Below are 72,089 nucleotides of genomic sequence, written 5' to 3' on the forward strand. Positions count from 1 at the left end.
TCACGTGTCTATGGCAGATGTCCACCTCTCTCCTTCTGTGTTCAGAGTAACCCTGAGAGGCTTACAGCTGCAGGACCCGAGGCTCCTTTGATTTTTCCTGTCTATTTTCCTGGCCTGTACCTTGAGACTTCTTTACCTCCCAGTGACAGATTTTCCTGAAGACAAGAATAGCGACCCCCCCTCCCCCACCCACACACACACCAGAAACCCAGGGGCAATTTACAAAAGCCCAGGGATTATGGAGCCCTGTGGGTCTCTCCACTCCAGACATGAAAGCAGAAATCTGATCTGAGAACCATCCCTTCTGTGTAAGGTCCAGGGAACTACTGGGGATGGGGAGCAGGGAAGACTCGGGGACCCAGGCTAACAAGACAGGCGTGCCATTTCTTAAAACAAAAAGCAGGGGAGACGTATCAAATCTGGAAGATGAGTTGAGTTTGGAGACATTTTTATTTCAACACGAAATTACCAAGTGAAGATACACCAGTAGGTGCTCAGACCTTGAATTCAGGGAAGATGCCTGGCCTACCACACAGATGTTAACAACCATAAGCCTAAATTCACAGGTATTCGCTATTTCTCTGCAGGTTCTCCTTCTTAAGAGCACACAGAGGACAAGTTTCAGATGACACACAGGAGGACTTCAGAGTAACATGCTGACCTCTCTCCCAATGCAGGTGGCCAGGAAATCCTGGGAACCGTGTACCCCTTTTTCTTTTTCAATTACTGCAAATAAATTATCATGAACCTAGTGGCTTTACACAATACATGTTGATTGATAGCCCTGTGGGCCGGGAGTCCAGGCCTGGCTTCGCCGAGCCTCTGCTCAGGGTCTCATAGTGCTGCAACTGAGGTTTTAACCAGGTTATGTCATCATCTGGAAGCTTGAGTGCACCTGCTGGCATGACAGGGTCTCCTAAAATGCAGTGTGATCACAGGAGGGCCCTCCATCACTTTTGCTGTATTCAGTTGGTTAGCAGCCTGTCAGCTCCCTCCCACACTCAAGGGGCAGGTACCGCACAGGACATGAACAGGAGGCAGGGCCCATGGAGGCCCGCCTTGGAGTCAGTCTGCCACGTGGTGTGCGGATGGGAGCGTCACTGGCACACAGGTGGAGAAGCCATCCTCAAGGAGGAACATAGAGCTGCATGATGCACCAGAACATCACCATCCAGACCGCATCGTAAGCAGGTAAGAGACACAAAAAGACCACAAATTTGGCAGTGCAATGAGGATAACAAGTCTGCTGACTGCACATATAAACCACTTAATTAGTGTTGTTCCTTATTCCATAAGTTTATTGGTATAACCCCATTGTGAGAGTCCCTAACAGGAATTTAGAGGCATTGAGGGCAAGAAGGGCAAGCAGATAAGATAGCCTAACAAAACCCTTCAAGATGCGTTACCTGGGATGTTCTTGACAGACTGATTGATAATAAGGATCAGAACGTTGAATGGGTGACCCTGACCATTGGCAGTGATTGGTCAAAGAATATTTTGGTTGATTGATTTCCCCACTTTCCCACCAAGAAGCATGAAGTCAATGAGATGGTAAAAAGAAGAGAAGTGAAAACTTCAACAATAATAAAAAGTCGACATAAAATACCGGAGACGTGTTAGCATCACAAATAGGATCACAGATACCCGCTTCGGCAGCAGCCTCCGCGAGGTGTCCACCCGCTGAACACACGGAGCTTTGGCCTTGGCTGTTCCTCCTGTGGCCTCACTAACCCTCCATCATAGCACCTCCCCTGTAAGAGCTGGTGGACGCTCTCCAAAACTGTCCACACCAGGGGTCACACAGCTCCATCTCAGTCTTTTCTCCACCAGAAGCATGCCCTGACACTGCCATTTGCTCAGCAATACCGTATCCTGGGCACCAGGGACACCATTTGAGGCAAGAAACTGGGTACAGGGCCATTTCCTCTTGATACCTCAGAGCTCATCTCCCCTCCCAAACAATAAGAACAGACGTGCCCAATTTATCAGGGACCCAGCTAGCCTGGCAGCAAATATTTGTTCTCAGTAATTCTGAGACTTTCAGTACCTTTGGTAACAATGGGACCCGGTCTGCTCGAGCAACTGCTTCTGCAAGCCAGAACCTGTGAGATTGCTGACGGCGAGAAGGGACTCTAGCTTCATCACCAGCCAGCAGAGCAAGTGCCGATGTCAGTTTGTTCAAAGAAGCAAGCACGTAAGGGAACATGGCTCTCCCAGGGGGCAGATGGGCCGTCTTTCCACCCTGCTGCCCCCTTCCCAACCCTGTCCCAGACAAAGGGGACAGAAGCGACAAGAGAAAGCATTCAAGCCAGCCAGGGTAGGAAAGGGGGTCCCTGGAGGCCAAACGGAGAACAATTTTATTTCAAGCTTTGAAGATGTACCCTTTCAGTGTCTCTTATCCCTTTATTTTGTTTGTTTGTTTATTTGTTTGCATTCTGAATGCAGGAGAAGTTGGGAAGCATGTTGCAACTTTGCAAACACAGAAAGAAAGTATGAGATTTCTGAAAAGACAGCCACAAGTCTACATGCTAGCTTCGCTATTTATCAGAGCATTTTAATCGTCTTAAATCTGTTTTCTCATCTGCTGAGAAGGAAACACTTAAAAGTACTTAATCTCACAGGGTTATTGCAAAGGGAACGTGATGGGAATCGGCCTTGCACAGAAGCACCCCACCCTTTGCAGAGCAGCGGAGGGGACCCCAGCCATCCTCCACCACACGTGGTAGCCCTGGGCATGCCTGGAAACGGATGCCCATGGTGGGCAAGGGACTTGGCCAAGTTCTCTCTGCCAGAAAGACTCCCTGGGGGGTACTGCCTCCTGCCACACCTGCCCAGGCCTGCCAGGCAGGGCAGCCAAAGCTGAGAAGTAAAAATTCTCAGCCTTGAGTGGGCTGAAAGCCGGCTGGTGGGAGTGAGACCGAGGGGGGTGGGGCTGAGAGCCGACACAGGCAAGCCTGGGCTGTGAGCCTGACTCTGACACCCATCCAGCCAGTGAGGGCTCCGATCTAAGCCGCAGCCACCTAGGTCTGTGTGAGTCCAGCGGTCCCCTGCTGCTGGGCATGCCCGTGGCCCACCATCCCAGGCTCTCAGACTCTGGACACAGGTTCTGAAGGGAGTGAATGGCGGTGCAGCTGGCTGAGTGACAGCGCCGGCATGCCCGCAGGTCTGCGTCTCTGCGCAGCGACAGCTCCCGCTCCTGAGTCAGGCAGCTCTGTGGACATATTTGTTTACTCCGTTTGCCGAGATGCAGTTTGCATAATATTGAATCTGGAAAGGACACTGCATCCACTGACAGGAGTTTTCCCAGCTGGAAAAAAAAAAAAGGAAAAAACCAGCTTTACATTTTTTTTACATGTTGGAGTAAAAATAAAGACACTAACGGCGTGCTCCAGGCTCTCGGATGGACAGCTCATGGTGTGGGAGGCCACGCTCTCAGACTGAGCGCCGCTGGCTGGCGTTCCCGTAAACACTGGTGGCAGCTCCAGGGATGGCTCTTTTGGTAAAAAGGATGTGCTGGAAGGAAACGCGGGCCTATAGCCAAGACATATTTCTTCCTACAAAACAGAAAACTCACGCGGGTGGGGCTGGAAGGAGCCGGCCTCTCTGAGCATGGAGGCATCCTGCTCCTCCGCGTCCCCGGAGGGGGCAAGAGTGAGGTGGAATTGGGCTTTAAACCTGAGATGGCCCATGGCAGCAAAGAGCTGAGAATGCATAGCAGTTCCCTTCCCCCTAGCCAGACTTTTCTAATCGGGTGCTTGGGCAGCTTGCGGGTGGCCTCGGTTTATGCTCCCTCTGGGCCCCATTCGGACACAGGCACAGCGAGGCCCCGCCGCAGCAAAGGCACAAGGTGCAGAGGCAGGGTTAGTGGAAGGAAGCCCCGAGGGGTCAGCCATTCTCACAGTCACTGTGTTGTCACTGAGAGGTGGGCCACTCTGCTCATCACAGATCCCTCCCTCCTTCAGGGTGCACTGTGGGGAGTGGCAGTACTGCTTGTCCCAACATTGGTCCACACCTGGCATCATCCCCTGGGCCCTCCCACTCAGTGTGTGGCTCTCAGAGCAGCATCTCCTAGCAGTGACTTCGAGATGCAGGACCTCAGACCCCGCCCAGACCTGCTGACTCAGAGTCCGCCAGGGCACGGTACAAGATGCCTGTGTGATCCGCAGGCACGGGGAACACTTGAGGGATGCTGTGCCAGGTGCTTTCTAGAATCTCCTCATGAGGCCACAGAAGTGTCTCCTTCAAAGTCCTGCCAGTGAAGGGGGACAATTAGTGACGCACGAAGTGGTAAAGGCCCTGTGTGACAGCACCCCATGCCACCTGGGTTTGGACATTAGATCTGCTGCCCCGTGGACTTCAGGTGTCCCTGGGACTCCAGTCATCCCAGCTGCGCCCACAGGGAGGAAGCATTTGTCACACTCTCATCCCACCCTGTAATCTTCCCGGAAGAGGGAAAACCATGGAGCTCAAATCCAAGATGGTTTAAGACCTCAAATGAGAGTGCAAAATCAGATCTGAGGTTCTTCGTTGTGAATTTGTCACCCTTTAACCAGAGTCAGCTTTATCTATCCCAGGTCAAAGGCTTCAAATCCCATGCAGTCCATATGAGGTCTGAAACAAAAGGTAGTGTGTCCCTCGTGTGGACGTGGGCTGCACAGGCCACGCCATGGGAGCACTGCCCAGCACGGAGCCCCACTCTGACTCATCGCCAGGCTCTTTCAATACTATTGCTCTTGTCTGATCCCTGAATTGGGAGAGCTGATGAGCTCACTCCTGGGCACGCCACCAAGCTCTGCAGATGACTCAGGTCAAACTCCCATCGGGGGCCTGGAGCCTCCTTAATGTCTAATGTCATGGCAGTGACATCACCAGCCCTGGGTGACCACTAAGGACAGCTGCATACCCCAGCACTTCTCTGGAAGAGGCAGAGAGCACCATTCCCTCCTGGTTTGAGCTATCAGAACCTGGGCCATACATATCAATAGTATGAGTGTCTCACTTTGTGTAGTACCTGGAAATGTCTGCTCTGCTACCTCAGCTGGTGCTTATTGCTCATGCCCGGTAAGGACAATGGGAACAGAGCTGTATGCACTACAGACATGCTGTAGACGAGCGCTTCACCGGGATTTTGTTCAGCATTGTACACACAGATTATAAATTGTGGTTTAGGCCATCACATCCATTTCTCATTTATCATGCCTGGAAACTAAGGTCCAGGGTGAGAAGGGAAGTTGGCCAAGTTTACTGTCCAAGTTCTGTTTTGTTTTTAAGGGCTGCAGCTGTCATAGGGTTACAGCTGTTTTAACATGTTTTTCAGGTTAAAATTGCTACAGCAGATTACTTTGCATGCAACGGTGGGCTTGTTTACCATTTCTTCCATGTGCGAAGGCAGACCCAAAATGACTTTCTGAGGAGAATCTTGGCCTTCCCCTCAGACACATCCTGGCTTGTCTCCAAAAGAAGCTTTCTCAGGCAGGAGTTCTTGTAAGGTGACACGATTTGACAAGAGTGTGTTCATCTTACTCCCACCTTTGGTGGCTGTTAAACACGAGGCCCTACACCTACCCACTTCCCTACAACAGAGAATATTTGCACTTTTAATAGTTGTCAGGGAATGTAACCTTGAACTTGGTGTCACTCAAACCTTTCAATCCCTCTTCATGAAGAGGAATTGTGTTTAGAGAGTTATTTCCCAAGGGGGCCTTGTGTTAGAGAAAATAATGCTCGCTACTGTAACAGACAAATCCCGAATTCTCAGGGGCTTGCCACAAGAGAAGTGGGTTTCTCATGCGTATCACAGCCCAACAAAGCTTTCCTGGTTGCTTATCTTTCCACCAGGACTTCGGTAGCCCAGGCTTCTTCCTGCCTGTGGGTCCATCCTCCTCTGGGTCCTTGTAGCCTTCTCCTTTTAGCCAGCAGATGGGAAAGGGACCAGAGAGAATGCATTCGCTTCCCATCCACTTCAGCTCAAAAGTGGCATGTGTAACTCCTGCTCATTCAGTGTCAAGGCCACACCCAGCTGCAAAGGAGTCTGGGAACACTTCTCATGTACACCACAGAGGTAGGAAACAGACTTTGGTGAACTTAATGTAGTCCCTGCCATGGAAACACATTGCTCAAAATCCCTTAAACTGGCTCAGACGAAGCCAGTTTATCCAAAAGCAGAATCTCCAGAGAGCATCAGGTAGGCTCCCGGAGAAGAGGTTCTATAGAACGGCAAGGAGGTGTGCCCTTGGTTTCAAGGATACAGAGAGACGCACTGGGTGGGTGAGAAGGTGGCAGAGGACTTCACCCTGAAGTGTGCAAGGTACTCCTGAGGACAGCGTCTGGGATCTGGTGCTGTTTCTTTTTGAAGAATCCAGGAGGAACGTCACTCCGTGGGTGTGACACAATTTTGTTGTCATTGGAACATCCTCCCCGTGCTTCTTCCTGTGTTTGTGCATCACAGTATAATTTCATGCCAACTTAGCCCCTGATGGTATTCGCTTGTGCTGTGACTCATGTCATGGGGTCTCCTTCCCTCTTTGCCTTGGCTGTTGGGAAGGTTAGACTCAGCTCAATACAGTCCATGTCAAGCAAACATGTGCAACACTATGGGATGTATATTTTGAACTAGACTCACAACTGGTTCCATTCATCTTTGCTGGTCTTACTTCTCTGCTTTGTTTTTTCGAAGATTTTTTTTTTGCCATGTTGCTATAATTGAACTATTTTTGTAAACTGCACCCAGTTCATTTAAAGAATACAATGGAATACAAGCAAATAAATAAGTCATAGAATTATCAACAAAATACAAAGTAGCAAGATGCAGGAGCTACTAGAGAAAGTTAGAGACACTTCCTGTTTCCCTTCTCACAGTGTGGCCTTATGGGTGTGGCTGCTTCCCCACGGTATCTCTGGGTGAGCAAATCCCTTCTCCATGCCCTGGGCACCTGCTGCACCCTCAGAGCGGCAGAAGACACTGTCCCTGGTCTCAGAACAGCCACAAACTCCAGAGGAGCCTCCTGCCATTTCTCAAGGGGATGGTAATCTTCAGGTTGCACTTTTTTTGTAAAGAAGTCTTAGTGTTCACGTGCTTCTTCTTGTGTCCTCAAATCATGGTTTGCCTTTGTACCTGGTCCTGCCTCCAAGGCCCTTCTGAGTCCTTTGGGCAGACTAGCCAGAGGCAGCGCCACCGTCAGTGAAGAGCGAGACATTGGGAACACTACCCAGCATGGTAGCCCCTTGCCACCTGTGGCCACAAAACCCTTGCAGTGAAGTGACCTGGACTGAGATGCTGTAAATGTAAATCACATACTACATGTTGAAGACAGTATAAAAGAAGAATATAAAATATCATACTAATAATTTTTAATATTGAACAGGGATTGTCAGCTCATCTCTCACCACTGTATCTCTGCTGGGCACTGGATAATTAAGGTGCCCTGGAAGAACCCGGGGTTAATTTCGAAAGGGAGGAATTGGGGGCTGTCTGCCTCTGGTGGCATGTCTCAGTGTCTGGTTCGGTGCCCTCATCTCTGAGACTCAGCCTAGAGAACAATGACTTCAGGGTATTATTCACCTGTATCATGTGGCCTTTGTTTTCAAGGACAAAAAAAAATATTAACTAAAGGGGAAAAGTCATTTTGGGATGTTTCTTTAGTAAAATTAAATCTTACCGGGAACACCTTATCTTTCTCAAGCAGGGAAGTTCAATTGCCCACCCCAGCCCTCTGAATAGCAACTAAGAAAGATTAAAATATTTTCCTGTTCAGAGATTATTTCCATTATCACAGGCACAAAGCAGATGGCAAGTGAGCAAGTGGCCTGCAGACATTCCTTCTCAAAGCCTGAACTTCTTGTGTAAAAGAAGGTGGGAGGGACTGTTTGGGAAGGAAGTGACCAGTGGGTGAGATGTATACATGAGCGTGCTCACGGGAACATACAGAAAAGAAAGAACTCAAACCACGTGAACAGATATACCTGAGAATTGATATGCTTAACAGACCCACAGATGGCCTTGACCCTGATGAGCCAAGGAGAGACTCACTCTTCCCTGCAGCCCAAAGATGGGTATGTTCAGGTAGCTGACCTTTAACTACCAAGATGCGCCGACTCCCACTCCCTGGGCCCGCCACACATCACCTCTCTTTTATCCTATGACTTGGCCAACTTACTCCTTAAGCATTAAGGCTCTGACGACATGTCTCTCCTGGGCCTGTACACGTCCTCGCCCCCTTGACCCCCCAGGTTGCTGCCATCACAAACCAACAACCTGGGGCTTCTTATCTTGCACACATTCAACTGGCATTTCTCTCATTATTTCTGTCCTCTTGGTCTTCCAGTGTTTTAATAACACAATCCTCGATGACCCCCAAAAAATCAGTCCTTCAATACCCAGAGAGGGGCAAAGATGCTTCAAAAGTAGAGGACCTTACAAGGATTCAGGAGAGGCCACAAATGGTTCGTTTATATGTGTAAGAAATCCATTTGTTCATCAGCAGAGACTTACCCAAAGGTCCATGGGTAGAATTCAGAGGGTGTATGAGTTCTCCTTAGGAAATTATCTATCTTTAGTCTCATTGACCTCTACTTGAACTGTGGCATTTCCTTCCATTACAAATGTGGGCAATAAACCACACTGGTTTCGGCAATGCCTACCATCTGGCAACAGTAGAAATCAGATATTTAAATATATTATGATTGTTACAGATTTTTCAAAATGGTTTTTATTTCAGCTATGTGGAAATTATGAGAATAATAATTTCTTTTTAATGAGTTAAAAAATATATATATGACTGCACCATATACCTGTTTTATTTATATTCTGATAACTATATGTCAATATAATCATGTCCCTTTTGGCCCTATGTATTTTATTTTGTGCATTTAAAAACATTATTATGAGAATGAGTCTTGTCTTAGTTAGCTCAGGCTGCTATAAGAAAATATTTTAGACCGGATAGCCTAAACAATCAACATGTATTTCTCACAGTTCTGGAGGCTTGGGAGTCCAAGGTCAAGGTTCTGGCCCCTTCAGGGAGCTCCTGAAGACAGCTGCCAGCTTGTTGTACACTAACCTGGCAAAGAGAGATCACCTGTCTCATATCTCTACTTAATAGGGCACTAATCCCAATCACTAGGGAACCACTCACATGACCTAATTACTTTCCAAAGCCCACCTGCAAATACCATTACATTGGGGATTGGGTTTCAACATACGTATTTGGGGGACAGGAACATTTAGTCCACAGCAAGTCCATAGTCTTCTCCAGATGTCAAAGAAGTCCATGGAAAAAAGAGAAAAGATCATTTAAAAACCCTCCTGCAACCCTCGTGATGTATGCCACCCCAACGAAGATTCCTATGACAACATCAGCCACAGAGTCTTCACTGTCATTTTCCAAGAACCTTACAGACTTGAGTTCTCCTAGTGTCTTAGGAGGTGATAAATATCCACATTTATTTCCAAAGCAGAAAACTCAAAAGTTTATATGCAGCATGAGCAGTGGGGGGGGGGGGTTGTTGCGGGAAGGAGACCCCCAGAGCCAGTTCTCCAAGAGCAGAGCTGAGTGGCTTCCACTCTGGGAAGTCCCAGGGGCAGGGGGCGATGCACAGGGCCAGGGGGCCAGAGGATGCAGCCGAAAGAACAGCCCAAAATATGTTTCCACCAAAGAAACACCCGCTCATTCCAGACTGATGGGGCAACTCTCCCAACCCCTCAAAAAAGGAAGAGGAAGTTCTTTTGTGAACATATTTCTAAACTGGGTGAGAGATATTGTTAGCTACTCAATTCCCTACCCCTCACACTAATTAAACAAGCACTTTGGGTTAATTAATTTGTAGGAGAGGGCCCAGTTGCTGAGCACACATTTTTTTCCAGGTTTCAACTGCTCTACTTCTCAAGTTGAAATTACTTTGCTGCAACTTTTCTTTCTTTCTTTTCACCTTTAACTCGAAGTCTGTTTGCATGTTTTATTTTGCAGTTTGGAAAAAAAAAATTAAAAAGGGTGGGGGGAAGAAAGGTTATTTGATCCTTTGAAGAGAGAAATCCTGCTCATGGATTTTCTGCATTTACTTCTTCGGAGAGAAAAGTTAGTTTGAGTGAACAGAACGGGAAAGGAGATAAAGAAAGATGTGCCTTTGATCTCCTCCAGGTGCGGACCAGGCAGCTGCCCCCAGTATCCCACGGCAGCCAAGTCCCTAAGCCCTTGGAGACCCTTCTGCAGCCAAGCCACGTGCGCTCGACTAGGCTCCAGGCTATGAGTTCTTAAAACAGCCCAGATGAGGGGCGCATGAGAGCAGGCAGAAATGCCCGTACCTCTTCAGTGTTCACTGCCTCAGGCACTTTGATCAGAGAAATAAAAGCTGAGAACTAAGAAATCATTCTGAGAGCAAGCCGGAAGGGGAAGAGCTGATAAACACGGGAAATGTTCTTTGTCACATGAGCTCGTATTTCTTCCTTCATCTCTAAGCATGAAGAGGGGAGGTGGAATCCTCGGCCGTCAATACCCAGCAAAGAATGCGCAGAACTTCTGGGTCAGCTCCAGGGCTCACTCAAGCCTGTGAAAGAGAAAATACCTGACCCCCACCTCAAGCCTGGCATCAAGCTAAAAATGGAGACCCTCACAGCTGTCCTCCACTGCAGAGCCCTCTGGAAGTGGACTGTTGACTTTGGACAGGGCCAGGATGTCAACAGGCTGAGTCCCATAGGTCAGTAATTAGGACTCAGGTCAGTTCAGTTTGAAACACAAAAACCTTAGCACTTAATAAGTCCTGGACATTGTGCTAGAGAACACTGTGGCCAAAGATGGATGGGGGTATGGGTGCCCACAGACCTACAAATTGGTAAAAACTAATTGATAAGCGCTATAAAAGGCTGCATTCTCCAGGTCAAGGATGGCAAACAGGAATGGGAATGGTCAGTTAACTGGCATGGGCAATGTCTGGGAAGGCTTCATTGCAGAGGCAATAAGGAAGCCAGGTTTTGATGAAGAACTAGGAGTTCATCAATAAAATCTGGGTGAGAGTGATGTTCTCTGCTGGAGAAAGACCATCACCAAAGACAGAGATGTGAAACATGAAGGTGTGCTCAGCACCTAGGGTTGTCTTAGGTGTGAAATCTGGGGAGGCAGGGAGTCAGGACGATGATTCTGGGATCGAGTCACAAACCTACGTCCCACCAAGCTGGGTTTTCTGGGGTTTTAGCCTGATGGAGTGGTTTTAACCGTAAGATTAACATGGTCGGAAGTAATTGAGTGTGTTATAAATGTGTATCTGGGGCAGGGGACTCAGAAGGTATGAAATAGAGCAATTTCCCCTCTGGAGATGCTGATTTTAAGCCCCCGTCCCCCCAGAGACAGCAGCAGGAGCCATGGATAGTGTTCTGGTAGTTCAGGCGGGAAATCCACACTGAAGGTGCCGATCTGGGGACTGCTGGGCTGGGATGGTGGCTGAGGTCATGATGGGGAAACAGACATGAGGCCACCACCTCTGGACTCTGAATCAGCCGAGTGGCTCCCTGCCTTAGAAACTTAGATCGTCAGATTTAAAGGGTTCAGAGTTCTCCCTCACCCTCATTGTGCAGATGAGGAAACTGAAGACTGGTGGTAACTATGGCCCTAGACCTATCGTCAGCTGACTTCCGCTACTGCCTTGACCTTGACTTACCTGCCCATTGGAGGTCAAGAATGGGCCAGAGGTGAAAGGAGTAAAGTGACAAAGGTCAGATGTAGAGAGGGTCAGCCCACAACGACAAAGATGCAGTGGGGACAGAGGGTACTGAGCAGGCCCCAGTCAGGCAGAGGAGGAGGCGGCTGTACGTTCCATGGTGGTGCCTGGACCCCTTTTCCCTAGTGAACTCTGACTCAGAGCTCAAACGCCAGGTCTTCCTGCATCCATCCTGACAACCAGAGCCCAAAATGACCTCTCCTTCACCTAACTTACATTGGAACTGCGTGCATTGAGCAGTGATTCCTGGGCCTGTCTCACATCACTAGACTGTGAATGGGAACTGGCTGCTACCATGGTCTGAACCCCGGGACCTGAGCACACAGAGCAGCCACACAGTGGGGGCTCCATAGATGGACGCCGGAGGAAGCGAGCTCGCTGGGAGGACACGGGGTGCAGGACCGGCAGGACCTGATCCCTGGGTGAAAAGTGAGTTGACAGACAAGAAAAATGAGAGCAGAGCTCCAGAAAAACACAGGGGGCTGCCATTTCCCAGGAGGCCTAGCACAGGCCCACCTGCTCAGGTCCCAGGCTGAGGACAAGGGGTCTGACACCACTCACACTGGGACGGATGATCTAATAGATGTTTTCCAGCTCTCATGTCTGTTATCCCCAAACAAGATGACACGCACTTCCAAGCAGCTGCTCTCTGGTTAGGAGCATTATAATTAAGCACGAAGTACACGCCCACTTCAGTATGCACAGAGAGGCCGGGAAGCCAACCATAGCACAGCAAAGTTGCCCAGCTGCATGAATGAACAGTCCCAGCCTCCAACTGCTGGCTCAGACCCACTGTCCTGGGATTGCCTCAGAGGGCTCTCTGCTCAGCTCTAACTGAGACCTCAGGGAGCCTAGGAGGAAGCAGTGAGCTAGGAAAAGTGGTGGCAGGATTCGAGACTCTGTTCTGTCATGCTATGGGTCACTTCCCATCTCTGAGTCTCTATTTTATTCATCTGGTATCCCCCCTCCCTCACCGGCTCCTCTCCACTACACACAAGCTTGCCCCACCCCTTGGTGCCAGTCCAGAGGCCTCAGCAAATATCCCCCTAATAGCAGCCATGGCTCTGGTGGACAAAGAACCCATAGGACCCCAGCAGTCCCCAGAGACCCCATTGTGACCAGTCCAGGTCTGCCCAGAGGTTGCTTTGGGACTATATGTCTGGATCCCACTAGGGGCATTCAGTGAACTTGGAATCACAGCAGGTGTCTCCTCCCAGACTCAATGCTGGGCACAGGCTGGAGGTGATGCGCCTGTGACAGGGACCCAGGGCACCAAAATGCTAAGGGTCCCTGCTAGGCCTCAAAAACCCGAGGAACCAGATTGGTCAGATCCTCAGTGGCCCCGGGTGCCCCACTTCCCAGGCTGTACCTGTTGATTTGCAGGGATGCACAACTACCCTGGGCTTCTTTCCTATAGAGAAATGAACTCACATCTTAAAGGCCCCCATGCCCTCCCCAGCTGGTCTTCCTGGAATAGATGGAGTGCATCTCCTCCATCCCTGGGCTGACCCCAGCTTTTCCTGCCAACTGTCCCCCAGGGTCTGTTGATTTGGGCTGGCCAAGTCTAAGCCAGACTCGGGAAAGGCAGATCACGGGGAGAGACAGGGAGGTGCAAGGCAGGTAGGAGCGGAAGACGCGACTATGGAGAAAGTCCCCACGTACTCAGGTCTCCTCCGCCCAACCCGGAAACTCACCCTGTGCACAGACACAGGAGGCTGCTGCTCCAGCCAAACCTAGAAGAACAGCCTCAGATGGAGCCCAGGCATCACATCCTGTGGCTCTTCCTCCTTCTGTGACATCCACGCCCTCTCTCCACCCACAGTCACCGACCTCGATGCAGATGCCTTCCCGCTCTGGCACAGCTCCCTTGCATCGGCCTGAGGGACCTATAAAGTGGCCTCTTCCTAATGTCATCCCTCAGCGACAAGGAGCGCCCCATGCCTGGGAAATGGTGCCTGCTCAGCCTGTTTCTGATGGCCTCCCTGCGGCCCCTGACCTGCCCCTCCCTTCCTCCTCTCCCAGGAGCTGCGTTGGGCCACCTGGGAAGTTCTACTCATGCCCTCTTCCGCCCTTCCTAAATTTCCTCTGGGGGCATTTCCTCCATGCCTAGCCAGGCCTCGCCTTTGCCAGGCAGCTTGGCCTGCCCTCTGGGCCCACCCCACTGCCCAGGGCTCTCCTTGGCCCCTGGGACGCTGCCTATTGGCCACCTCTCACATGGGCTGTGAGTTGTGGTCCCCAGCTTGGTCCTCCTCTCACTACACCCCGTGCCCCTTCACAAAGGGGGAAACCTTCAGAGGTTGCCCAGAGGGGATCGTACCACCAGCCTGAGACGGTGGGGCTCAAGAGGCCCCCTGCTCTCTGCCCAGAGACCCACCGCAGGGCAGGGCGGCCCCGCACTCTCTTGTCTGCATTTCTCTCCATTGCCTTTACTGCCTTTGACACAAATTTTATTTACTTAAGGTGTGTTTATAACAGCTCTCCAAAAATAGGTCCACAAGGGGAGGGTTTTGTCCACAGCCTAGCCTTTGCCCAGAACAGCCCCAGGCCCGCGGTCTGCCCTCTCTAAATGCCTGTGAGCAGATGAGAAACTGAGCGGGAGCCCGGTGCTGTCCTTCCATGCGGAGCCCTCGGCACACCTGAGCCGGGGCAGAAGGACGCCCAACTGGGGTCACCTTCCCTGGGACCTGAGACAGCAACTTCTCCCGTCTACAGCCTGTTTCCGCACTTGTAAAATTAGGAGGCTGAGGGGTGCCCAGATGCCAGGTCTGTGAAGTGCTTGCCCCTCTTAACAGCTGGTTGCCTGCTGTCCTCTCTCCCAGGTTCCTGATCCTTCAGTACAGTACCCTGCCTGCAGCCCCCTCCCCCCACCCAAGTCCCTGCAGCCCAAGGGACACAGACTCTCGCCTGTTTGTTTGTTTTTTTAATCTGAACTTGAGGTTTAGATTGCTATTTTTACTGTGGGAATCCAGTGTACTTGCCAGATCGAACTGAAACGTTTCCCCAGAGATCACGGCCTTCGGAGCAGCCCCCCTCCCCGCTCCCGCCTCCTCCCGGGCCCCTCCCTACCCTCGCTCCGCCTCCGTGCCACCCTCCTCCTCCCCCGCCCCGCCCCGGTGCCGCCTGTCGGGCGGGTGGGGCCAGAGCGGAGGCCCCCGCGGGCAGGCGGGGGTCTGACTTGGCGAGCAGAGGCTAGAGGGCTCTCAGCAGGTGAGAGGTTTAAACAAGTCTCCATGAAGATCCTCTCTGAGCAGAAAGAGCTTGGCACAGGATTCAGAAGGTCCCGCACTGGCATGTAAAGGATGCCCGGGGGCCTGGCCCACCGTTAGGCGGGAGAGGGGGGGGCTCGATGTGGAGACCACGCAGCAGCTTAAGGAGAGTGTTAGGACAAGACGTGCAGAGGTTCAGAACGCAGGCTCTAAACCCCACCACCTGGGACCCCGCCTGGCTGTACCGCCCCCTGCTGGCTAGGCAGCTAGGCAAGTTGCTTAACATTGCTCTCATCTGAAAATGAGGATGAAAATGAGGATGACCAGAGCACTTCACAGGTGCTGTGGCGATTAACAGACTAATTACGAGGAAAGGCTTAGTCCGTGCCTGGGACAAAATAAGTGACCAATAAATGTTGGCTATTGTTATTATATATTCCTCCCAAGCCCGACAGCCCCATCACCACCCCCACCACAGCCATCCCAAAGTATGAACACGCCGCTTGGGCACGCATCCTCTGGCCTCTTACCAGCAGAATACCTCCCCAGGCCCCTCTATAAAAACTGTACAGCCCCCTCTGAAAGCCAGGTTCCAGGTCCCAGGACAGCAGAGCTGGGGCTCTGTCTGAGTTCCCCACCATCCTGTGTGCAGAAGAAATCAACCTGCCCAGGCCAGAGGAGATGCCCCCTGGAGGACACCCTTGGAAAGTTACTGGACAGCAGTCCTGGAAGGAGGCCTGGTGGATCTGGCTTCCCCTGGGGATGATACAAAGTCCTTCCCTGGACCCCCAACCCCTGGACGCTGCTGTGCTAGTCCATTTCCTCTCCTTTGCCATCTCTTCTTTGTCTCTAGTGCTGAGGTCACAGCCCTGCGCCCACAAGCACAGATATATCTTGATCAGTCTGTCCAGACCAATCAAGAACCTGCCTCTTATGGGGAGCCCCACTACCCCAACTCCAGCTTCTAGATCAGACAGTGATTTCAATTGCCAAGAACAAAAACAAAAACATTCTCATGCAAATCGAAGCCAAATTGGAAATCTGTTTATCACTTCTTCTGGTGCCTTGAGTCCCTTGCTGGGGAATTTTTAAATGGCTCAGCTCATCTGAAGCCAAGGAAGAGAGAGGAAACAGATGGAGTCATGCATTTTACAGAGATTCTTAAGAACTGTCCTTGTGGAAAGCCCCTCTGCCCATCCATGCTGCAGCAGGGAAGTTTCATCCCATGACCCGCTCGCTCTTACTAAAGATATTCCTCCCCGCACCTGACAGCCCGGCACGTTTCTGCGGAGACTCATTTGCACAGCGGCCTTCAGGAGAGATGTCGCTCATGCGATTAGTTCAAAAAAATCCAAGTCTTGCTTACCAAAAAATCCAGTCTTTCTGCTGCACAACAGACTACAAAAGCATCAGCTTTAATGAGAAAACATCCACTGGTACAGAGACTTCTTGTCAATTAACACCAACTTTGCCCAAGAAGTGAAAAAGCTGGGAATGAGCCAGGATCCACCCAACATACTTGTCACATGTGTGCCTGGAAGGTCATTTAGAGTCCCCCTAATGCAGAGTTATGCAGCCACCGTGGAGAGCAGTCCAGTTACCTAGGAAATGAAAAATGGAACTGCCTTATGACGCAGCGATTCCACTCCTGGGACTATATCCAAAGAAACCCAAAACACTGATTCAACAGAACATATGCACCCCCACATTTATTGTGGCATTATTTACAACAGCCAAGACTGGAAGCAGCCCAGGTGTCCATCAATAGATGAGTGGATAAAAAAAGCTGTGGTACATTTGCACAGTGGAATACAATGCAGCCATAAAAATTAAGGAAGTCTTACTTTTTTGCCACAGCACAGATAGGCATGTAGATTTTTATGCTAAGGGAAATAAGTCAGTCAGAGAAGAGAAGTATCATACGATTTCACTCATATGTAGAATCTAGTGAACAAAATAAACTAACAAGCAAAATCAAAGCAGGTTCATAGCTAGAGAGCACAGACTGACAGCTGTCAGAGGGGAGGGGATTGCAGAGGTGGGTGAAAAAAGTAACGGGATTAAGCAAAAAAAGAAAATGTCATAGACACAGACAACAGCATAATGATTACCAGAGAGGAAGGGGGGTTGGGAGAGGTAGAGAAGGGTAAATGGGAGATAAATTGTGATGGAAGGAGACTTGACTTGGGTGGCTGTATGGGCAGGAGCCGCCATCGTGGCCATTCACATGCAGGTTCCCATTGGATTCGAGCAGACGGTAAAGAAATGGCAGAGTCAGAGGATGGTGGGCCATTCTGTTTATTGGTGTCTCACCAAGACAGACAAGCCACAAGAGAAGACAAGGGAAAAGCAGGAAACCTGCTTTTCCCATGAAGGGCAAGGGATCAGGGAGTCCCCTGCAATGGTGATAGCAGGAACCGAGAGAGAGCAAGCTCCCAATCTTCCTCACTTTATAGTATAGAAATCAAAACCTTTTAACCCAATATACAAACAAGGAAGTCTCTGATACAAAGTCACTAATCTGAGGTATAATGGTATTCCTCATAAGAGTGCACCACCCACATCATGCAATAGTCAAGGGTGTGGGGGAAAGCTTAGTCTTAAAACTAAGCCTCAGGCTATAACGACTGACCTGCTTATAGCCTGTCCCACACACACAATGCAAACAATAAGTGAGCAAACATATATATCAGTTTATAAACTTATTTGACCAACAGTGGTGAACACACAATACAATATATACTCAATATAGTATAGAATTGTACACCTGAAGCCAATATAATTTTATTGTCACCCCAATAAATTCAATTAAAAAGAGTCCCAAGCCTTCCCTTCACATGGGCTCTCCTGTTAAGTGTCTAATGGGCATTGAACTTGGCTGCAGAAATTAATTCATGTCTGATTTTTAAATATCCTGTGAAGGGAGTCTGGCTCTTAGAGGCTTCCCTCAAACTAATGCCCCTAGTTTACTCAGGGTCAGAGCCAAGGTTCTCCAAGGAAATAGAACCAAAAGTATCTATGTAGATATATGGAAAGAAAAAGAGATTTTTGTTTATAAATTGGCTGGTGAGATTGTGGGGAGTTGGCACGTCTGAAAAATCAGTAAGCCAGGTCAGTAGGCTGATAATTAAAAGCTGGTGTTGCAGTCTTCAGTCTGAATTCTGTAGGGCAGCAGGCTGGAAACAGGCAGGCTGTCTACATTTCAGTCAAGGAGAATCTCTTGTTCAGAAAACTTTAATCTTTGCTTGTAAGGCCTTCAACTGATTGGGTGAGGCCCACCAACATCAGGGAGGATAATCTGCTCTACTCAAAATCTACTAATTGAAATGTTCATCACATATAAAAAAAAAATTACCTTCACAGCAACATCTAAACCGGTGTTTGACAAAACAACTGAGCATCATAGCCTCTCCAGGATGACACGTAAGTTAACCATCATACTTGGCATGTTCTGTCCTCTCTCTGGCCATTCAGCTTAGCCAGTCTGCCCTCCTCCACCTCTGACGGCATCTACTTCCTTCTGCTGGGCACACACACTTACCATCAGCTCTGTGCTTTATCACACTGTCCTCCACTTCCCACTGAAAAGCACCCCATCTGTAAAGCCAGTAGCCACAGCCACCATCACAGCTGCCTGGCCCATGCAGGTTCACATTAAATTCGGACAGACAGTAATGAAACAACGAAGCCAAGAACTGGTGGGTCATCATCTTTAATCTAGCTTGCATCCAGCGGGCAAGTAAAAACACTCCAAAACCCACTCATTCAATGCTCACAAAGCTACTGACTTATCCTAAAATTACTGAGTTTCCTAAAATCAAAGGTTTCTAGCTCACCAGTCTCATTCACCTATGTTCCCCTTCTCCTTCTCTCTGCATAAACTCTGCACAAACTGGCTTATCCACCATCTTGGCTGCTTCTTCTGGCCTCCTCCACGTGGCCTCTCTCTGCTTTCCTCTCAATGCTAATCTCAGGAACTGAGAGAGCAAGCTCCCAGGCTACCCCACTTTATAGTGTAGAAATCAAAACCTTTAATCCAATATACAAACAAGGAAGTCTCTGATACAAAGTCACATATCTGAGGCATAAATTGGATTCCTCATGAGAGTGCATCACTCCACATCATGCAATAAGTCAAGGGTGTGGGGAAAAGCTTAGTCTTAAAACTAAGCCTTAGGCCAGGAGTCAGGGACCTATGGCTCGCAAGCCAGATGTAACTCTTTTGATGGCTGCATCTGGCTCGCAGACAAATCTTTAATAAAAGAAATAATAACGTTAAAAATATAAAACATTCTCATGTATTACAATCCACTCATTTCCTACCGCTCGTGTTCATGGTTGCGGGTGGCTGGAGCCAATCACAGCTGTCCTCCGAGACAACATCAAATTTTTATTGGATAATGCAAAACGTACACGGGTTGTTGTATGGCTCTCACATAATTACACTTTAAAATATGTGGTGTTCATGGCTCTCTCAGCCAAAAAGGTTCCCGACCCCTGCCTTAGGCTATAATGACCTGGACTGCTTACAGCCTGTCCCCCACACCCAATACAAACCATAAGTGAGCAAATATCTTTACAAACTTATTTGACTAAAACTGTCCCATCCCTTGCCTCTTCAAATTCTTCCTTCCTTCTCTAAGACCCAACCCCAACCCTACTTCCTTCATGGAGTCTCTCCCTGGATTTTCTGAGCCACACGCGTCTCCCTTAGGACTCCTGCATCCCCTGCTGTCCATCGCAGAGACAGCACATTGATCACACCACACCTGAATGCCTCCTTTCCCTGGCCTCACTCCTGAATTAAGAGATCAGCTCACATACCTGCACCTCTCACCTGGGACAGGGCTGGAAGATTGAAATGGGTACAAACATTCATCTGGTGGGGATGTTCTCTGCAAAGAAAGTACAATGATGGTGTTGGGCGGATAAAGTGTATTATGCTCACTTTGTTAAAGATAACACAAGGAGGCCATCACCCAGGTGATATTAATGTGTGTTGAAAATCCTTGTAGCCTGGGGCTTGGTTTTGGGATTAAGCCTTTCCCACCCTTTTTGATGTGGGGTGGTACAATCCAATCATGCCTCAGAGAAGTGACTTTGTATTAGGGACTTCCCTACTTTGTATATTGGATTAGAGGTTGTGAAGCTACAATATAGAATGAGGGCGGAACGAGAGTTGGCTCTTGGTTCCTGAGGTTAGCATAAGAGAGCGGAGAGAGTAGAGCCAGCAGTGGGAGGAGGCCACGTGGAGGAGGCCAGGAAAAGCAGCCAAGATGGTGGAGTGCTGAGTGAGATGCCAGTTTGTACAGAGTTTGTATCTGGGATAAGGAAGGAGATGAGGAACAGAGGAGAATAAGTCTGGTGAGCTAGAAACCTTTGATTCTAGGAAACTCGGATAAGTCAGTAGCTTTGTGAGCACTGAATGTGACTGGGTTTTGGAGCCCAGTGTGTATTTTTACTTGCCCGCCGGGTGCAAAGCTAGAATTAAAGACTATGGCCCACCAGTTTTTGGCTGCTGTTTCTTTGCCGACTGTCCGAATCCAATGCGAACCTGCATGGGCCAGGCTGCTGTGATAGTAGCTCTGGCCCTGCCTGCTGGCTTTACAGATGGTAAGCACTGGATGAAATAACAAAGCCAAAACCAAGACAGGAAAAACAGAAAACCCAGAGGTCTTTCTGTTTGAACTGAGCTACAAACAGAAGTCGAAGGGGGTAGGTTGGAGGTGACCTCACTGTAGATAAATACCTGGAATGGCTCCTGCCCAAGCTAATCAGTGAAAATGCAAGGTATTCTGGCCCTGCAATGGGAACTGCAGACGGGGCTTCCGGCTAGCACTGGGAACACATTAAGAAAGGACTAGGTGATTCACCCTAGGAGACCTCTCCAAACAGATGAGTTCAAAGTTCTGCTTTTAATCGATTCAGTGTGTGATAGCACTGGGAAGCATTTCCTCTGAAGATAAGGGCAGCATTGATTCTCAGATAAGAAGTACAGGCAGCCTTGAGGAATGTGGAGTCCCCTGCCAGAGCATGGGGGGAAGGGCACGAGACCAGCTTGTGTGTGGGGAGCTGGCTGATGTTTTGTAGCAATGGATACAACTACCAGCTCAAATTCCAACCCTGCCTGTCCAAAGAGCTCCAAGCCACTGCACTGTGAGCAAGTACCCCTCTTGTGGAAGGGAGGGGAGTGGGGAGAGACACCAAGACCTCAGGCATCACAGAAAGACAGAATGTGGCAAATTTCAATGTAAGGCCAGGAGACACGGCCACCATCACAGCCGCCTGGCCCATGCGGGTTCGTATTGGATTCCGACAGACGGTAATGAAACAACAGAGCCAAAAACTGGTGGGCCATCATCTTTAATCCTAGCTTGCACCCGGCGGGCAAGTAAAAGACACACTGGGCTCCAAAACCCACTCATTCAGTGCTCACAAAGCTACTGACTTATCCGAGTTTCCTAGAATCAAAGGTTTCTAGCTCACCAGACTTATTCATCTCTGTTCCCCATCTCCTTCCTTCTCCCTGCACAAACTCTGCACAAACTGGCTTTCCCTTCAGCACTCCACCATCTTGGCTGCTTTTCCTGGCCTCCTCCACGTGGCCTTTCTCTGCTCTCTCCTCTCTGCTCTCCTCTCTAATGCTAACCTCAGGAACCGAGAGGCAAGCTCCCGGTCTGCCCCATTTTATAGTGTAGAAATCAAAACCTTTAATCCAATATACAAAATAGGGAAGTCTTTAATACAAAGTCACTTATCTGAGGCATGATGGGATTGCACCACCCCACATCAAAAAGCTTAGTCCTAAAACCAAGCCCCAGGCTACAAGGATCCTGCCTGCCCACAGCCCGCCCCCAACACACATTAGTATCACCTGGGCAACAGGCTTCCATGTGGGCAGCGCCATCTTTAACAAAGTGAGCATAATATATTTTATCTGCCCAACACTCAATGTCTGCTTGTTGGTCAAATAAGTTTTTAAATATGACATATATGTTTGCTCACTTTTGGTGTGGGAGACAGGCTGTAAGCTGGCAAAGTCATTATAGCCTACAGTTTAGTTTTAAAACTAAGCTTTTTCCTAAACCCTTGACTGTTGCATGATAGGGGGTGGTGCACTCTCATGAGGAATTCCATTATGACTCAGATAAGTGACTTTGTATCAGACTTCCTTGTTTGTATATTGGATTAAAGGCTTTGATTTCTATACTATAAAATGGGGCAGACCGGGAGCTTGCTCTCTCTCAGTTCTTGAGATTAGCATTAGAGGAAAGAGCAGAGAAAGGCCATATGGAGAAGAGGAGAAGCAGCCAAGATGGCGGAATTCTAAGAAGAAGCCAGTTTGTGCACAAAGTTTGTGCAGAGAGAAGGAGATGGGGAACAGAGGTGAATAAGGCTGGTGAGATATCAACCTCTGATCTAGGAAACTCGAATAAGTCAGGCTTTGGGAGCCCTGAATGGAAAGGGAAGTGTTTTCCCACTGTGTGTATTTCTTGCCTGCTGGGTGCAAGCTAGGATGAAAGCTAATGGCCCACCAGTTCTTGGCTCCATTGTTTCATTACCATCTGTCCGAATCAAATGTGAACCTGCGTGGACCAGGTGGCTGTAATGGTGGCCGTGGCTACTGGCTTTACACTGCTCCCCTCAATTAATTTACTAATGTTGCACGTGAAGGATTGTTGTACCCCATGCTAAATGTATGGATTCAATAGACAGCTGAGCACCCCAGAATGGTGTATGCGTTCCACAAAGGGAGACAGACGTTAAACAAGTATTATAAGTAATTGCCAGGAAAAATCAGGTTGATCACACACAATTTTTAGAGGGCAATGTAACACCGTGTAACATTTGCCGGCTGGTTTGGCCCGGTTAGTGTTGAGGGTGGATTTCATGTAAGATTGCTCATCTATAAACAGAAGGCTTCCAACGCGACCTTTGCTGCCTAGGGCTCCCTGTCTGCTCAACTCCTTGGGGCTCTGCCCAACCTAGAGAAGGCAGGCACCAGATCTCACACTGGATTAGGGGTCCTTTCTATATGCTTGTTCTGTGATTAGTGATAGCCCCACCACTACCATCAGCACCCATAGAATCCTCATCGTATATATTTGTCTGCTTAGTGGCCGGTCTCATCCACTGAACAGTAAGCTCCCTGCAGGCAGGGATCTGTCGGTCTCACTCACAATTTCCCCCACAGGGCCGACAGAGGATAGGCCGCAGCTTTGCATGCTGCATGCTTGCAGCACATTTAGGGAAACTTTGCTGTAATGACACCTGGCATTGCCAGAACACACCTTCATGCCAGACACTGCAAAGCCCCTGACCAACACAGACTCATTCATTCCCTGTGATAATCTTTTGAGTTTGGCATTTTTATTCCTGTCATGCAAATAAGGAAACTGAAACTCAGAGAAAGTAAGGGATCAATCTGCCCTTGGTCACACAGCTGGGGACTAGAGTCAAACTCAGAGCTGTCCCTGGCCCTCTAGAGGCTGGCCTAAGTTCCCCTGAATGAAAGTATGTGCTCTCTAAGTGTGCAAGGGGAGGGGACTGCTTCCGGCCTGGTGTGGAAAAGACCCAGGGAGGCTGAGCACTCGGCAGGCACAGATACAGAAAGCAGGAGGATTTCGAGTTGTCAGGATCGGAAACTCCCAGAGATGGGGCGCCTAAGCCCACCAGACCCTCTGTGAGGAGGTGAAGGCAGCTATCGGACTCGATGAGCCTTCTGCAGCAGAAAGAGAAAAGCCCACAGCAGGACCAGGGAAGGAGGCCAGCCAAAATCAGAGGAAGCGAGCGGAAGTGTCAAGAATCAATGTTCCTTCGGGTTTCCGGCATCTCTTTGAGACCCATCGGGCTTCTCCCTGATCTCAGGGCTACTCCTGCAGGAAGCCTCAGTGCTGGTCAGACCCAGCTGGACCTGGGACAGGACGCAGAGGGATAGAAGAAAGCTTGTCGCCGAGGGTCAGGGCACAGACTGATGCAGCCAAGCGGCACAGGCCCAAACATGGCGAGTGATTTACCTGCTGTCACACCAAACGCCTTCAGCGGGACGTGCTGAAACGTGTCAGACTGATCTGGCTGTGGAGCATGCTGCTCCCCAAGGAGCCACTCTAGCCTGCTGCGACTCCCTTGTGGGAAATTAAGAGAGGAGCTTGTCATCACCGGAAGAAAGAAAAGTAGCCTGCTCATTCCATCACGAAACTCTGAAGCCTGTAGCAAATGGTCTCAAGTCCTTCCTTCCACCTGATTTATATGGAAGCCATTGTTCACCCTGATGGTGTTCAATATATCAGCAGAATGAACACCGTGCAGTTTGCTATTGCTCCCTCCGAAGCCTCATAGAAAAATGGATGCTAATGAAGATACCTTCCATGTTTTTCCTAAGAAGGCTATCACCTCTGATAATACAGAGTGTTTCAGCTGATCAATAAAGGCAATAAATCAATGCAATTTATTAAATACAACAGGCACTTTCCCAGGCAAGCACTCAGAGTCCAGAACGCCATATCCCCAGCACTCAGCATGGAGAAAGGTGGCGGCTTAAAATGAACAAAGTTTCAACACAAGCACCTCAAGAGAGAGTTACAGCTGGGAGCCGTGAAGTTCCTGGTCACCCCGTCCCAGTCCCTAGCAGAGCTCTCCTGCTGCGGGTCCTCATCAGTACTCTGTGGACAGAATTCAATTTACAACAAAATATAAACAGGTACAGAGAACAGACTGACAGCTATAAGAGGGGAAGGGTTGAGGAGCTGGGTGAAAGAGGTTAAGGGATTAAGCAAAACAAACAAATAACAGTGTGGCAATTGGCAAAGGGGAAGGGGATGGGGGCATGGAAAGGGCAAAGGGGGATAAATGGTGCTGGAAGGAGACTTGACTTTGGGTGGCGAACGCAGGATGCAGCGTGCAGGTGATGTGTTATAGAGCTGTACACTTGACACCTGTATAGTTTTATTCACCAAGGTCACCCCAATAAATTCAATAAAAACAAACGTAGTGAGCCTCAAGATCATGGGAGTTAATCCCTGAATTGGCCCCGTATAATCTGAGCTCTGAGCTCAGGTCCTCATCTCAGCTGTGTATCTCTGGGTAAATTATGAAACTTCTCAGTGCCTCCAATGCTAAACCTAGAAAACACGGGTAACAACGGTCCCTACCAATCTGGTTCTTTGTGAAGATTAAATGGAGTGTTTCCTAAAGGATCATAAGGCATACCAACAGTGGTATGAAAAATAATCTTAGTTGGAACAAAAGAAACCCTGTATCTAAATATATATATATATATATATATATAGTATATGTATTATATATACTATATATATTTTTTAGAAAAAAATAACAATATCAAACTTAATTTAACAAATATTACTACTTAAGACAAATCTAAAGTTTAAACTAAGTTTGCACAGAGTGAGAAAGGTACATATTACCAACAAAGAGTTTATATCCAGAATATATAAAGAATTTCTACAAGTCAATAAAGAGATTTAAAAAATAGATTAAAAAAAAAACAAGCTAGCATTCACAGAAGAAGATAAACAGAATGGAATGATATGAAAAAAATGCCTAATCTCATTAGTTTCAGTTAAATGCAAATTAAAACCACAGCAAGGTATCATTGCGTAAACCCCAGGATGGCTAAATGAAAGCAATAATAACACTAAGAGTTGGTAAGGATGGAGGGAAATAATACTCAGCATAAATGTGCCTTAATACATATATACAAAAATGCTCATTATTCAGAAGAGCAAGAAACTGGAAACAACCTAAATGTCCATAATAGATGAATAACATTGTTGTATGTATGCAATGAATGCTACATACCCATGAAAACAGACAGTCCCCAGCTTTCTGTAACAACAAAGGTATTCTAACATAACACTGAGTTATAGAAGTCAGACACACGAAAACTTATACACTGTATGACCCCAAATGTACACCAAGCAAACACAGGCAAACTAAACAACGGAACGTGAGACTCAAAATAGGCTGACCTCCATAGACGCAGTAAAGGAGCATGAGAAGTGTTTCCCAGGTTCTGGCCCTGTTCTGTTTCTTTACGGTTCATGATAAAATTATTTATGATTTTAATTTGTGTTTACATAGATCAAGTGTCCCACCAAATATATCTCCCCCTACCCCCTTACTCCCCCTCGGTACCCCCATGCCCCCTCCCTCCAATGCCTTTCCCCATTCCCTCCAGGATTTGTTGTCTTGTTCTCTATTATGCTGTGTTATGTATATATAATTTCATTAATCTCTTTCCCTTCTCTGATTCCATCTTCTCTTCTACTTTCCCTCTGACCACTTTCCCTCTGGTCCATTTGATCCCACCACTGCCTCTGTTCCGTTGCTCAGTTCACATTATTCATTGGATTCCTCAAATGAGTGAGGTCATATGGTATTTTTCTTTCTCTGCCTGGCTTCTTTCACTTAGCATAATAGTTTCCAGGTTCATCCATGTTGTTGCAAAAGGTAAGATTTCCTTCTTCCTCATGGCTGTGTAGTATTCCATTGTGTGTGTATATTAACCACTGCTTCTTAATCCACTCATCCACCGGCAAACACTTGGACTGTTTCCAGATCTTGGCTATAGTAAACAATGCTGCAATAAACACAGGGGTGCATTTTTTCTTTTGAATCAGTGACTTTGTATTCGTTGACTGTATTCCAAAAAGTGGGATAGCTGGGTCAAAGGGCAGTTCCATTTTTTATTTTTTGAGGAGTCTCCATACTGTTTTCCACAGTGGCTGCACCAGTCTGCATTCACACCAGCAGTGCAGAAGGGTCCCCTTTTCTCCGGATCCTTGCCAGCACTTATTCTGTGTTGTTTTGTTAATAAGCGCCATTCTGACAGGTGTGAGGTGGTATCTCACTGTGGTTTTAATTTGCATTTCTCTAATGATTAGTGATGTTGAACATTTTTTCATCGGCCTATTGGCCATCTGTATGTCCTCTTTGGAGAACTGTCTATTCATTTCTTTTGCCTATTTTTGATTGGATTGTTTATCTTCCTGGTGTTGAGTTTTAAAGGTTCTTTATAAATTTTCGTTATTAATCCCTTATCAGATGTATTGGTGAATATATTCTCCCATTATGTGAGTTTTTTTTAATTTTGTTAATGGTGTCTTTTGCTGTGCAAAATCTTTTTAGTTTAATATAGTCCCATTTGTTCATCCTGTCCTTTATTTCACTTGCCCGTGGAGATAAATTAGCAAAAATATTGCTACGAGAGATATTGGAGAGCTTACTGCCTATGTTTTTCTTCCAAGATGTTTATGGTTTCACAGCTTACATTTAAGTCTTATCCATTTTGAGTTTACTTTTGTGAATGGTGTAAGGTAGTCATCCAATTTCATTTTTTTGCAAGTACCTGTCTAATTTTCCCAACACCGTTTATTAAAGAGACTATCTTTTCTCCATTGTATGCTCTTACCTCCTTTGTCAAATATCAATTGTCCATATAGGTGTGGGTTTATTCCTGGGTTCTCTGTTCTGTTCCATTGATCTATATGCCTGTTCTAACGCCAATACCAAGCTGTTTTGAGTACATTGGCCTTGTAGTATAACTCAATATCAGGAAATGTAATATCCCCCACTTTATTCTTCTTTTTCAGGATTGCTGAGGCTATTCGTGTTCTTTTTTGGTTCCATATAAATTTTTGGAGTATTTGTTCTACATCTTTGAAATATGTCATTGGTATTTTAATAGGAACTGCATTGAATTTATAGATTGCTTTGGGTAATATAGACATTTTACTGATGTTTATTCTTCCTATCCATGAACATGGTATATGCTTCCACCTGTTTGTATCTTCCTTGATTTTTTTTATTAATGTTTTATAATTTTTTGAGAACAAGTCTTTAACCTCTTTAGATAAATTTACTCCTAGTTACTTTATTTTTTTTGTTGTTGCAATAGTGAAAGGGATTGTTTTTTTAATTTCTCTTTCAGACAGTTCATTGTTGATGTATAAAAATGCCACTGACTTCTGAATATTAATTTTATATTCTGCCACTTTGCTGAATTCATTTATGAGGCCCAGTAGTTTTTGACTGAAACTTTAGGGTTTTCTATATACAATATCATATCATCTGCAAATAATGATAGTTTTACTTCTTCTTTTCCAATTTGGATGCCTTTTATTCCTTCTTCTTGTCTGGCTGCTATGGCTAGGACTTCCAGAACTATGTTGCATAAGAGTGGTGAAAGGGGGCACCCTGTCTTGTTTCTGATCTTAAAGGGATTTCTTTTAATTTTTTCCCATTGATTATGATGTTGGCTTTGTGTTAGTCATAGATGGCCTTTATCAGGTTGTGGTATGATACCTGTATCCCCACTTTGCTGAGAGGTTTTTCTTTTGTTGTTGTTGTTTTGTTTTTGTTTTTGTTTCTTTGCTGAGAGTTTTGATCATAAATTGGTGATGAATTTTATCAAATGCTTTTTTTGCATCTATTAATATTATCATGTGATTTTTATCCTTTCTTTTATTTATATGTTGAATCATACTGATTAATTTGTAGATATTGTACAAGTCTTGTCTCTCGAGAATTAATCCCACCTGATCATGATGTACGATTTTTTTTTCATGTATTGCTGGATTTGGTTTGCTAATACTTTGTTGAGAAATTTAGCATCTAAGTTCATCAGGGATATTGGTCTATAGTTTTCTTTTTTTGTAGTGTCTTTTCCTGGTTTTGGAATCAGTATTATGCTTGCCTCATAAAAAAAACTGGAAGTCTTTTCTCCTCTTGAATTTTTAAAAATACCTTGAGAAGGATAGGAGTTAGTTCTTCTTTAAATATTTGGTAAAATTCACCAGTAAAGCCATCTGGCCCAGTACTTTTGTTTGTTGGGAGTTTTTTGATAACTGTTTCGATCTCATTTGATAATTGGTCTGTTTAGGTTTTCTGATTCTCCTATATTGATTTTTGAAAGATTATATGTTTTGAGAAATTTGTTCATTTCACCTATGTTGGCATACAGTTCTTCATAGTATTTTCTTACAATCCTTTGTATTTCTGCTATGTTAGTTGTTACTTCTCTCTCATTTCTAATTTTATTTATTTGAGTTCTCTTTCTTTTTTTCTTGGTGAGTCTGGTTAAGGTTCATCAATTTTGTTTACCTTTTCAAAGAACCAGCTCTTGGTTTCATTGATCCTCTGTATTGCTTTTTAGCCACTATGTCATTTATTTCCACTCTAATCATTATTATTTTCTTCCTTCTACTTCCTCTGAGTTTTATTTGCTGTTCTTTTTCTAGTTCTTTTAGATGCAGGGTTAAATTGTTTATTTGAGCTTTTTCTAGCTTTTTAAGGTATGCCTGTAGTGCTATGAACTTCCCTCTCAGGACTGCTTTTGCTGTGTCCCATAAATTTTGAGTTGTTGTATGTTCATTTTCATTTGTTTCAAGGAAATTTTTTACTTCTTCCTTGATCTCATTATTAACCCATTCATTATTTAATAACATGCTATTTAATTTCCAACTGTTTGAGTGTTTTTCAGTTTTTTTATTGTAGTTGATTTCTAGTTTTATGCCATTGTGATCTGAGAAGATGCTTGATATGATTTTAATCTTCTTAAATTTTTTGAGACTCATTTTGTGTTCTAGCATGTGATCTATCCTAGAGAATGTACCATTAGTACTTGAAAAAAATGTATATTCTGCTGTTTTAGGGTGAAAGGTTCTGAAGATATATATTAAACCGAGTTGATCTAGTGTGTTCTTTAAGTCTGCTGTTTCTTTGTTAATTTTCTTTCTTGAAGATCTATCCAGTGATGTTAGTATTGCTGTTGATTTTGCCTTTTATGCCCATCAAAATCTGCTTTATGTATTTAGGTACTCCTACATTAAGTGCATAGATATTTATAATGCTTATATCTTCCTGTTGGATTGTTCTCTTTATCATTATGTAGTGACCTTCTTTATTTCTTACTATAGCATTTGTTTTAAAGTCAGTTTTCTCTGATGTAAGTATTGCTACCCCAGCTTTTTTTTTTATTTTCATTTCATGAAATATTTTTTTCCAGCCCTTTACTTTCAGTCTATGTATATCTTTTGTTCTGAGGAGGATTTCTTGTAGACAGCATATGTATGGGTCCTGTTTTTTTTATTCACACAGCTACCCTATGTCTTGATTGGAGCATATAATCCATTTACATTTAAGGTTATTATTGAAATGTAGTTTATTACCGTTTTCTTCTTTTAATCTGCATTCCTCTATGACTAGATTTTATTTACCCCCTTGTTCTGTTCACTGCAGGCCCCTTAACATTTCATGTAGCATTGGTTTGGTTATAACAAATTCCTTGAAGGTTTTTTGGGGTATTTTGTTTTTTGTTTTGTTTTGTTTTCTTTTGTTTTTTTGTCTGCGAAGCTTTTTATTTCTCCTTCAATTTGAAATGATAGCCTTGCTGGATAGAGAAGTCTTGGTTTTAGGCTCTTGTTTTGCATTACATTGAATATTTCCTACCATTCCCTTGTGCCCTCTAACGTTTCTGTTGAGAAGTCAGATGTCATCCTTATGGGGGCTCCTTTGTAGGTAATAGACTGCTTTTCTCTTACAGCTTTTAGTATTCTTTCTTTATCTCTTAATTTTTGTATTTTAATTATGACTTGTCTTGGTGTTGGCCTTTTTGGGTTCATCCTTAATGGAACTCTCTGTGCTTCTTGAACTGGTGTGACTTTTTCCTGCATCAATTTAGGGAAGTTTTCAGCTATGATTTCTTCGTTCAGATTCTCTATCCTTTGTTCTTTCTCTTCTCCTTCAAGAACCCCTATGATGCAGATGTTATTTCTCTTCATGTTGACACAGAGCTCTCTTAATGTTTGCTCAGACTTTTTGAGCCTCTTTTCTTTTTGCTATTCTGCTTCAGTGCTTTCATTTACCTTGTCCTCTAACTCACTGATTCGATCCTCAGCATTATCCACCCTGCTTTTAATTCTTTCTAGTGTGGCCTTCATTTCTGATACACTGGTACTTTGAAATACAAGCTGACCAACATACAAATTTTTTAAGACACGAGCTGTGACTCTGTCCATATTTTTGTTTGAGATTCAAGCAAAATTCCAAGATATGAGTCATGATTCTGGAAGCTGCCACTAGTTGACATGTTGGCACATGGGTACAGTATTGGCAGTACAACACCAGCATCTCGATCCTCACGTGTTACCTGCAGAATCAAGTCGAATCTCATGCGCTGTACTTGTTCTTGCATCAATTTTGCATTTCTTACTAACTTTTTTGTTTGCTAATATGGGGCCAAAGAAAGTGAGTGTACAGGACAGTAGTGAGAAGAAGAGAATAATGTTGATAGAAGTAAAGCAAGAAATAATAGAAAAACATGAGCATGGTGTACAAGTGATTGAAGTGGCAAGGCTGTACTACCATAATACATCTACAATTTGAACCATCCTTAAACAAAAAGGATGCCATCAAAAGTGCAAATCTGGCAAAAGGAACTACAATTCTGTCCCAATTAAGGACATATAACCATGAAGAAATAAAGAAGCTTCAGCCAGTGTGGGTGAAAAAGAAAGAGGTGGCAGGAGATACAGTGATGGAGACTGTAATATGCGAGAAAGCATGTATTATTTATGTGACTTGAAGACGAAAGAACCATCAACCTCAAAAGAGGCAGCAGGAGATAAGTTTACGGCAAGTCACAGCTGGTTTGAAAATTTCAAGAAGAGATCTGGGATCCACTCGGTGGTGAGGCATGGTGAAGCTGCAAATGCTGACCTTAAGGCACTGAGCGGTACATCGCACGTTTTGCTGTGCTTATTGCAAAGGAAAGCTACATCCCCCAACAAGTGTTCAACTGTGACTAAACAAGATTGTTTTGGAAAAAAAATGCCCCGGAGGACTTTCATCACCACAGAGGAGATGAAGCTGCCAGGCCATACACCCAAGAAGGACTGCCTTACTCTTGCATTGTGTGCAAATCTAGCAGTGATGATAATGTTATGCTACTACTAGTATATCATTTTGAAAATCTTTGAGCCTTTAAGACTCACAAGATTCTTAAAGAAAAACTGCAGGTTATGTGGCACACCAATGCTAGGGTATGGGTTATGTGGCAGTTTTTTTAAATGGGTAAATCTCGTCTTTGGTCCTGCAGTGAAGAAATATCTTCAAGAAAATAAACTCCTGATGAAAGCATTACTAATCCTTGAAAATGCTCCAGCCCATCCACCTGGTCTTGAAGATGACATTCTCAATGAGTTCAAATTTGTGAAAGTCTTCTACCTCCCACCCAACACAACTTCAATCTTGCAACCTATGGATCAGCAGGTCATTTCCAACTTTAAAAAGCTTTACACAAAGCACTGTTCTGGCACTGCTTTGTGGTGACTGAGAATACAAATCTAACCCTTTGAGAGTTTTAGAAAGATCACTACAATATCATGATATGTTTACGCATTATTGACTTGGCATGGCAAGAGGTTACAAGAAGAACCTTGAATTCGGCATGGAAAAAGTTATGACCTGATATTGTTGCAGACAGGGACTTCGAAGGATTCAAACCAAAGACCGTGACCAAGCTAGAAGCATTAAAGGCATTGTGTCCCTCAGAATGTCACTGGGTCTGGAGGTAAATGTGGGTGACTTAAATGAGCTTGTCTAGGAACATGAGGAGGGACTCTCAACTGAGGATTTGAAGGAGCTACAAATGATGCAACATACGGAGCTTCTGCAAGAGATTAGTAGTGAGGAGGAGATAGAGTCAAAGGAAGTGATTTCTACAAGTGAAATTAAAGACATGCTGGCAATGTGGGAGAAGCTTTCAAGTTTCATTGAAAAGAAACACTCAGAAAAAGCTTCAACTGGTAGTGCTTCAGCACTTTTTAATGACACTTGTTTGTCACATTTCCATAATATTTTAAAAGGCAGGCAAAAGCAAACCGCCTTGGATAGATTTTTATTCAAAAGTCCTGCAAGTGAAAGTGCCTAAAGTGCAGCCAAGAAGGCAAAAACAGGTAATGATTAAATGAAAAATACATAATGTTAAGCTTAGGTTAAGTTTAAAGTTAAGAAAGTGCATTTTTTTACAATTAAGTTTTTGTGGTTTCATTTTAAGTAAAAAAAAAATCCCAGTTTTAGTTTTGTTTAAAGTAAAGAAAATGCAGTTTTAGTTTATATTTAGTGTTAAGAAAGTGCAGTTTTAGTTTACATGTCTACAGTGCCTGCATCCATTCCTCCCTCCCTCCTTCTCCACCATTCACCTCCATTAGCCGCACTCGTCTGTCTCCAAGATAAGAATACAGTACTAAATAACACTTTTTTCTTTTATTTCATATATTTTGTTATGCATTGGTAAAGTATACATGTGTGTTTTAATTAAAAACATGTCTTTTTTATAATTTAGGATTGTTTGGGGATGTTTCACAGGGCTGGAACAGATTCAATCTATTTCAGTTATTTTAAATGGAAGAAATTTGTTTGATATACAAGTTGACTGACTTACGAACTCAGTTACAAAATTAATTAAACTCGTATCTCAAGGTACCACAATATTGTATTTGTCATTTCTGACTCTTTTTTTATTATTTCAATATCCTTTTTTATACTAGCTATCTTTTTATTTAGGTACTCATTATATCCACCCATTTTTGCTCTAAGATCTTTAAGCATCCTAACAATCATTATTTTCAACTCTGCATCCAGTAATTTGGTGATTTCCAACTCATTCAAGTCTTTTTGGGGGGATTTCTCTTGATTCATTTGGGTTGCACTTCTCTGCCTTCCCATTTTGTCTGTGTATAAGAAGTGTGTGGCCACAGGAGTCTGAATGGTGTGGCCTCTGTGTTCTCAAGGTGTGGTCTGTCTGCAGGCCCACCACTCCCTCTGCCACTGCTCAGGTGTTCGGGTATGGTTGTTGCTGGCACTAGCCCACTGCCGTGGTCACTGCAGTTTCTTCCTCTCCTCCAAGGGTGGGGCTGTGTTCACATGCCTGGGCTGCAAGATTTGGTGGGCCTCGGCCTTCACCCAGTCCCACAGGTGGGAATGCATTCATGAGTTTGGGCCGCAAGCCCTGACCAGCCCTGGCCTTTGCCCCACCCCGCCGGCCCGGCTGCGCTCCTTCACCCAGCTACAAGTCTCAGTCGGTTCCCTGGCTTTTGCTTTGTCCCTGCGGGTGGGAATTCATATGGTACATCACTCGCCGGCCTACAGATGTGAGTCAGGGACCACTTTTATGCACCACTTCTGCTGCCTAGGCCACCCTCAGCCTCCGCCCCCACTGGGTGGGACTGCACTCTCACTGGGCCTCAGTCGTGGCAGTGCCCCTGCCAAAGGGACCACACTTCCATGTCCCGCTGCCACTCGCCCTCCAGGGAGCTCTCAGCAGAGAGGGGGCACTGCTGCTTAGATCTTAGCACTCAATATCATATTCCTGAAGTCTCCCTCCTTCTAAGTGACTCTGCTCTGACTGCAGCAGGAGAGCTTCTGTTTGGCTGGTGACCTGCTTCCCTTCGCTGGCATTGCTGGTTCCAGTAAAAATATTCACTTTAGATTTGGGAGGGGTGACTTAGCCCAGGGGTTAGGGTGGCTGTTCCTCAAAGTGTTTCTCCCTGTGCCTCCTAGATTACACTCTCTTCCTGCTGCTCCAGTCTTCTCTTCTCTCCCATTCCCCAGAGCCCCAAGTGAGTGGTTGTTGATAAATATATGAATTTACCAGAACTTCCAACTGTCCTTTGGTTGTTCCGCCTGGCTGCCTGGCCTCACCCTTCCTTACTGGACAATCGCCCCTGAGGCAGAAGAGTTCCAGGAAGCTGGTAAACTGCCTCAAGAAAGAGCATTTCAGGAAGCCAAAACTGTAAAACCGTAAAAGGGGACATACCAGAACTTCTGACTCAGTACCTCCTCAGGCTCTCCCAAACCCTATAAAATTCACCCTTTAGTCTATACTGGTGCCCTTCTCCCCGGAGAAGTGCCCAGCAGGGTTCCTTTTTTCCTTTCAATAAAGCCTGTTACTCTGGTCTTTTTGGACTCCCATGGATTCCAACAGTTGTGAAAGAGGGTTTTTGTGCGGTCCCTTTAAGAAGAATCCTGGGTCTGAGAAATCTGTCTCTTTCTCACAAACAGTATCCTGACTTGTTTCACAGCTACATACTGTCCATACGCCTCTTCTAGGCTCTGAGGCTGCAGGCTGGGGCTTTGTTCCTGGGGCCCAGGACCCTCCCCTCTCTGCTAAACTCACTTCCCTTCCCGCCACGCAAGTCCCTCTGGGCTGCTGTTCACTCCCAGGAGCTGGGCAGCCCTCTCCGCATTTCCACTTTTCCTACCAGTCTCAGTGTGGCTTCTTCAGTGATCCTTGGTTAAAGTGTCTTCTTAATTTAGCCCAAAGTTGGTTTTTCCAGATTATGTTCCTAAAAGTTGTAATCCACTTTGGTTCTGGGAGGTGGAAGTTGGTACGTCCGCCTACTCCATTGCCATCTTGCTGCCCATTCATTTATGCATTCATGCTTTGTGTGCTTTTCAATAGGTTATAGTCATAATTTTTTAAAGTTTTACGAACTCTTTAAACATTAAGTAAATTTATGGGTGCATGATTATCACAAAATTGTGAAAATAATAATGATGAAAGGTGAGAAAATACTGGGGTGCTATAACTAACCTTCACAAGACCTAGATCCTATCCAGACATTGTCCATAATTTATCTCGGTTGTCACAACAGTTCTCTGAAGTAAGCACAAACGGGGAACCGAAGGCACAGGTAAGTTAAGCTATTTGAGTCAGGTCACCCACCTGGTAGCAGCAAAGGATTCAAAGCCAGGCACCCTGCACTGAGGTCACAATCTGGCCATCACCCCAGGCTGCCCTCGGGCACAGAGCCAGCCACACCCGGCACGTGGTCCCTCTGTGTGAACTCGTTAATAAGTCCTGGACTTTCCGCCTAGTTGCCTGCACTCCACTCAGGAAACCCACCTGTCATTCATCATTCCTCTCCCAATTTATGTTGCATTTTGGTTTGGATACTCCTTCTTTCCTTCCAAATTCTATGTCCCATGTCAAGAAATCTTACTATGGGGTTTAGGGCAGTGGTCGGCAACCTCATTAGTCAACAGAGCCAAATATCAACAGTACAATGATTGAAATTTCTTTTGAGAGCCAAAGTTTTTAAACTCAAATTATATAGGTAGGTACATTCTTTATCAAGGCAGCGCCTGCACGTGGTATTTTGTGGGAGAGCCACACTCAAGGAGCCAAAGAGCCACATGTGGCTCACGAGCTACATTTTGCTGACCAGGGGTCTAGGGGACACCAAAGACACAATAGCATAGCCTTTTGAAAGAGAAAGGAAAACAGCAGGCTAAGAGCCATGATATATTAACTACAAGCGCACAGGTGGGACCGGCTTCACCTGATGATGTTGTCTTGAAGAGACCACCAGAAAGTTTCCAGCTTCAGGGGTGAGGGGCTGATCTGGGCCCCTGGGCTTCCTCTAGATCCTGCAGGAGCCCATGTGTGGAAGGCGGCTGATCACAGGAGAAGCCTGTCATGAACAGCGGGCATCTTCGCCTCCTTGAAGGAAGCCAGGGATGGACAATGCCACGCATTCAGAATGAAGCAGGGGGCAAACGGCTCACAAATGGTGGGAAAAGTAAGGTGACACTCCCAGGGTCCCAGGGCTTGAGGGTGCTTCCTGAAATAGACGCTGCTCCCAGAAGCACCACCCTTTGTTACCATGTGGTCATCCATCAAGGGAGGTGACCTCTCCCCTGAGCTCCTTCAGAGCCTGCTGGGCAGCCTGCTGGACTTGTCATCTGAGGGCTACTAATATGGCTCTGTGTAGCTGCACAGTCCTCTTGGCGCTAAATGTATTTGTAATCATTACAGCAGCCTATTTAATTGTAACTAATGGGCGTACTCATGCTAAGTGACATGCCATTGGAAACCCCCTTCCCACAGTTGAGACTATTCACGAAGATGCAACAAAGACGCTAGGCAGCTCTCTTAAAGGAGACCAGGCTCCTGCACTTGAGGCCCTGCATGGATGGAGAAATTTTACCACAGGAACTTCCCCCCAGAGCTCCGGTGTGGACAGCTCCCTCCTTTCAGGCTGTGGGGACCGGGACGCTGACGTGGACAGGGACGGGGTGTTCTATCTGTAAGCTGTCATTTCTTTAAGCTCGATGATATGAGCAGAGCCCCTCTCTCTGGGCCTCCCGCAGCGAGTGTGATTTACCATGCACATTATTAATGAGCTTCATCTTAAAGTTATTCTGGCTGCATGTGGAGCTTAGAGGACTTGGGAGCGCAGCTTGGCAGGAGAGAGAGGCTTTAAAATGCAGCACTTCCCCAGCCTGTGTGGAAAAAAGCACTAGCAGGGAGAAACCAGAGACTGTGGAGTAGGAATGGAGACCATGGCAGGAACGGGTTAGAAAGAGTAAAATAAGGATAAGTTTTTAAAATGTAATAGGTGTGTGTGTATCTATATCTATATATAGATAGATAGATATGTCTTAAAAAATATATAGTGTGTCCGTAAAGTCATGGTGCACTTTTGACCAGTCACAGGAAAGCAACAAAAGATGATAGAAATGTGAAATCTGCACCAAATAAAATGAAAACCTTCCCAGTTTCTGTAGGATGATGTGGCAGCATGTGCGCATGCGCAGATGATGATGTAACAACCATGTATACAGCGGAGCAGCCCACGGCCATGCCAGTCGAGATGTGGACGGTACAGAGGAAAGTTCAGTGTGTTCTGTGGCTCGCTAAATTTGAATCTGTGACCAAAGTGCAACGTGAATATCGGCGCATTTATAACGAAGCGCCACCACATAGGAATAACATTACTCGGTGGGATAAGCAGTTGAAGGAAACTGGCAGTTTGGTGGAGAAACCCCGTTCTGGTAGGCCATCAGTCAGTGACGAGTCTGTAGAGGCTAAACGGGATAGCTACCCAAGGAGCCCTAAAAAAATCTGTGCGTGCATGTGCTCGACAATTACACCAAAGCAAGACTACAGTTCATAAGGCGTTAAAGAAACGTCTCTGTTTTACAAGGTACAAATTGCAGCTGTTGCACGCTATCAAACAGGTGGACAGACCCACACGATGCGTGTTTGCTACAGATATGCTTCATGAGATCGACAGTGATGCAAGATTTTTGCAGAAGATTGTGTTGAGCGATGAGGCGACCTTCCATATCTGTGGACATGTTCATCACCATAATGTCCGAATATGGGCTGCTGAACATCCTCATGCCTACATTGAGTATGAACGTAACACCCCTAAAGTGAACAGGTGGTGTGGCCTGATGCATGATAAGGTGATAGGCACATTTTTTTTCACGGAGCAGTCTATGACAGCAAAGTCCTATCTTGACATGTTGGAATTGTATGCAGTGCCACAATTTCCAGAAGGTGTCATCTTTCAACAGGACGGCGCTCCTTCACACTACGCCACCATTGTTTGTGAGTTTCTGGATAGAACATTCCCCCCGGCGGTGGATAGGCAGGGGTTCTGTCAAGCCATGGCCACCACGATCCCTGGATCTGACGCCCTTAGACTTTTACTTTTGGGGTTATGTGAAGCCACATGTGAACATTGCATGTATCAACAACATTAATCACTTGAAACAGAGAATCAGAGATGTTATTCACTCTGTTACACCAGACGTCCTTACCCGTGTATGGCAAGAACTTCACTATCGTTTGGATATGTGTAGGGCAACAAACGGAGCCCACATTGAACTTCACTGAATAGGTATGAAACTGGGAGAGTTTTCCTTTTATTTGGTGCAGATTTCACATTTCTACCGTCTTTTGTTGCTTTCCTGTGGCCCGTCAAAAGTGCACCATGGCTTTATAGACACACGGTACAATTACATATGTATCTTCAGCTCCATTGCCCTCTGCTCTGTTCTTCCCAGCATGGGGCTGCTTTCTCCAGAAAGGCGCTCCTTCTTCTCTCTGCCTGGGCAACTCCAGCAGGTACGTTAGGGGTACCTGAGCCATCTCCAAAACTTCTCATTGGCTTCCTCAGATCTCAGAGCATCCCCCCACTCCCAGCCGGACATTCCTTCTCATAACCATTTGGCACTTCATTTATTTCATTATTTACCAGAACAGTCATGGACTCCTCGCCGCAAAGTAGTCGTGGCAGACACCAGTCCCACAGCACAGGTTAGGCGCTTCTTCTGTGGGCTTCCTGTATTTCTCAAGAGGCTGAATTCCCAGAGCTGGACACCCAGCAGGTGCATGGCCATACTGCCTCAGGCCCAGAAAGTGTTGACCGCTCAGGGAATACATACCACAGGACCTCACTGGACTCAGTGTGATGGACAGTGGCCCTGCTCATTGACCCCTGACAGGAGGGAGCTAACAGCATCATTGCCTATCTTCCCAAAGGGCAGTGAGAACAGAGGACTGGTCCTTTGAAGGGAGATTCTTGGATGCTAATCCAGCTATTTCTTGTGTAAGGATAGAACCTCTGAAGAGCCGAAGCCTCCCAATCACCGTATTACCTTAGGCTCCTGTCTGGGGACTTGGCATCCACAGAACACAGTGATAAAGGCAGAAATGTGCAAAGGACTTTACTGGGTACCACACAGACAGTGATGGGGAGGAAGGAGAGCAATGGATGGCTAAAGATGGCTGGCTTCTTTCAGAGAGGAATAGACATTTATTCAGTGAACAAGCAAGGACCACAAAAGACCTTGATAAATGGGGAGCTTTGTTGGAAGACAGGAGGTCACATCCTGAGCTCTGTTCTCTCTCAGAAAGAAAAGACATGGATGTCAGAACAATGGGAGAATAATCAATTCCTGTCCTCTAAAGAAATGACAGAGTTATCTCAACCCAAATCCAGGGAAGTTTCGAAACCTGATTCACACTTGCTCCCTAAGGAGCCTGGCCACATCAAGCACACATCATCCCAGCTGCCCTCCACATACACAGGCATTTTTAAACTAAACCCCATTCTTGGGGCCTTCCCTGATTATGGTCCAAAAAAAAAGAAAATCCTGTTATTTTTAAAGGTTCTCACAACTGTGATTGTAATGCTTCACTTAGTAAGAAATTTCACATGGCACATACAAAATCAATTATCCTTATCAAAATATTTTCCAGAAGTTTTCATGAGACATCACTCACCCTTCAAGCTGCGAAGAGAGGCTGAGTGAGCCCACCGTCCTCGGCCTGGGGTTCAGGATGCTGATCTGGGCTCACAAGGTGCTCCATCTGCAGGAGCGAGGGCCCTGCTACTCTTGAGTGGATCTGAGCTCCCGGGGACCCTGCTGGAAGATAATCATGCCAGGTCACATTGCCCAGATGCAAGACAACACCATTGGCAACTTCTTCACAAAGGAATAAAGTGCAATGTCCAGATACAATAGAAATTTCTCACCATCTAAAGAGCCAGGCCAGGCTGTGAGACTCCGATGACAAAAGTACCCTTTGCTGTAAGCCCCATGCTGTGCCCAGTTTGTCATACTATTCATGCCTCCACTTCAGTTAGGAGGGGGACAGCTAGCTATGTTATTCCTATTGCAAGATGTGACAAAATGGTAGTCTCTGGCCAAGGTAAGAGTAACTTGGAGACCTTGGACTGTGGCCCTCATTCCTTCCTCCATCATGGTAGAAATCTTTGAGAATGCTTCCCTACCCTGGAAGACGCCCTATTCCAGATCCCAAGGGGGACTTTCTACAAGACGGAACCTTGGCAAACACATCACTGCACTACCAAGTGCATCAGAATGAGAGGACACCCAGGGTACATCTGTTTTGAGGCAGGATCTCCTAGTTACATCTGACAAACATCAACAACTCTAAATTTCTCCCTGAAGAGGCATCCAGCAAAAGGCATCCATCTCCCTGCTCTTCTATAAAAATGTTGGTGTGTGCCCAGGACCAGGCTGTGTGACGATGGAGGGCTTGCCATTCCCTTTTGCTCTGTCCCTGAACGAGACACCACAATGGTTCCTCTTACACAGGTGTGGCTCTATCAGTATGTGCTCTTCTTTCCTGCAAAGGTTGCAGTCGGGGCTAACTAACAAGGGATTATAAAGTGTCTTTTTTATTGAAGTGAAGATTAATAGTAATGAAATTAAACATTGATGGTTTCAGCGTTCTGCTGAAATGGCCCAACATTTTAACACTATCACTTAACAGAATAAAACCATCCTACAATAACTTCAACAGTATGTCAAGAGGCAGAAATGTGCAAAGGACTCTACTGGGTACCATTTTAGCAAGACTATTCTAAGAATTAGAGTACAGAGGAGGGGAAAACCAACTCACCCAGTTGAAAATGTTTATTCCCATAAAAGGTAAAAGTTGATTTATTTTTATGAAATACTACAAATACGTTCTTAAAGTCATTGAATTCCTCAGCTACCTCACCCCAAACATTACTTTATGGAGCTTTTAAGGCCTTCAAAATATAGCACTATAGCTGAAATAGGGCCATTCCCCAAGCAACAGGATTGTAAACAAAATGTTAGAGGAAGAAAGGATCTTTTCAGAACCATGCTGTCCATTTCTTGCAATCCAGATGGTGTAATCTGAGGGCAACTGAACGACACAAGACTCCCCACTCAGAAACACCTGTTCCCCCCACCCTCTGAGCCCTCTACTTAGAATCTTCCCTTTGAATCTCTGTCAGTTTATTGCCAGAACAAATGGACCACTCAAACCACAGAAATCCAGGGCTGAAAGGGTCAGGTCAACCCACCCACATCCCAGCAGGGAAAATGCAGGTCTAGAAACTAAGCCAGAATCATGCAACTTATCACTGATAGAATGAGGATCCAATTCAAGGCCCATTACTCAGTGTTATGGGGTGAATTGTGTGTCACCCTCCAAAAATATATATTGGAGTCTAACTCCAGTAACTCAGAATATGACTTTATTTGGAGATGAGGTCTTTTCAGAGGTAATCAAGTTAAAATGACATTATTAGGGTAGACCCTGATCTAACATAACTGAGGCCCTTATAAAGAGAAGAAATTTGGACACATAAAGAAAGGCATATAGAGGGAAGACTATTGAAGAGACAGGGAGGAAACGGCCATCGAAAAGCCAAGGAGGAAGACCTTGAACAGACTCTTCGCACACAGCCCTCAGAGGAACCGACCCTGTGGAGACAGTAAACTTGTGTTGTTTAAGCCTCCCAGCTTGGGGTACTTTGTCACGACAGCCTTAGCACACTAACACACCTGAGATCAACTATCTGGAGCAGAATATATCTGTGTACAAGTCTATGTATATTTCCTGGTTCTATTGCACAGTTCAGGTATCTAGAAACCTTGTTTTCTTTAAAAATGGAAAGACATGGCCCTGGCCAGTTGGCTCAGCAGTAGAGCATTGGCCCAGTGTGTGGAAAGCCCAGATTCAATTCCCAGCCAGGGTACACAGGAGAAGCGCCCACCTGCTTCTCCACCCTTGCCCCTCTCCTTTCTCTCTGTCTCTCTCTTCCCCTCCCACAGCCAAGGCTCCTTTGGAGCAAAGTTGGCCCAGGCGCTGAGTACGGCTCCATGACCTCTGCCTCAGGTGCTAGAATGGCTACGGCAGAAACAGAGCAATGCCCAGAATGGGCAGAGCATCGCCCCCTGGTGAGCATGCTGGGTGGATCCTGGTCAGGCACATGTGAGAGTCTGTCTGACTGCCTTCCTGCTTCTAACTTTGGAAAAATACCAAAAAAAAAAAAAAAGACACAGTTCTCTTAAAAAATGTCTTTTAAAAATGCTAGCCTCACAAAGACACAACCTTGATCAGAACTCTAGGGCAGGCAGGCTAACAACCCTGTTATTCAGATACCACTGTGAACCACATTTTACAGATGAAGGCACAGACACAGAGGGGTTGCAAGAACTGCCAAAGAACAAGCACTTGGGCAGTGGCAGAGCTGGTTTCAAACCTAACTCTGGTTCCAGAGCATAGGTTCCTGACTCACACACCAGATAATAGGTAATAAGCTTCCCATCACTAGCGGTGTTCAGGCAGAAGCTGGAGGACAGCCGGGGAGAGAGACTTCATCAGGAATCCCCTACAGTGAAGGAGAGGGAAGTGTTTTCTGAGGCCCTGTCACCCTTGAGCTTCCCTGAGCTTCTCATCCTCCCGCTACTGCTGGTTTGAGTAGCTCAGGGAAACTTCATGGAGGAAACAAGACAAGAGTGTGAGTCCGGGTGAGTGTGGACAGAAGAGAAATTAACAATGGAGCCAGGAGATGACTTTAGTAGACAGAAGGGAATTAGGAAGGTGTCCATGGGATTTGAGTTCTTGGACTTTCTCAGTGAGATCTGCACAAAGATTCAGTCCACCGAGCTCTGCACTGAGTGTAGCGTCACCTAAGCCTCTGTCCCACCTGCAACGTAATTAGATCGAAGGGAATCTTTTGGCTTTACAGGTCACATGGTGTTGAGGCTGCTGTCGACCCAATGCTCTGAGCTCTGAACTTAGCATTTTCCCCAGCCCCAAGTTAAACAAGTCCACACACATAATGCTTCCACCATGCTCTGAGTTAAATTCTGCTGGTGTCTGAGCACCCACAGATCTTACATCACCCTTAATGGGAGTCCCTCACACATGCGGTGGAGAACGAGGAGGTCTTGAAGCCCTCGGTTCCCAGAGCAGCTCCTGAATATATGCAGAGTCAGAACCACGGTCGTCTGAAGGACAGTTCTCTGTCTCTGCCACAGCTCAAGCCGCGACATGGATTTCTGCAGCGGCAACTGCAGAACACAAAACTTGCTCCCTTTCAAGCTTTCTTATTTTCTCTGGTTTCAACAGGTTGCTGTGCAGAATATCTACTCAGTACATGACATCTTCTCAGCTTGCTTTAGAAAGAGAAAGGCAGATTCTAACTGCCCCTAAAAAGGTTTTTTTCTAGGTCAGTAGCAGAAAAGAGTTGTTGAGAAGCCTGGCACTGCGTCCCCAGGGAACTGGTGAGGTGGCAGCCACTCAGGGAGGGCAGAGGACTGGCTTCAGGCTTCCTGGCACCAGGTCGGAGAGCCAGGTGGGTGCTCCGGGGCCCACGTGCCCTGCTGGCACCCGGGAAAGGAGGCGCAAGCTTCACACCGCCCCCCACACACACACACAGAAGACCCTGTTCATGTCTCCCACTTTCTAGAAAGTGCTCAGAGCAAACCTTAAATTTGTCAACCTTCATCAGTTTTGGAGACACATCTGTTTATTTCTGTCAAAGGAAATGGGACTGTCTGAGAGGGAAAGCAGACAGAGGCACATGTGACTCTTGAGCACCCTGCGTCCTCATAGAGTGCTGAGGGTGATGGGTGTAAGCCAGGGCCACTGCGCTCTTACATCATGCGGCAAACACCCACTCCCCGATTACGGAGGGCTCCTTCCAAGCATGGGATGGGGGATTTCCTTCTTGTTGGCAGCCAGGAGCCCAGAGCCCTCTCTTCTTTCTTATGGGTACAAGCTATTTTATCCTGGATGTCTGGCATATTTTTCACCCCATCACCACTGCCTATTAAATGGCATTTGGTCATTAATCACCTTTTAATGATGCCACTGTGACCACATCTTATTGTAAACTGACTCAAATCCTCTTTGGAAATAGCTGGTTATAAATAATAAACATCAAAAAGTATTTAACATCAAATGGGTGAGAGGACTCAGTCGCAGAGGAAGACCCCTTACAGTGACTACAGGCAGCACGTGGGAGCAAGCAGGGAACTTCTAGGTGAATGTCTCACATTTCAAGTGGGAACACCAATGTGAGAAAGGGAATGGAATGCTCAAGGTCACACAGCTAGTCAGTGGACAAATGGACTGAAATAGACGTCACCTGCCCACAGCACCCTGAGTGGACTTTCCCTCCTTGCTGTTGATCAGGACTCCAATGCTGAGCTCTGGCCACCACGGCCGGTTCTATCACAGCCACACCTCTGGTGTCCCGCAAGATTGAGAAGGGATATTCCTTCTCTGCCTGTGATTCTACTTACTTTTCCTGCAGCCCTCATTTAGATTGCAGGGGCATCCACTCTGCTTCTGAGGTTACTATTTAGGGAAGGGGATGGCATCTCCAGACGCTGTGGAGCTACGCCGGCTGCAAACAGGCTGTGACGTCGGCATTTCCCACGAAAACATGTAGGATGTAATGAAGCGTCAAGAGGACATTCTGATGCCCCCGGCCATGTGCAAAGTACACTGTTTGTCCCTGAGTCCCAAATAGCTTGTGTCAAGTTTCTTTCCTCCCACTCTGCAAACAACACTTTGGAAAAAGCACAGATTTTTCTTAAGAATTTGTTGTTCTGTTTGTTCTCAGCTTCAAGTGACAATTCCTTGAGTGAAGGGCCCGCAGCTGCCGTGTAAATAAGGAAACAGAGAGAACATGCACCTGATGGCAAGGAGCACGGTTTCGTGAAGCCTGTGGACCCTGGCATGTTCCTATCTCTCTCTCTTCAAGGCTCCCACACCCACACCCTCACAAGGTCAAGTTCAAGCACCCAACCTGCTCCATGTGGCCCTGCCAGCCTCCGCCTGCCTTCTCTCCAGCTGAAGCTCATCACTCCCTGTCCTTCAATCCTCATTCCAGGGACACCCAGCTGCTTAGAGCTTCCCAAACACATGGTGTCTGTCCTTGTCCCCGGACCTCTGCTCATTCAGCCCTTTCTACATCCTCCATCCTTCTGACTTCTCTTCTCCCCCCCCCCCAGAACCCTGGTGAGGTCACTTTCTTTCTTACCCATGTGGCCTGACCTTTTTCTTCTTGCAACATGTCATTCCAACTATTAGAAAGATCCATTTCATTCTAAAACTCTTCAGCTTCTCTTCCAAGTTCAAGAGCACCAGACAGTGTCCAAAGGGTTGACTCTTCCTGGTAGGTCATAAACTCCAGGGTTACCCCGTGGGGCTCTGGTTTGCAGTGCCATGCCCTCCGTGCTCTGAGGGGGCACTTCCCATGGGAGAAGCAATTTAAGTCCTGCTTCAGCCTCTGGTCCTTCTGTCCACAGCCACAATGGCCCCTACAGCTCTTCTTTCTGTTTCTTGGGAAAGAGTCGATGGCCATCAGTGTGGACATGGACATCTCTCTCTGCCACCCTGGGAAATTTGGAGCCTCTTAAAGACCCATGGAGTCAGTTGGTCATGGCCAAACTTGGGTGTGGATAAAAAGCAGAACCCAGATGGTCCGAGGGCTTCACTAAGTTTTGCAAATAAATGAACATAAGTAAGCAGGACATGACCCAGACAATTCCCTAGACTGAGTCAAAATCCAAGAGTTAAACTTTGTTCATCTGATCTTCACACGAGTCATCTGAGAAGTATTTTAAAACCCTTTGGCGTAACTCTTTATACAATTATAGAATCACAGGTGCTAGGACTTGTGCAAGACCTTCAACCCACCCACCTTTCTCAGATGGGGTGGCCAAGGCCAAGAGGGGCAAATCAAGAAACTTGAGTTTCTTCTCTGAACTGAGGCCAAATCTTCCATTCCCCAGCCCCACCCAGAGCTGCCCAATGCGGAGATCTGGCCCCATTCACAGGCCCCTAAATTACACACAGGGAAGGAATCTCTGCTTGTGCCATGAGGGCTGAGAGCAGCTGTACACCTCCCAACTGGGGCTCCTACAGCAAAGCAATTAGCAAGGCTGCCTGACAACAGCAACAGCAAAATATTCCTCTCCCAAGCGACTGAGTGACTGCACACAGGCGTCATGGTGTCTGCGGTTCCTGTCCCCAGTCTTTCTTCATCCTCTGGCCCATATCCTGGAGCAAGAGCAGACGATGGGCTTCAGGGATCCCCCTCTGCCATTGCCTAGTGAAACCTCTCATTAGTAGGACCATCTTCAGGACCACCAGTCCGTCAGGGACAGCGACTCAGAAGCATTCATCATTCAACAGCAGTTCCAGACTTGTTTCCCTTTGCATGTAGTTGTCTTTCAACCTTGGGTTCTTGAGCCCCACAGTGTCTTCCCAGGCAGGCACCCAGAATTTCTTTCAAACCATATTTTTTGAGCAGTTTTATGTTCATGGCAAAACTGAGAGGAAAGTACAGAGATCTGCCCCACACATGCACAGACTCCCCCTGCACCAACAGCCCCACCAGCGTGGCGCAAGATGAACCTGCTGACACATCATTATCACTCACAGTCCGTACTGTACTTTAGGGCTTACTCTCGGCATTTTAAATTCTGTGGGTCTGTATAAACGTCTAGTGACATGTCTGCATCGTTATGGTTCCGTGCAGAGTCTCTTCACTGCCCTGAAAATCCTCTGCGTTCTGCCTGTGCATCCCCCCACTCTAATCCCTGCCGTTACTGATCTTTTATTGTCTCCACAGACTTGCTTTTTCCGGAATGTCATATTCTCGTAGTCATTATGTAAACCTTTTCAGATTGGCTTCTTTTTCTTAGTAAAATTTAAGTTTCCTCCAAGTCTTTTCATGGCTTAATAGTTTATTTATTTTAGTGCTGAATATTTTATTTCCTGGATGTACCACAGTTTATCCATCACCTACTTAAAAAAAAATGCATCTTGGTTGCTTTCAAATTTTGGCAATTATAAATAAAACTGATTGTGCAGGTTTTCAACTCTTGAAGGTAAAAAACAAGGGGTGAGATTTCTGGCTCATAAGAGTATGTTTAGTTTTAAAAAAGAACCCTACCAAACTATCTCCCAAATTGGCTGTACCATTTTACATTCCCCTAGGAACTGAGAGTTTCTATTGCTCCACATCCTCACCAGCACTTAGTGCTGTCAGTGTTTTGGGTTTTGGCCATTCTAACAGAGGTATAGTGATATCTCATTGTTGTTTTAATTTGCATTTCCCTGGTGACATATCATGTAGGGCATGTTTTCATATGCTTAGTTGTCCTCTGTACATCTTGGTGAGGTGTCTTTGATCCAATTTTTAATCAGGTTATTTTCTTATTGCTGAGTTTTAAGAGTTCTTTATGTATTTTGGATAATAGTCCTTTATTCAGATATGGTTTTTGCAACCCAGAACTTTCTGTTTTGTAATGCAGAGACAACAGAAACATGTAAGATCTTCAATATAGACCAGAGTTTTCCAGTTCAAATTTTTATCTCCAAAGAGATAGACTTGAAATAAGTGGGACCCCAGAGAGGACTCTGACATGGGGCTTGATGAGTGACTGGTCCTTAATGAGAAAAGGCAGCTCTCTCTCAGGAGACCTCACTGAGACTTTAGAAGTCCAATACTATGTTCAACATACTGAATCTAACAGTATATAACCAGAAGTAGTCACAGGTACAGCCATCCTTGGTAGGAGCAGTTGTTATGTTTAACATCGAGTACCTGTGCTTTGCATGGAATATCTCATTTTATCTTCAAAATAATCTTATGCAGTCACACAACTGTGGTAGGCAGAATAATAGTCTCCCCAAAGGGGCATACAACCTCAACTCTGGGACTTATGAATCTGCTACCTTACCTGGCAAAAAGAACATTTCAGACATGATTAAACTCAAGATCTTGAGATGAAGAGATTATTCTGGATTATCTGGGTGGGTCCAATGCAATCACAAGAGTTATCTTTTTTTTTTTAATTTATTTATTTATTAAGTGAGAGGCAGGGATGCAGTCAGACTCCCACATATGCCCCAACCGAGATCTACCTGGCAAACTCCTACCAGGTGATGCTCTGCCCATCTGGGGCCGCTGCTCCATTGCTTTGCAACTGAGCCATTTTAGCACCTGAGGCAAGGCCATGGAGTCATCTTCAGAGCCCAAGACCAATTTGCTCAAACCATTCGAGCCATGGCTACAGGAGGGGAAGAGAGAAGAGGAGCCTGGAGAAGCAGATGGTGGCTTCTCCTAGGTGCCCTGACCAGGAATCAAACCTAGGACTTCCACACGCCGGGCCGATGCTCTACCACTGAGCCAACTGACCAGGTCCAAGAGTTCTTGTATAAGAGGGAAACAGAGGGGCAGAGCAGGAGAGTCGGGGGAGACGTGGGTGGTATGACTGCTGGCTTGTGAAAGGGACCATGAGCAGAGGTATGCAGGCAGCTCCTAGAAGCTGGAGAAAGTGAGGAAACAGACCTTCCCCGCGAGCCTCCAGCGGGAGTGCAGTTCTGTCACACTGGGAGACCCATTTCAGATGTTTGACCTCTAGAAATGTAAGACAACAAGTTTGTGTTGTTTTCAGCCACCAAGTATGTGGGAAGTGTTATGGAAGCAATTGAAACTAATAGACCTATCATTCCTATTTTACAGATGAAAAAACTAAGACAAAGAGAGGTGAAATAACTTGCCCTAACTTGTATAGCATTAACACATGGCAGATCTAGGACTTAAACTCAGGTCATTTGATTTTAGAGCTAGGATTCTTAGCAACTAAACCATACTGCTAACTGCTAATTGAATCCATGAGTTAATATTGATAAATAAATAGTGGAGATTCATCCTTGAGGTTGTGGAGTTTAGACTTAAGCTAAGATGGTATAGAAAGATAACACAAGACTTAGGCATCTAACAGGTAAAAAATGTAACCACTTCCCTTGTAGAATAGCTGCTATGAAGTAAAATGATCATGGTTGACTGGCAGGAATGCAAAATGGTGCAGCTGCCATGGGAAATAATTTGGTGATTCCTCAAAACGGTAAGCCCAGAATTACCACATGACTCAGCAATGCAACTCCTAAGTAAGCACCCAAAAGAAATGGGAAAAGTTGTGAAACAAATGCTTGCACAGAGTGAAAGCAGCACTATCCACAATAGTAAAAAAGTGGAAATAACCCAAATGTCTATCAACAGGTTAATGGATAAATAAATTGTGGTATGTACAGTAAATCCTCACTTAACATTCTTGTTAGGCTCTGCGACTTTAAGCAAAACAATGTATCACAAAATCAATTTACCATTGGCAAATTGCTATAAGCACAGTTAATTTCCCACAGCATCTCATCAACGTTATAATTAAACACTATTTGAGGACCTCCTGTACCTATGCTGGAATATTATTCAATCACACAAAGGAGTAAGTTACTGATATGTGAGACAACATAGATGGACCTAGAAAGCAGGCTACCTGAAACAGGTTAAGCACAAAAAGTCCTGTATTGTATGATTCTATTTATAGCCAGAACAGGCAAACCCAGAGAGACAGAAATCAGCTCGGTGGTTGGCAGGCCAGGGTGGGGGAAGGGAGACGTGCCGAATAGCTGCCTAATGGTACAGGGCTTCGTTTGGGGCGGTGAACGGGTTTTGAACTAAATAGAGGTGGTAATTGCAAACACTGTGAATGTACTGAAGGCCACTACATTTTTCACTCTAAAATGGCTAATTCTACATTATGTGAAGTTTGTTTCAATAAAAATAAATAAAATACCGTAAAGGACAACTGCAAAAACATTATCAAGAAGGGCTTTCTAGAAGATGTAGAATTTAATTTGGGCCTTAAACGATGGCTGGGAGAAAATGCAGTTGTGAAGTGAGGGAGAGTAATCCCCTTTACTCCCACACAGCGGACATTCTTGCAGTTCTGGAAGTTTCTGCACATTATGCCCCAGGCTCACCTCACTTAATCCCCTCCAAAGACACCACATGACACTCAGAGATTCTGTGGGAATCACCACGGGCACTCCACATATTTGCAGGTCCTGTTCTATAAAGTGTGTGAAAAGGAATTCTTCGTGAAGAGCAGTGTGCTGACATCAGGAAAACCAGGGTAGGTTCCCGATGATGCAGAGAGACAGCGCCGGACCCAGCGCAGGGCGTGCAGCCCGAAGGGCTGGACCCCGTGCATGGCTGTGGCCTGTCCCTGGTTCACGGAGGCACACGTGGCTCTGTGACGCAGCCCACCTACACCCCAAGGCCGGTATGGCCCTTCCCCGTTGCCCCCCCCACACACACACACCCAGAATTCCTGTCAAGGACAAGGTCGGGGTCTTCAGTAAAACAGCTGAGGTCTGGGGAGGGCTATCCTCCATGAGAATATAAAGACGTCAGCTTCTCTCAGTCATCAACCAGCCCTAAGGATGGAGAAAATGCCAGTGGCCTCTCAGAAGGCAGACGCTGGGACCTGGTCCTGGCTGGACTCCCCTGTCTCCAGGAAGCGGAGCAGTAAGCAGACCCCAGGGTAAGCAGAGCTGGCTAGCACCACCCATCTAGAGAGGGATTTAAGGCACAGCTTCAAGGAACTCTAGGAACAAGCCACGAGGAAACCCAGTTTTCTGACTCTGAGCTCCAATTACCTCTGCAGCAGCTCCCAGATGCTGTCTTCAGTCACCCCGGGGTCCTCTGCCCCAGCCCCGTCCCTGGCCTCCAGCCCAGCCGGCTGTCAGTCACAGCGGGACAGGAGGTTGGTGGGGTGCAGTAATGAGATGCATTCTGTTCTATTTACAAATTGCTTTCAGCCCTGTGGAGAGAGGTACTTCTCAATGTGAAGTGTTATTGCCACATAAGGAGGGATGTTTGTGACCGACAGCTTGGCCTGAAACATACCAAGCCTCAAGGTAAAGCCACTGCCCCTCTTCTAGTCCCTCATTCCTTATGCAGAAGCAGGGATACAGGCATGACGCTCCATGGAAATGCATCGTGCCATCCTAGCCCAGAGGTCTCTGCTCTGGACTCCCTCAACCCTCCCTGCGCACAAACTCAGGAAGGCTGGGATGTCACAGTCAGCCTGATGGCCTTTTTACAGGTATGACTTTTTTTTTTACATTTCTTTATTAATTTTAATGCAGTGACATTGATAAATCAGGGTACATATGTTCAGAGAATACATCTCCAAATTATTTTGACATTTGATTATGTTGCATACCCCTCACCCAAAGTCAAATTGTCTTGTCACCTTCTATCTGATTTTCTTTGTGCCCCTCCCCTCCCCCCATCCCTTCTCTCTTCTTCCTCTCCACCTCCCCCCCCCACCCCGTTACCATCACATTCTTGTCCATGTCTCTGAGTCTCATTTTTATGTCCCATCTATGTGTAAAACAGTATGGAGATTCCTCAAAAAATTAAAAATCAAACTGCCTTTTGACCAAGCTATCCCACTTTTAGGAATATACCTTAAGAACACCATAGAACTGTTCCAGAAGGAGAAATGCACCCCCATGTTTATGGCAGCATTGTTCACAATAGCGAAGATCTGGAAACAGCCCAAGTGTCCGTCAGAGGACGAGTGGATTAAAAAGGTTTGGTACAAATATACTATGGAATACTACTCAGCTATAAGAAATGATGACATCGGATCATTTACAATAACATGGATGGACCTTGAAATAAGTAAATCAGGTCTGACTTTTATCTGGTACCAATGTATCTATTCATCCAAGGAGCAGAGTCTGTCTTCTTCACCCTAAACCCTCATTGGACGTGTCATGGTGTCTGCACCTATATATGCTGACTGACCAAATTGTGCAAATATATTCTTGTTCCTGTGTCACCAATACCACAGGTCTTTATGACCTCAAGATTTATGCAGATGTGTGTTGAACTTGTTAACATTTATTGCATGCCTACTGTGTGCTAAGCATGGTGCTTTGTGCATTATATACACTTTCTTCACACATTATAACTACCCTGCACAGCAAGTATTCTTTCCTCTTGGACAGTTAAGGACAAGGCCACCTGCACATCAGGCCTTTCCCCTTTCTGGGCTCTAGCACCTAGTTCTCACTCCTAACCTCCTTCCCCTCCACCCAAACTGCATTTCCTGACATTGTACACAACTTCCGCGCTGCCAGAGCATACTGAACCTACACAGCATCTGACAGGTCGACCACACCTCCGCCTCAAAACATTCTAATCAAAGCTTTCGAACATTACACTCCTGGTTTCCTCATACTTCCTGCCTCTTCTGGCTCCTTTGCCCCAGCTCCACAGGAATTAAGGGAGGAAGGGAAGGGCCAGATTGCTGGGTTCATGCCCTGAGTTCCTCCACCTACTAGCTATGATCTTGAGCAAAATATCGTATCTCTTGTGCCTTCATTTACTGCACAGGGTTGATGTGGAAACAAAGAAATAAATACATGCAGCACATTTAGAACAACACCTAGCACATAGTAAGACCTTAACAAATGTTAGCCCCTTGTACCATCACCACCATAGCTCACAATTACACCATCTCTAAAGTTTGAAGTTCCTCAGGGCCATTCCAGGCCCCTTTTTCATCTCATTCCAGCCTAAGGCAGCCAGCCTCATTCACTCCATAATGTTCAATGTCATCCATATGTTTGCATCTTCAAATTCCTATCTCTATCTCCGACCCTGATCTCAATTAAGCTCCAGACTCATTTACCCAATAGCCTCCTTGCACATCCACTTGGATGTGTCCCTGGCAACTCAGTTGACATGCCGAAAAGTGAAAACTCCCCTTCCACGTGCCCCTCCTCAGTCTTCTCTACCACAGACAATGGCACCATCGCCGCCTCCTGACTTAAGTAGGAAACCGCAGACTCAGCCTTGACAAATCTCTTTTCCTCACTCCTGCACTGAGTTCATTACCATGGCTTCCAGTTTCACCTCCAAAATGTATGTTAACACCATTCCCTTTTCTACATTTCAGTTATCATCACCCAACTCCAAGTCTCAGGTCTGTCTCCCTGTTTTATCTCTACTAACCCTACTTTCCTCCTCTTACATATAACAATGAAGAGGCCATTGCTAGTGGTGGTGTCCTTTCCATGCTGTTTTGGTGCAGATAAAATCATAATGTTAATCTCTGCTTAAAACCCTCCACTTGTTTCCATTGCCCATATAAGAAAATTTCCTCAAAGTGTCCCTTAAGGTCCCTCCAATTTGGCCCCTCGGATCTCTCCAGCCTCATTTTGCTCCTGTCCTCCTGGCTGGCTCTCCACCTGCTGCCGTGGGGCCTCCTGCCCTTCCCACTCGGGCCTTCAGCAGCTGTTCCTTCTACCGTTTGCTACCTTGCCTTTCTCTGTGCCCCAGCTACTGTGGTAGTCTGCTGCAGCCCAGGGAGCCCTGCTCAGATTGGTCTTTAAGGTGTAAAATAAAATGCATAGGATTACAAAAGGAACCAGTTATATCAAAACACACATTATCAAAATATTATTTTAAAATACATTTGTGACTTAGCACTGAGGGCAGGGATTTTGACAGTGGGAGAAGCTGTGGGTATGGCTGTGGGCAGGAGGTATAACAGGAAATCTCTGTCGCTGCTGCTCAACTTTGCTGTGAACCTAGGCCTTCTCTTTAAAAGTTTATTAGAAATACACTTGTAATACAGCAATAATATATGTGCTTTTTAATTAAGGTATTAACACGATTCAGCAACGGTATAATAACTACCATAATTCCAACATGATATGGAAATAGCTACAATTTCTGTTGGTGACAAAGTCACAGACAAGCTAACCCTGCTTGAAATAAGGTTAAATTCTCCTCCATCTAAGAGCCTTCTTGTCAAAATTAAATTCTCTTCCCCATTCTTCCACTAAGTAATTCTTACCCTTCAGCTCCAGAATGTTCTCCCTTTGACACTCTAAACTGCGACACCTCATTTTCACATCTCAAATTGTATTTAAAGTTACAATTACATATATGTTTGCTTTCATGTATAGTATCCATGTCATTAGGTTGAAAGCTCTGGGAGGGCTGGAATGATGCCTATTCTGTGCAGTGACTGAGATGCAGAAGGACGTGATTCAATGAGTGAATGAATGAATGGCCCTTAACTAGTAGGCAACAGAGCAAGGCTACATAAACCCATGTAATTCCGAAGGTTGTATTCTTACCTTGTGTCACATTAACAAAACACGTTAAGAGATGATTTCTACTTCACACACATGTACCTTCCTTAATCATCTTCCACTGATATCTCTGCTCAACAGAAAAGTTATCTATATAACTCTATGAAGTAGGCCTTCAGAGAGGTTGGCATTACCAAAAATGTTTGTATTTCCAATGATAGCTTTGGCTGAACACAAACTGAAAAATTAGGTTCACATTTTCAAGTTACTTTTGTGAAAATTTAAGTGTTTTCAGACCCATTCAGGACGTAAGAAATAGAAGAACAATGATATGATGATGATGATGATGATGATAATAAAGAATATTTATTGAGTGCTCTACAGACTTGTCACATATTAGCTCATTTAACCTTTACTATATCCCTACTTAGTTTAGAAAAGTGAGGCATAAAGATGATGAATCCAAGCAAAAAGCTACACTCTGTCCCTCTTCCACCATCACATAAACCTATTTAAAGTCTCCCTCCACTCAAGAGCCTGGGATTTGTTAATAGAGATTCTTAATACAAATCAATTCTCAAAGGGGTGACACCTTAACCCATTCACCTCAAAAAATACATTGCCCAGGATTCATCTTCATCAAATCAGCTGGTCTTCTATCATTGGAATCAAAAAGCAATGATATCAAGGTCAAAGTTCAGGACTCAACATGCTGCTTAAGGGACAAAGGTCATTGCAGTTGGCAGCCCAGAGCAACAGACACAGGAACGGAGGGACAAGTGGGGAAGGATGTGTAAGAGATCAAAACACGCATCCCAGATATACTGTTCTGAAATTGTTTTGAGCTGAAAGCAACTGAGAAAAAACATACACAAGATGAGCTCTCTGCAGTCCCTTAACCACCGGAAAAGAGATTATAAATTCCCCTTATGAGGGTCCCCCTCCCCTCCACATCCCATACCAGTAAAGAATCTACACAAACAAACCTTACTGACTAGGCCTTCTCTAACAATAGTTTCCCCATATATTTGCCTTCCTATAATTTGCTGCCCCTAGAATCTCAAATTTCCTATCTTTTGTCTTATTATTTCTCTTTTAATGAATCGTTTTCCCCCTCTAAATGGTATAAAAGCCTCCAGGCCTAGCTGTTCCTTTGGGGTATTCTCATATTTTAAAGAAGTCCTCCTATGCCACATAAAACTTTTAACATCAAATAAATTTGTATGTCTTTTCTCCTGCTAATCTGCCTGATGTCGGTTGTTGTTGTTGTTTTCCTTCAAACCCAGCAGGAGAATATGAGGATAACGGAAGAAAAATGTCCTCCTCTATAGACAATGGTACCAAATTCCATCTTAGAAGAGTCAGACCTTAAAAACATTCTTTGGATGGGATAGATTTAAGGCTGCCTTGAAATGAGAGTTTGAATCCACAGTGGCAAGATTTAGTCATAGTTCATGTCTGGATCAGAGTAGGTAAGGGGTAGGACTGGGCTACGCATTAGGATGAGAACCATGTTTTGAGTGAAGCTTGGTGTCTAGGTTTCAGTTAGGGCTAGGCTTCTACCTAGACCTTATATTTGGGTTAGGTATTAGAAGTTGAGAGCTGGTTTGTTTAACAACACTGAGAGATTAGAACTATTGTCAGAGTCCAAGTCAGCATCAGGAAAATAGTTTGGAAGTTCAATAAAAAGTATTACTTAGATTGAATTTAAATCTTAGAGAACACTGTTGCTTACATTACTGATAAAACCTGGGGTAAGGATTAGTGGCTGGCCTGTATTTGGGGTACAGTTTTGAGACAGGTTTGGGTGCACTGGCAAGGTATAGGCGAGAGTCCAAGACTGCATTTTGTGTAGACAATTTCACAAAGCTAGAAGGCATCTGGTAGACGCACTACTGCCCAGAGAGCTTCACCCCTGGGTCCCTGGTGTTGTCTGTGGCCATGCACAATGGGCAGTCCAGCTGTCTCAGCCTTCCCCACCTGGGAATTGCTGCACAGCCATCCTTCCACCCTAGATAGCAACTGTGTATACCCTCAGAGAAAGGGAAGGTATACCCACGCTGGCTAAACTACCCTATCAGGCTTTAGTAAGTAGAGAAAGAACTGGTTGTTTCATTGATAAAGATAAGAAGTCATTCTAATGACTTCAGACCCAGGGCTGGGATAGGTCTGGGTGTGGATGGGGTCTGTCTGTGAGCTTGCTCCTCATTGCCCCACAATACCACCTCCCCTACACTGTGGCCACAGCACCGAGCAGCCCTGACTGTTCCTCTTCCAAGGCCCTCTTCCTAAGCAGTTGAGCTTAGAGATGAAAACTGAGCCTCTCCGGAGTTTTTGGGACAGTCAGAGGTGAGCACTGAGTCCCAATACAAAGGTGCAAAGAGCAGTTCAGATTAATGGGACCTGCTCAGGATACCGCATGATATCACAACCCTTTACTCTGACAGTGGTGGTGAGGACCATCCGGAGAAGACATCAGAACCTCGTAAAGAGTATCAAATTCCAAAATTGTCTATAATCATTTAGTTGTTGGAAAATGTGAGGGATGTATTTTAGTCATCAGTGTAGGAACAAGGAAAATGGCCTTACATTAAGAAATGACAATCATCTCAGCTCCACACATACTAGGTTCACGGGGACTGGCCTCTTCTAGGAGACCTCAAGCTTGCAGTGGGTCTTCTCCACTGCAGAGAGCAAGATATGATGTGCACAACAAGAACCCAGATATTTTTTTTCATAAAACTTTCCTGGAATTATATAAAAATAATCACAAAAGAAATCACCTTTTCGCCTGACCTGTGGTGGCGCAGTGGATAAAGCGTCGACCTGGAAATGCTGAGGTCGCCGGTTCGAAACCCTGGGCTTGCCTGGTCAAGGCACATATGGGAGTTGATGCTTCCAGCTCCTCCCCCCTTCTCTCTCTCTCTCTCTTTTTCTCTCTCTCTCTCCTTTCTAAAATGAATAAATAAAATTAAAATTAAAATAAAAATAAAAAAGAAATCACCTTTTCCCACTGGTAAAAATGTTATAATTGGAGGTCCATTCCTCACTAAAGCCAGTGCAAGTTAAGAGAAAGGGCACTGGGACCTGGACTCTAACTTAGAGAATGCCACTCACAGTGCCTCACTGGGAGACTGGCTCTGAGAGCGGGTGTGGGCATCTGTGAAATGGGGCTGGCTGTGTGACTCTGCCACCCGGGGTGAGGGGTGACATAGCCAGGGCTCAGATGAGCACACCTGTCCCCTTCAGGTCCCACGTGTGAGGCACTGTGAGGGCCACGGCCTGGGAAGAGGCAGCACGCCGATAAACATGAACCTGCTGTTCAACCCTGGGCCTGCAGAGCCGGTGCCGGTGGGGTGGCCTCCTTGTCTAATTGACCTCTCAGTCACCAAGTGCTCTCCGAACACAGCCCGTATGTGTCCATTCCCAATTTGGGGCCATTTCGCCTTGTTGTTCCTACACTGATGACTGAAATTAATCCCTGGCATTTCCCAACAGCTAAATCATTATAATCAAACTCTGCAGCTGCCAGATCTGCTGACTCAAACCCCCGATGTATTCATATGATATTTGCCGGGTAATTACAGAATAGAGGTAATTATGTTCATGACTCCATGACTTCATAATTCCAGAGGCACAGGAAGGAAGAAAGGAAAGAAGGAAGGAAGGAAGGAAAAAAGAAAGGAAAAATCCTCTTCACAGGAACCAGAAAAAAGATCCTTCATTAACTACTCTAATCTACCTCTTGTCCTATTTCTCCTCTCCAATTATACTTTCTTCAAAACCATCGTTCAACAGTAGCAGTGCCTGTATCTGAAAAAACCCAGAGGCACAGACACATGGCTGAGCAAAGATGCTCACACCTGCCAGCGGTGCTGAGGCTTGCAGCCCCAGGCACAGCACACAGCCCCACCTGCTGCAGCAGGGCAAGGCTGAGGCTTGTAGACCTGGACATGTGAACACAGTCCCTCCTGTAAAGGAGAGGCAGAAACCTCAGCGACAACAGCAGCCAACTGGCGCTTGTAAGGCCCATATATGAAGGCACCAGCAGAGGGGGTGGAGGGCCTGCAGACAGACCAACCTAGGGAACACAGAGCCACACCCATTGGATTACAGTGGCCACACCCTTCTTATACAAAGACAAAATGGGAAGGCAGGAAATGCAACCTAATTGAATCAAGAGAAATTCCCAGAAAAGGACTTCAATGAGTGAGATATAACCAAATTACCAGATGCAGAGTTTAAAATGATTGTTAGGATGCTCAAAGATATTAGAACAATGGATGATCATAACAAACAACTAAAGAGATAGCAAGTATAAAAAAGGACATTGAAATAAAAAAAATCAGTCATAAATGACAAATACAATATCAGAAATGAAGACCACAATGGAATGAATTAAAAGCAGAATGGATGAAGCTGAGGATCAAATCAGTGTGTTTAAGGACAAGATAAATGAAGGCATGGAAGCAGAGCAGAAAAAAAAAGAGACTCAAAAAGTCTGAGGAAACTCTAAGAGAGCTCTGTGACAACATGAAGAGAAATAACATCTGCATTATATGGGTTCCTGAAGAATAAGAGAAGAAAAAGGGATAGAGACTTTGTTCAATCAAATCAAGGCTGAAAACTTTCCTGAATTGTTGCAGAAAAAAGTCACACAAGTTCAAGAAGCACAGAGAATTCCATTAAAGAGAAACCAAAAGAAATCTACACCAAGACACATTATAATTAAAATACCAAAGCTAAGAGATAAAGAGAAAATATTAAAAGCTGCTGGAGAAAAAAAGGTCATCACCTACAAAGAAGCCTCCATGAGGATGACATCCAACTTCTCAACAGAAACACTTAAGGCCAGAAGGGAATGGCAAGAAATATTCAAAGTAATGCAGAACAAGAGACTACAACCAAGACTATTTTATCCAGCAAGGCTATCATTTAAAATTGAAGGAGAAATAAAAAGCTTCCCAGAAAAAAAAAACTCAAGAAATTCATTACAACCAAACCAATGTTACAAGAAATGTTAATGGGCCTGTTGTAAACAGATCAAAGGAGGAAAAGAATATAGCAAAAGAGGAATGCAGCTTTAAAGAATAAAATGGCAATAAACAACTACATATCAATAATAACCTTAAATGTAAATGGATTAAATGATCCACTCAAAAGACATAGGGTAGCTTCATGGATAAGAAAACAGGACCCATACATATGCTGTCTACAAGAGACACACCTTAAAAGAAAAGATGCACATAAACTGAAGGTAAAAGGATAGAAAAAAATATTTCATACAAATGGAAAAAAAAAGCTGGGGTAGCAATATTTATATCAGACAAAATGGACTTTGACACAAAGACTATAGCAAGAGATAAAGAAGGTCACTACATAATGATAAAGGGAGCAATCCAACAGGAAAACATAACCATTATAACTATCTATGCACCTAACATAGGAGCACCTAAATATATAAAGCAGACTTTGATGGTATAAAGGGCAAGATCAATAGCAATAATATAATAGTAGGGGCTTTAAATACCCCATTAACATCACTAGATAGATCCTCAAGAAAGAAAATTAACAAAGAAACAGCAGACTTAAAGGACACACTAGATCAACTTGATTTAGTAGATATCTTTAGAACCTTTCACCCTAAAGCAGCAGAATATACATTCTTTTCAAGTGCTCATGCTACATTCTTTAGGATAGAGCACATGTTAGGGCACAAAGGCAGTCTCAACAAATTTAAGAAGATTGAAATCATATCAACCATTTTCTCTGATCACAATGGTATGAAACTAGAAATCAACCACAACAGAAAAACTGAAAAATTCTCAAAGACTTGGAAACTAAATAGCATGTTATTAAATGATAAATGGGTTAACAATGAAATCAAAGATGAAATTTTAAAAATTCCTAGAAACTAATGATAATGAGCATACAACAACTCAAAATTTATGAGACACAGCAAAAGCAGTACTGAGATGGAAGTTCATAGCATTATAGGCATACCTTAAGAAGCTAGAAAAAGCTCAAATAAACAACTTGACCCTGCATCTAAAAGAACTAAAAAAAGAACAGCAAGAAAAGCCCAGAGGAAGTAGAAGGAAGGAAATAATAAAGATCAGAGCAGAAATAAATGACATAGAGGCTAAAGAAACAATTCAGAGGATCAGTGAAACCAGGAACTGGTTCTTTGAAAAGGTAAACAAGATTGATGAACCAGATTCACAAAGAAAAAAGAGAGGACTCAAATAAATAAAATTAAAAATTAGAGTGGAGAAATAACAATTGACACAACAGAAATACAAGGATTGTAAGAAAATACTATAAAGAACTGTATGCCAAAAAATTAGACAACCTAGATGAAATGGACAAATTCCTTGAAACATATAATCTTTTAAAAATCAATGTTGAAGGATCTGAAAACCAAAACAGACCAATTATAACAAATGAGATCGAAACAGTTATCAAAAACTCCCAAGAAACAAAAGCCCTGGGCCCGATGGCTTCACAAGTGAATTCTACCAAATATTCAAAGAAGAACTCCTATCCTTCTCAAGCTATTTCAAAAAATTCAAGAGGAAGGAAGACTTCCAGGCTCCTTTTATGAGGTGAGCATAATTCTGATTCTAAAAGCAGGCAAAGACAATACAAAAAAAAAGAAGATTATAGGCCAATATACCTGATGAATCTAGATGCTAAAATCCTCAACAAAACATTAGCCAACCAGATCTAGCAATATATGAAAAAATCATACATCATGATCAAGTGGGATTTATTCTGGGGAGGCAAGGATGGTATAATATTTGCAAATCAATCAATGTGATTCATCACATAAACAAAAGAAAGGAGAAATATCACATGATAATTTCAATAGATGCAGAAAAAGCATTTGATAAAATCCAGCACTCATTCATGATCAAAACTCTCAGCAAAGTGGGAATACAGGGAACATATCTCAACATGATAAAGGCCATCTATGACAAACCCACAGCCAACATCATACTCAATGGGCAAAAATTAAAATCAATCCCCTTTAGATCAGGAACAAGGCAGGGGTGCCTCATTTCACCATTTTTATTCAATATTGTCCTAGAAGTCCTAGCCACAGCAATAACACAAGAAGAAGAAATAAAAGGCATGCCAATTGGAAAAGAAGAAGTAAAACTATCATTATTTGTAGATGGTATGATATTGTATATAGAAAATCCTAAAGCAGCAGTCAAAAAGCTACTGGGCCTGATAAATGAATTCAGCAATGTGGCAGGATATAAAACTAATACTCAGAAATCAGAGGCATTTTTTACACCAACAATGAACAGTCAGAAAGAGAAATTAAGGAAACAATTCCCTTCACTATTGCAACAAAAAAATTAAGTACCTAGGAGTAAATTTAACCCAGCAGATTAAAAACTTCTATTCGGAAAATTATAAAACATTGATAAAAGAAGTCAAGGAAGATACAAACAAGTGGAAGCATATACTGTGCTCATGGTTAGAAAGAATAAACATCATTAAATGTCTATATTACCCAAAGCAATTTATAAATTCAATGCAATACCAATTAAAATACCAATGACATACTTCAAAGATATACAATACATATTCCAAAAATTTATATGGAACCAAAAAAGAACACAAATAGCCTCAGCAATCTTGAAAAGGAAGAATAAAGTGAGAGGTATCACACTTCCTAATATCAAGTTATACTACAAGGCCACTGTACTCAAAACAGCTTGTTACTGGCATAAGAATAGGCTATACAGTAGTTCAATGGAACAGAACAGAGAACCCAGAAATAAACCCACATCTCTATGGACAATTGATATTTGACAAAGGAGGCAAGAGCATACAGTGGAGTAAAGATAGCCTCTTCAACAAATGGTGTTGAGAAAATTGGACATCTACCTTTAAAAAAATGAAACTAGACCACCAACTTACACCATTTACAAAAATAAACTCAAAATGGATAAAAGACAAATGTAAGCCATGAAACCATAAGCATCTTAGAAGAAAACATGGGCAGTAAACTTTCTGACATCTCTCGCAGTGATATATTTGCTGATTTATCTCCACGGGCAAGTGAAATAAAAGACAGGATAAACAAATGGGACTATATCAAACTAAAAAGCTTTTCCACAGCTAAAGACAATAAGAACAGAATAAAGAGAGAAACTACACAATGGGAGAACATATTTGACAATACGTCTGATAAGGGGTTAATAACCAAACTTTATAAAAAAAACTTGTAAAACTCTACACCAGGAAGATAAACAATTCAATCAAAAAATGGGCAAAAGAAATGAACAGACACTTCTCCAAAGAGAACATACAGTGGCCAATAGACAGATGAAAAAATGCTCAACATCACTAATCATTAGAAAAATGCAAATTAAAACCATAATGAGATATCACCTCACACCAGTCAGAATGGCGCTTATCAACAAAACAACACAGAATAAGTGCTGGCGAGGATGTGGAGAAAAGGGAACCCTTCTGCACTGCTGGTGGGAATGCAGACTGGTGCAGCCACTGTGGAAAACAGTATGGAGATTCCTCAAAAAATTAAAAATCGAACTGCCTTTTGACCCAGCCATCCCACTATTAGGAATATACTCCAAAAATACCATAGCACTCTTTCAAAAGGAGAAATGCACCCCCATGTTTATGGCAGCATTGTTCACAATAGTGAAGATCTGGAAACAGCCCAAGTGTCCATCAGTGGACAAGTGGATTAAAAAGCAGTGGTACATATATAAAATAAAATACTATGGGGTCATGAAAAAGAAGGAAATCTTACCTTTTGCAACAACATGGATGGACATGGAAACTATTATATTAAGTGAAATAAGCCAGGCAGAAAAAGAAAAATATCATATGACCTCACTCATTTGAGGAATCCCATGAACATTGTGACTGAGGAACAAAATTGAGACAGAGAGAGATCAAAAGGACCAGAGGAAAAGAGAACAGAGGGATAGGGGATGATAAAATGGGATAAAGCGGAGTGACGTCACGGAAATAGCGCCATGAGCAGCGCGTCTGACAGATCTCCCCAAAATCACAACAAATTTATCAACTAGAAACAGAAAAATTTATCCTCGGAGCATTCCGGAGTTCCACACAAACTGAAAGCGAAAGGACTGTTATCACTTGAATCTGAGAGACGAGGGTGTGGAGGAAGCTAACTACCGCAGGGACATTCATTCAAGCCGTGGAGGGAGTGTGCCTGTGGTGAGTCGGCCCACACTCGGGAGCGGCGAGCAGCCGCCGGCGCACGCCTGGTCTGATTGCAGAGCAAGCACCGCTAACGTTCCCAGCGGCCCGCGCACTGCGAGTGAGAGTCCCCAGCCACCGGTGCCCGGAGCACCCCATTCGCATGCGTGCCCTGGGCATCCCATGCGCCCAGAGCGCCCTACTGGCCCGCACACCCAGGGTGCCCCATTATCCTGCACCCGGTGCGCCCCAGCCGCCAGCGGCGGGGCGAGCGGGAGAGGCGCCAGGGCGGTCTTCCCTACTTGGGAGATTCTCTCTGTGGGCGGGGCACCTCACCCAGCCATTCAAGCTAACAATCAAGCGTTGGGGGAGGGGCGCGCAGGCAGCCTGAAATACCTTCAGGAGCACAGCTGCGGACCCAATCACTGAAATTAGCTTAACCCATGAAATCTGTGCACCCACGGGGCTCTAATTGATAAGATCTCTCTCAGTTCAGCGATCCAAGACAAGAGGCGTGATATTTTTTAGTGCCTCTCGCTAAAGGGGCGGGGGCAACTTCTGATTGATAGAGCCTCCATATTCAGGGATAAACGCTAACAAGAGGGACTTGGCATATAATAAGATCTATACTACACTAGTCGCCAGCAGAGACTAGTGCCTCTTCTTCCCAGCCAAAACAGGCTACAAAGTGTGGAAAGCCTGGGTTGAGTGGTCCAACTGAATGCTAGGTGCTGAACAGTCACCTTGACAACAATTGACTCCCACCCCCGCCTGATTACACTGGAGGCTCTGACTGCCAGAGCCTTTCCCAAAGCCCTGCGCTGAGTGGGGATAGAGTGGGGATTTCCTAGCTCTTTGAGCCTCTTACTCCCCAGGCAGAAGCAGTAGCAGCCTTATAGCTGGATCACCAGGCTGCTAATTCAGGAAGGGGGGACTAGGAGAGAGACTCCAGGAAAGCAAACTCTCTCATCGTTGGACCCTGCAAACGCCAACAAGCCTTGACTACCAGCAAGACTAAAGCCAATTATATGACATTGCCATAGAATCCCATCAGCTGCAAATCCCTACCTAAGTGTGACACAGGGGCAGAGCCTGGGGTACAGAGTCACTGACCAGGAAGAGGGAGAGAAAAGAAAAAGGAAGAAGTTAACCACTCAAAATCAAGAAAAATCCACAGACTTTACAACTTGTTCCACTAATTTTTTTGTGGTTGTTGTTTGTTTCTTCTATCTTATTGCCTTTATTATTATTATTTCTATTTCCTCCACCTCGGTCCTTTTATTCTCTGCCCATCGTATGCTTCCCTTTTCTTGAACTACACTACCCATGAGTGTTACATTTTATTTCTTCTCTTCATCCTCACCCTCCTTTAAGGTTATACTCCAAAACACTTAACTCTCACTCTCTCCTCTTTTGTTTTTTTTTTTTGTTTTGCTTTATTTTGTTTTTTTCTCTTCCTTTATTTTTCTTCCTTCATTTTTCTCTTTTTCTTATTTTTTCCTTTCTATTCGTTTTTTCTTTTCTCATTTTACTTTTCCTCCCATTTAATCCTCAATCACGAACAAATTAGTTAATTTGGGAATCAAGGTTTTTTTGGGTTTTTTTTTTCGCTTTTGTTTTTGTTTTTTTGTTTGTTTGTTTGTTTGTTTATTTTTGTGGCATTTTGGGTACTTTTTTACGTTGCTTTTTAACTCACTAGCATTCCTCCCAACCCAAGGTCTCCATTGTATTTAGTCTTCGCCCACTCAATACAGATTTTTACTTATTATTTTTATTTTTTTCTTCTTTATTATTCTTTTTTTTCTCCTTTTTCTGGTTCCCTCTTATTCCTCTCATTATCTCTCTTAGTCGACCGTCGACCATCACTTACAAGCAAATCATCTTATGCTTGTCTAAGATTTTCTTCTTTTTTTTTTTTTTTTTGCATTTAGTAGGTCCCTACTCCCTTTATTGACCCCTTGAACTCTTCACCCCAAATCAGGCCCTCCATTATAGGCAGTTTTTGTTCCATTTAGCATAATATAATTCACAGGTCATCACGATATTTCCCTGAAGAGGGGAGAGGAGGGAAAGAGAAAAAAGAAAAAAGGGGGAAATAATAAATTATTACTGGTTTTTTTGTGGGGGGTGTTTTACCTTTTTTTTTTTTTTTTTTTACTTTTTACTCTTTATTAATTCTAATTAGTGCTATCAAAAAGACCACCCTCAGATGCCAATAAGAAAGAGTAAATTGAATATTATGAATACAAAAGAAAGAGAGGTAACACAAATAGATGTGGAAAAATCTATGGAGAAAAGACTTAACATATTGAAAGCCTTGGAGCTAAATGACAGAGAATTTAAAATACAAATCTTAAAAATACTCAGAGATATACAAGAAAACACAGAAAGGCAATTTAGGGAGATCAGAAAACAACTCAATGAACACAAAGAATATATTACCAAGGAAATTGAAACTATAAAAACAAATCAAACAGAAATGAAAAACTCAATTCACGAGCTGAAAAACGAGGTAACAAGCTTAGCTAAAAAAACAGCCCAGATTGAAGATAGGATTAGTGAAATAGAAGACAAACAACTTGAGGCACAACAGAGAGAAGAAGAAAGAGACTCAAAAATAATAAAAAATGAGAAAGCCCTACAGGAATTGTCTGACTCCATCAGAAAGAATAACATAAGAATAATAGGTATATCAGAGGGAGAAGAGAAAGAAAATGGAATGGAGAATATACTCAAACAAATAATAGACGAGAACTTCCCAAGCCTGTGGAAAGAACTAAAGCCTCAAATTCAAGAAGCAAACAGAACACCGAGTTTTCTTAACCCCAACAAACCCACTCCAAGGCACATCATAATAAAGATGACACAAACCAATGACAAAGAAAAAATTCTCAAGGCAGCCAGGGAAAAGAAGAGTACAACATATAAAGGAAGGCCTATTAGATTATCATCAGATTTCTCAGCAGAAACTCTACAAGCTAGAAGAGAGTGGACCCCAATAGTTAAAGCCCTGAAAGAGCGGAACTTTCAGCCAAGAATACTATACCCATCAAAGCTATCCTTCAAGTATGAAGGAGATATAAAAACATTCACAAATACAGAAAAGATGAGAGAATTTATCAGCAGAAAGCCCCACTCCAGGAAATACTAAAGGGGGTTTTCCAACCAGATTCAAAGAACAAAAGAAAACACCACCACAAGTAACAGCTCCACCAAGAACACAATAAAACCAAACTTAAACTGTGACAACAAAGGAAAAAAAGGGGGGAGAGGATGGAGATTAACAGTAGCAAAGGACGATGAAGTGCAGAAATACTCATAAGATAGGGTACTACAATGAATATGGTAGGTACCCTTTTCATTACTTAATGGTAACCACCCTTGAAAAAACCACCACAAAAACACTTGACTTAAAAAAGGTAGCAACAGAGGAAAGAAGTATGGAACACAAACAAACAAAAACAAATGATAGAAAAACAAAGAGAACAATCAAACAAGATACAAAACTAACAGAAAGCAATTTATAAAATGGCAGTAGGGAACCCACAAGTGTCAATAATTACACTAAATGTAAATGGATTAAACTTACCAATAAAAAGACACAGAGTAGCAGAATGGATTAAAAAAGAAAATCCAACTATATGCTGCCTACAAGAAACACATCTAAGCAACAAGGATAAAAACAAATTCAAAGTGAAAGGCTGGAAAACAATACTCCAAGCAAACAACACCCCAAAAAAAGCAGGTATAGCAATACTCATATCTAATAATGCTGACTACAAGACAGAAAAAGTACTCAGAGACAAAAATGGTCATTTCATAATGATTAAGGGGAAGTTGAATCAAGAAGACATAACAATTCTTAATATATATGCACCAAACCAAGGAGCACCAAAATATATAAGACAGCTACTTATTGATCTTAAAACAAAAACTAACAAAAATACAATCATACTTGGAGACCTCAATACACCGCTGACGGCTCTAGATCGATCATCCAAACAGAGAATCAATAAAGATATAGTGGCCTTAAACGAAATACTACAACACCTGGATATGATAGACATCTACAGGACACTTCATCCCAAAGCGACAGAGTATACATTTTTCTCTAGTGTACATGGAACATTCTCAAGAATTGACCATATGTTGGGCCACAAAGACAATATCAGCAAATTTAGAAAAATTGAAATTGTACCAAGCATATTTTCTGATCATAAAGCCTTGAAACTAGAATTCAACTGCAAAAAAGAGGGGGGAAAACCCACAAAAATGTGGAAACTAAACAACATACTTCTAAAAAATGAATGGGTCAAAGAAGAAATAAGCGCAGAGATCAAAAGATATATACAGACAAATGAAAATGAAAATACAACATATCAGAATCTCTGGGATGCAGCAAAAGCAGTAATAAGAGGAAAGTTCATATCACTTCAGGCCTATATGAACAAACAAGAGAGAGCCGAAGTAAACCACTTAACTTCACACCTTAAGGAACTAGAAAAAGAACAAAGACAACCCAAAACCAGTCGAAGAAAGGAGATAATAAAAATCAGAGCAGAAATAAATGAAATAGAGAACAGAAAAACTATAGAAAAAATCAATAAAACAAGGAGCTGGTTCTTTGAAAAGATCAACAAAATTGACAAACCCTTGGCAAGACTCACCAAGGAAAAAAGGCACAGGACTCAAATAAATAAAATACAAAATGAAAGAGGAGAGATCACCACAGACATCATAGATATACAAAGAATTATTGTAGAATACTATGAAAAATTATATGCCACCAAATACAACAATCTAGAAGAAATGGATAAATTCCTAGAACAATACAACCTTCCTAGACTGAGTCATGAAGAAGCAGAAAGCCTAAACAGACCAATCAGCAGGGAGGAAATAGAAAAAACTATTAAAAACCTCCCCAAAAATAAAAGTCCAGGCCCAGACGGTTATACTAGTGAATTCTATCAAACATTCAAAGACTTGGTTCCTATTCTACTCAAAGTCTTCCAAAAAATTGAAGAAGAAGCAATACTTCCAAACACATTTTATGAGGCCAACATAACCCTCATACCAAAACCTGGCAAGGATGGCACAAAGAAAGAAAACTACAGACCAATATCTCTAATGAATACAGATGCTAAAATACTAAACAAAATACTGGCAAACCGAATACAACAACATATTAAAAAAATAATACATCATGATCAAGTGGGATTCATCCCAGAATCTCAAGGATGGTTCAACATACGTAAAACGGTTAACGTAATACACCATATCAACAAAACAAAGAACAAAAACCACATGATCTTATCAATAGATGCAGAAAAGGCTTTTGATAAAATACAACACAATTTTATGTTTAAAACTCTCAACAGAATGGGTATAGAAGGAAAATATCTCAACATGATAAAGGCCATATATGATAAACCATCAGCCAATGTCATATTAAACGGCATAAAATTCAGGACTTTCTACCTTAAATCAGGAACAAGACAGGGTTGTCTACTCTCTCCACTCTTATTTAACGTGGTGCTAGAAGTTCTGGCCAGAGCAATCAGACAAGACAAAGAAATAAAAGGCATCCATATCGGAAAAGAAGAAGTAAAGCTATCACTTTTTGCTGATGATATGATCCTATATATCGAAAACCCGAAGGACTCCACAAAAAGATTATTAGAAACAATAAACCAATACAGTAAGGTCGCAGGATACAAAATTAACATACAAAAGTCCATAGCCTTTCTATATGCCAACAATGAAATATCAGAAAACGAACTCAAAAAAATAATCCCCTTCACGATTGCAACAAAAAAAATAAAATACCTAGGAATAAACATAACAAAGAATGTAAAGGACCTATATAACGAAAACTACAAGGCATTATTAAGAGAAATAGAAAAAGACACAATGAGATGGAAAAATATTCCTTGTTCTTGGATAGGAAGAATAAATATAATTAAAATGGCCATATTACCCAAAGCAATATATAAATTTAATGCAATTCCCATCAAAATTCCTATGACATTTTTTAAAGAAATGGAACAAAAAATCATCAGATTTATATGGAACTATAAAAAACCCCAAATAGCCAAAACAATCCTAAGGAAAAAGAATGAAGCTGGGGGCATTACAATACCTGACTTTAAACTATATTATAGGGCCACAATAATCAAAACAGCATGGTATTGGCAGAAAAATAGACACTCAGACCAATGGAACAGAATAGAAAGTCCAGAAATAAAACCACATATATATGGTCAAATAATCTTTGATAAAGGGGCCAACAACACACAAAGGAGAAAAGAAAGCCTCTTCAACAAATGGTGTTGGGAAAACTGGAAAGCCACATGCAAAAGAATGAAACTCGACTACAGCCTGTCCCCGTGTACTGAAATTAATTCAAAATGGATCAAAGACCTAAATATAAGACCTGAAACAATAAAGTACATAGAAGAAGACATAGGCACTAAAATCATGGACCTGGGTTTTAAAGAACATTTTATGAACTTGACTCCAATGGCAAGAGAAGTGAAGGCAAAGATAAATGAATGGGACTACATCAGAATAAAAAGTTTTTGCTCAGCAAGAGAAACTGATATCAAAATAAACAGACAGCCAACTAAATGGGAAATGATATTTTCAAACAACAGCTCAGATAAGGGCCTAATATCCAAAATTTACAAAGAACTCATAAAACTCAACAACAAACAAACAAACAATCCAATAAAAAAAATGGGAAGAGGACATGAACAGACACTTCTCCCAGGAAGAGATACAAATGGCCAACAGATATATGAAAAGATGCTCAATTTCATTAGTTATTAGAGAAATGCAAATCAAAACTACAATGAGATACCACCTCACCCCTGTTAGATTAGCTATTATCAACAAGACGGGTAATAGCAAATGTTGGAGAGGCTGCGGAGAAAAGGGAACTCTCATCCACTGTTGGTGGGACTGTAAAGTAGTACAACCATTATGGAGGAAAGTATGGTGGTTCCTCAAAAAACTGCAAATAGAACTATCTTATGACTCAGCAATCCCTCTACTGGGTATATACCCCAAAACCTCAGAAACATTGATACGTAAAGACACATGTAGCCCCATGTTCATTGCAGCACTGTTCACAGTGGCCAAGACATGGAAACAACCAAAAAGCCCTTCAATAGAAGACTGGATAAAGAAGATGTGGCACATACACATTATGGAATACTACTCAGCCATAAGAAATGATGACATCAGATCATTTACAGCAAAATGGTGGGATCTTGATAACATTATACGGAGTGAAATAAGTAAATCAGAAAAAAACAAGAACTACATGATTCCATACATTGGTGGAACATAAAAACGAGACTAAGAGACATGGATAAGAGTGTGGTGGTTACCAGGGGTGGGGGGAGGGAGGATATGGGAGGGAGGGAGGGAGAGAGTTAGGGGGAGGGGGAGGGGCACAGAGAACTAGATAGAGGGTGGCAGAGGACAATCTGACTTTGGGCGAAAGGTATGCAACATAATTTAATGACAAAATAACCTAGACATGTTTTCTTTGAATATATGTACCCTGATTTATTAATGTCATCCCATTACCATTAATAAAAATTTATTTTAAAAAATGGGATAAAGCTGTGTAGGGAAGGGGGGAGGGCGCTATTGGGAGGGGAGCAAGAGAGATGTTGAGGGGAATATGGGGGAGGGGGGTGCATTTGGGGCAACACTAGAATCTATGTAAACACAATATTAAAATCAATTTAAAAAAACCAAAATACTAATTTGAAGGAATATATGCACCCCATATTCACTGCAGTGTTATTTATAATAACCAAGATATGGAAGCAACCCAAGTGCCCATCAATAGACAAGTGGATAAAGAAGCCATGGTACATATATGCAGTGGAATACTATTCAGCTATAAAAAATGAAATCTTACCATTTGCAACAGCATGGCTGGACCTGGTGGGTATTATGCTAAATGAAATAAGTATGACTGAGAAAGACAAAAGCCATAATTTCACCTATACATGGCATGTAAAGAACAGAATAAACGAACAATCAAAATAGAATCAGACTTATAGACTGAGGCTTGCGAGATAGGAGGGATGCTGGGGGAGGGGGTGAAAAAGTTGAAGGGATTGAGAAGTACAAACTGGTAATCCCCAAATAGTCACAGGGACGTAAAGTGCAGCAAAAGGAATACAGTCAGTAATATTGTAATAACTAGGCATGGTGCCAGATGAGTGGGGGCTCACTCTTAAGTTATATAAATACCTAACCATTATGCTGTACACCTGAATCTAATATAAAATAATACTGAATGTCAACTGTAATTGAAAAATAAAATAATAAAATAATATAACACAATAGTAACTGCT

The sequence above is a fragment of the Saccopteryx bilineata genome, chromosome 6, assembly GCF_036850765.1.
Source record: "Saccopteryx bilineata isolate mSacBil1 chromosome 6, mSacBil1_pri_phased_curated, whole genome shotgun sequence".
Classification (NCBI taxonomy): Eukaryota; Metazoa; Chordata; class Mammalia; order Chiroptera; family Emballonuridae; genus Saccopteryx; species Saccopteryx bilineata.